The sequence below is a fragment of the Choloepus didactylus genome, chromosome 14 (genome assembly GCF_015220235.1).
Source record: "Choloepus didactylus isolate mChoDid1 chromosome 14, mChoDid1.pri, whole genome shotgun sequence".
In the NCBI taxonomy this organism is placed as follows: Eukaryota; Metazoa; Chordata; class Mammalia; order Pilosa; family Megalonychidae; genus Choloepus; species Choloepus didactylus.
In genome coordinates this window covers 84,128,914-84,201,002 of record NC_051320.1, presented here as the reverse complement: position 1 = coordinate 84,201,002, position 72,089 = coordinate 84,128,914, and the positions used below count along the sequence as shown (strand labels likewise).

General features: G+C 40.1%; 1 pseudogene; it reads left to right on the top strand.

Moving 5' to 3' along the window:
- Positions 1-15,909: 15,909 nt before the first annotated feature.
- On the top strand, positions 15,910-45,757 carry LOC119508902 (annotated as a pseudogene).
- Positions 45,758-72,089: the final 26,332 nt, after the last annotated feature.

The following is a 72,089-nucleotide window of genomic DNA, read 5'->3' as shown; positions in this document are numbered from 1 at the left end:
AGACTATCTATTAAACAAAATGATTTTGGTAGCTTAATCTTTCATTTTATTCTGAGTAATTGTATCCAGCCTTGACTATCAATACATATAATTATTTAGTACACACCTAAAATGATAGCATTTTACACCTAATTTCATTAGTCAATATAAATCTATACATATAGAGCTCTGACTATGGCATACGCACAGATATACTTTATGTATATGAATACACATGTGCATACAGGCCTAAATTATTTAGAGGTGAAGAGACCTGCAGAAACATTCAAAAAGCATAAGTCAAAAAATTGTAATAAGATAAAGAGAGTTAAATTAATAATAGACCTCAAAAGTTAGGATCAAAGTGGTTACTCTCCTCAATTCTACATTCTCCACAGAAGGAGTCTACAAGTTTTTTGTTTTTTTTTGTTGTTGTTGTTTTGCACGCACGCGCGCGTGTGTGTGTGTGTGTGTGTTTCCTACAAATGGCTTGAGAAAAAATACTTTTCAGTTCTGTGGGCCATACAGCCTCTATTATAACTATTCAACTCTGCCATTGCAGAGAAAGCAGCCATTGACAATATGTAAACAAGTGGGCGGAGTTATGTTCCAATAAAACTTTATGAACATTAACTTTTGAATTCATATAATTTTTTTCAACAGTTTAAAATATATAAAAATAAAATTCTTAGTTCATGGGCTGTATAAAATTAGACAGTGGGCTGGTTTTGACTTACAGACCACAGTTTGCTGACTCCTGCTTTATAGCATCCAGTGTATTCTTTTCTTACAATTAATAGTGATGTGATTGTGCTCTGAGGGATATGGTGATTTGCTGTCTTGTCCAGGAATCGAATAGGCTGTCCTGGAAATTATTAAATACTCTGGTATTGAGCTGTTCAAGGCCATAGACTTTTGGAAGGTTTTTTTTTTAAAAAAAAAAAAAAGCTCAATTGGGAAATGGTGACCTTTAGAATAAGTATTCCTGTGCTTGGAGATTTTATGATATTTTATTTCAGGCATTCGGTGTACTGGTTACAAACAGTGCATTAGTATTTGTGAACTATCTCTCACAGACTTATTACATGGCCTTTATCTTCTCCAAACCCAGGTATCAGTTTATATATTCAGAACACTTAAATCTAATTCTGTTCCAAAATTATAAGCTGAATTTCCTTAAAGGTCAGATAAATTCCTTTCATTCAAAATCACTCAACAAATGTCTTTATAGTTTTGTTTTAGTTTCTATTTTTTTATGAGAGAAAATTGTGGATTCACCAATCATGCACAAAATACAGGATTTCCATATATCACCCTATTATTAACACTTTGCATTGGTATGGTACTTTTGTTACAATTAATGAAAGCACAAAATGAAAGCACATTTTTAGAATTGTACTATTAACTACTATCAACTTAGTCCATGATTTAATTTAGGGGTCACGGTTTGTGTTGTGAAATTCCATGGATTTCTTTTTTTATTTTTTTCTTCTAGAACCATATATATACAAACTAACACTTCCTCTGTTAATCACCTTCAGACATCTATCTCAGTGCTGTTAATTATGTTCCCAATGTTGTGCTACCATCACCACCATCCATTACCAAAATATTCCCACATTCCAAATAGAAATTCTGTACATTTTAAGCCTCAACAAATGTCTTTCACATTCCTCTTGGGCACTGGGCAGAGTTCTGAGTGAGGGAGGGTATAGCAGTGAACAAGATAAAGCCCTTGCTCTGAAAAAACTTGCATTCTCGATTCCGTATTTACACAGTTAACAACAAGCAAGCAGATAAATCAGCTCACTGCATATAAGAGCATAAGAGTAAGGGCCATGAAGAAAGTGTCAAGTGACAGAGCATGACTAGGTGAAGGTGGTTTGGAACATTTGAGCTAGAACTTAAATGACATTAAGAAGCCGGTCATGAAAAAACTTGGGGAAAGTTCATTCCAGACAGAGGGGATAGCTAATGCAAAGGCCATGGGCTGAGGAAGAAATAGAAATTTCATAAGAAGGAAATGGTTTGCTGTCATTATGCAAAACACCAGAAATGGATTGACTTTTATAAAGGGTGTTTATTTGGTTACAAAGTTATAGTCCTAAGGCCATAAAATTGTCCAAACAAAGGCGTCAACAATAGGGTACCTTCACTGACCAATGGCCGACGGCATCCGGAAAACCTCTGTCAGCTGGGAAGGCGTGTGGCTGGCATCTGCTCCAGGGTTCTGGTTTCAAAGTGGCTTTCCCCCAGGATGTTTCTCTCTAAGTGTCTAGGGGTGTTCTCTTAGTTTCTCCCAGGCAAACCCTGGGCTAGCAAAACTGCTATCAATGGCCATCTCCAAAATGTCTCTCTTAGCTGTAGTGCTGAGGTCCTTTTGTTTGAGCTCTTATAGAGCTCCAGTAAACTAATCACGACCCAGGCTGAATGGGCAAGACCACACCTCCATGGAAATAATCTAATCAAAGGTGTTTCCAATGGTTGGGTGGGTCACATCTCCATGGAAATAACCTAATCCAAAGATTCCAACTAATCAGCACTAATACATCTGCCTCCATGAGATGGCATTAAAGAACATGGCATTTTGGGGGACACAATGCATCCAAACTGGCACAGGTACATATGTCTACATGGCTGAGGCAAAGTAAGTAACAGAGGGAGAGGCCCAAGATGCAGTAAGTGAGGTGGACGGCTGTCATGTCATGCAGGGCTTGAAGAGCATGGTAAAGAGCTTTGATTTTATTCTACAGCACTGAAAAGCCACTGGAGGAGTCTGAATACAAGTGTGAAAGACCAAATTTACACTTTTTAATAGACTTTATTTTTAGAGGAGCTTTAGGTTTACAGAGAAATTGTGCAGCAAGTGTCAAGAGTTCCCATATACCCCATCTCTCCCTGCCCCACAGTCTCTCCTGTATTAATATCTTGCATCAGGGTGATACATCCGTTACAATTGATGAACCAATATTGATGCATTACTATTAACTAAAGCCCATAGTTTACATTAGTATTTATTGTTTGTGGTTTACAGTTCTATAAGTTTTGACAAATGCATATGTCATGTATCCACCATTTCAGTATCATACAGAATACATTCACTACCCCAAAAATGCCCTGTGCTTCTGTTCATTTTCTACTCTTCTTCTCCTGAACCACTGGCAACAATGATCCTTTTACTGTCCCTATAAATTTACCTTTTCCACAATGTCATATACTTGGAAGCATATAGTATGTAGCGTTTCAGATTGCCTTCCTTCACTTAGTAATATAAGTTTAAGTTTCCTCTGTGTATTTTCCTAGCTTGCTAATCCATTTCTTTTACCACTGAATGTTCCAGTTTGCTAATGCTGCCATTATGTGGAAGGCCTGCCCTCTGCCTCTGTGGAAAACTCACCCTTTCCACATGCATGGGTTGCTCTGCTCTCCTTGCCTGAGATTTCTTGACTCCAGACCCTAGATTCCATGGTTCTGCCTTTGAAGAAATATTTCCTTCAATTTTTTCCTTTTCTGTCCCCTCCCATCCCGACCTACAGTGGTTCCTTCTATACAGATCTTGCAAAAAAATTTGTTGGCTTGGTATGCAGCTTACAGGGGTCAAAACTCTCAGGCAGTAAGTCTTTCCACAAATCCTTTCTGGATAACTCCATCTCCAGTCTTGGCTTGTAGTGAATGGTTGGCTGGTTCCAGGTTTCATTAAATTCTCATGTGGGTTTGTAGCCTTTGGGGTTTCAGTTTCTGGAAGCCCAGAGTTTTCCAGGCCATCAAGTTCTGGTTTCTTTGTACCCAAGAGTTCAGTTCTTATCTTATCCCTCTCCTCTCTCATTTTACTATAAGCTACAAGGAGAAGCCAAGCTGCATTTTCAACTGTTAGCTTGAAAATCTCTTCAGCTAAGTATCCCAGCTTGTCACTTTCAAATTTCACCTTCCATCTGACACCAGGACTGTTTTGCCAAATTGTCCACCACTTTAAAATAAGGATTGCCTTTCTTCCCATTTGCAACAACACATTTCAACATTTCTGATCAAGGCCTCATCAGAGATTTCTTTAGAGTCCATATTTCTACCAACAGTCTCTTCAAAGAAATCTAGGCTTTTTCTATCCAGCTCCTCACCATTCTTCCAGAGTCTTCTCCTTATCCATTTAAAAAACCATTCCAGCATGTTTGGTATTTGCAAACTCAGCAGCACCCCACTTTCTGGTACCAAAATCTGTTCCAATTTGCTAACACTGGCATTATGCAAAATACCAAAAATGGATTGGCTTTTATAAAGGGGGGGATTATTTGGTTACAAACTTATAGTCCTAAGACCATAAAAATGTCCAAACTAAGGCATCAACAAGATGATAACTTCATTGAAGAATGGCCGATGCCATCCGGAAAACCTCTGTCAGCTGGGAAGGCACGTGGCTGGCCTCTGCTGGTCCTGGGTTGTGTTTCACCTCCTCTCTCATTTCCTGTGTGTACTTAACCTAGCATTTCCAAATGTCCTTCTGTCCACAACTCCAAGCATCTCTAAGCATCAGACTGCGGTCGCAGCTAGGGGCGGGCACCCACGGAACCCTCTGCACTCAGCGTTGCTTGAGGGGTACCGGCGGCAGCTCTTCCCGGAGGCGAAGGTGAGGCGGGGGACTTGGCCGAGTCCCCGGCGGAGGCGTGCAAGGTGTGGAGGGCGGCGAGAGAGGGACGCGAGACACTCTCTTTTCAAGGTAGTAGAAAAAAAGCCTTTATTCAGGGGTGAGCACAAGTTATATAGGGTGGCATAGAGGGCGGGGTCGGTGTTAGGGGTGTGGGGTCCTTACATGGCAATGCTGAGGGGATAAAGGCTAGGATTGGTTCTGAGAGGGCGCGGAGGTCGTTTGAAAAGGGCGGGAGTTGCTCTGGCAACGGTGTATGCGCACTGGCGGTGGCGGGAGTTGCTCTGGCAACGGGGAGTGTGCGGGCAAGATAAAGGGGGTGGTTTTCTCTGGCAAGCTTCCTCTAACGGTTGTATTTTGGGTGAGGGAGATGGGGCCTGTAGCCGGCTCCACTTTCTCAGGCCCGGGGGGCTGTGGAGGGTATTACTGCCCATGCCCACTACCCTCTCCAGGGGCTGGCCAGGTTCCCTGGGGGGGGGCTGTGGAGGGCGCTACTGCCCATGCCCATCGCCTCCCCCAGGGGCTGACCAGGTTCCCTGGCCCCGGCCCGCCAAGTTGGAACTCAGCACCAGCAACCCGCAATTCCCCCTTCTTTTCTAATTAGAAGAAGAAGCTCACAGGAGAGATCCGCCAAGGGATGAGGGAACGGGGAGGCCGGGGAGGGGAAAAGGATTGACGGCTGCTCAGAGAGGCTGGAGCTCGGCGTTGGTGTGGCGCCCGGGCGCTCGAGAGGGGCCTCACTGCTTGCGGGATGGACGAGGGTGGTGACGCTGCGGAGGGCTAGCTTCTTCAGTAGAGGCAAGTCGTTGATACTGGACTTGCACAAATGATGAGAGGACAGCATTGGCCTGGCTTTTAGCAAGTTGGACAAGTCTGCGGATAACACAGGGCCCTAGGGTGAGAGCTAGAATAATCATTAGTAGGGGGCCGATGAGAGGGAGGAGGTATGGGAGGAGGGGGGCAAAGATGTGGGACCAATAGTTGGTGGCTTCACGGTTCCTTCTGCGTTGTTCTAGTCCCTCTCGGACCTTCTTTAGGCTGTTTTCGGCGAGACCTGTGGAATTGGCATATACACAGCATTCTTCTCCTAGGGCGGCGCAAAGGCCTCCTTCTTTGAGGAGAAGAAGGTCGAGACTTCGGTGATTTTGGAGCACGACCTCAGAGAGGGAGTTAACAGAATTTTTAAGATGGGAAATAGCGTTTTGTAGGTGACGAATGTCCTCGTCAACAGCCGCCCGGAGGTGAGTTAGGGCGGAGCCTTGACTGGCTAGCGCAGCGATTCTGGTGCCAGCGCCTGCAAGACCTAGGAGGGTGGCGACTGTGAGGGCGGTGATGGGCTCTCGCTTTTGCAGAGGGGCAGGAGCTGCATTTCTTTCTAGGCAGAGGAAGAAGTCTTCCTCGCTGTGGTATAGGACCCTAGGGATAAGGACAATTAAGAGGCAAGTTTCATGAGTTGTACTGAGGGTTCGCACGTTAAGGCAGGGGGTAAGTCCTGTAGAGGAGCAGAGCCATTGGGAGGAGTTGTGGGGAATAAGAAATTTGCCAGAGCTGTCGGGGGATGAGTAGTTGGCACAAGCTGTGAGGTTGGGAGAGTTGTATGAGAGAGGGCGGATGCACTTTCCTGTGGAGGAAACTGAATGAAAGGTTAGGGGGACGGCAGAGGTATTCCAATTGCATTCCGAGGAGCTATTCTCTGTATTTTCCGAAAAGGAGAGGTTGGAGGTGACGGGCTCATACAGGGAGGAGGAGGTGGAGAGGCAAAGCCAACAGGAGGAGGTAAGATTGGGGTGGGAGGAATTCACTGAGGTGAAGGCCGCTTGGATAAGGCTGAGGAGGAGAGAGGAGTAATGAGAGGGGGGCAGAAAAGGTTGGGGTGGTGGGGTAACGTTAAGGGGAAAGCAGCGAAAAGCGCGAGGGAAAGGAGGACGCGCTTGCAGAGGGCCTGGCACGGGAGTGGGGGCAGGGGCAGCGTTGCCCCAAGGGTTGCCTTGAGGTGTAGAAGGCAGCCAGGGGTTGTTTGCCGGCGGGGCGGGAGGGGCGGCGGCAGCCGCCGGCAGCGGCTCTAAGGGGGAGAGGAAGGCGGGTCATGAGTGGGGGGTGGGTATGGGTTGCGGCGGCGCAATCCAAGAGTCTGCCGAAGGGGGAAGCGGAAGCGGGAGGCCCCAAGTGTCGCAAGATGGCGGCGCAGTGGGCGTAGCTAAGGCGTAAGATGGCGGGCCAGCTCCGCCCTGTGGAAAGGCGGGGTAAAGCGCATGCGGTTTCCGGCCCGGCTCAGGGCTGACGTCATCGCTGGAGCACTTCCTCCCTTCGGTGGAAGAAGAAGGAGGAAGTTCGCCATTTTGGTGAGACTCGGTATTGTTCCGTTTTTGGGGGGTGACTTCGAGCGCGTTGTTAATCTGCTCGACTAAGGATTCTGTGTCCGAATCGTGGTCCGCATTGGTCTCACTGTCCGAATCTGTTGATTGAGTCGACAGGGCCTCCTTGGATTTAATGGGGCCTTGATCAGGGGGGAGGGAGCCTTGAAGGCAGGAGCGGACGGTTATTAAGGTGGGGAGCAAGCCGGGAGGGAAGCGCTTGTTCTCATGTTCCATGGCATTGGTGACCCGATCAATAAGGCGATTATAAGTGACAGGGTCCCAAAGATGGCAAGTGGTGAGCCATGGGTTAAAGGGCAGCAGGAGGTCCCAGTATACTTGCAGCTGCCGGACAGACACCTTACAGCGATGTGTGTCCAGAAGACCCGCCAGAGCGCGAACTTGAGGTGCTTGGCGTGCGGATAGACGATTACCCATAGCGGAGGGGAAAGGAGGGGGGGGTTGTCTACCGAGCAAGGAGAATGAGGTAAACCGTGGCCGCGAGGCCGAAGAAGACGACGAGAACAGAAAGTAGGACTCTCTGGTAATGGGAACAGTCTGGGGGGGCGGTCACGGCGAGGCACACTGCGCTAACAGAGAAACGAAGACACAGAGGACTACACCAAAGTAATGAAGGGGTAGAGGGAGAGTGTTAGGAGGAATGGGGGTCATAGAAAGAGAAGATGAGAGGTAGTCGGGGGCAACAGTATTTGTAGCCGGGATAATTCGGCAAGGGAGAGGCGGCTTCCGGCGCGGAGCGGCGAGGGAGAGGCGGCCCTTACCTTGCAGGCGAGGGGAAGGGGAGATGGAGAGGCGTCCGGGCGAGCGGGCGATTTGCTGGACCATTGTGTGGAGAGGGGATGAGTAGATGTGCCTCACACGGGGCACCAGTTGCGGTCGCAGCTATGGGCATGCAGTCACGGAACCCTCTGCGCTCAGCGTTGCTTGAGGGGTACCGGCGGCAGCTCTTCCCGGAGGCGAAGGTGAGGCGGGGGACTTGGCCGAGTCCCCGGCGGAGGCGTGCAAGGTGTGGAGGGTGGTGAGAGAGGGACGCAAGACACTCTCTTTTCAAGGTAGTAGAAAAAAAAGCCTTTATTCAGGGGTGAGCACAAGTTATATAGGGTGGCATAGAGGGCGGGGTCGGTGTCAGGGGTGTGGGGTCCTTACAAGGCAATGCTGAGGGGATAAAGGCTAGGATTGGTTCTGAGAGGGCGCGGAGGTCGTTTGAAAAGGGCGGGAGTTGCTCTGGCAACGGTGTATGCGCACTGGCGGTGGCGGGAGTTGCTCTGGCAACAGGGAGTGTGCGGGCAAGATAAAGGGGGTGGTTTTCTCTGGCAAGCTTCCTCTAACGGTTGTATTTTGGGTGAGGGAGATGGGGCCTGCATCCAGCTCCACTTTCTCAGGCCCGGGGGGCTGTGGAGGGTATTACTGCCCATGCCCACTACCCTCTCCAGGGGCTGGCCAGGTTCCCTGGGGGGGGGGCTGTGGAGGGCGCTACTGCCCATGCCCATCGCCTCCCCCAGGGGCTGACCAGGTTCCCTGGCCCCGGCCCGCCAAGTTGGAACTCAGCACCAGCAACCCGCATCAGACAGCATCAGCCAACATCTGGGCCTTTGTCAGCTATTTTTAAAGGACTCCAGTAAACTAACCAAGACCCACCATGAATGGGCAGGGTAAAATCTCCATGGAAACATTCAATCAAGAGGTCACACCCTAATCAAAAACATTAATCAATCTGCCACCACAAGATTGCATCAAAGAACATGGCTTTTTCTGAGGGATGCAGTATATACAAACCAGCACACTGAATAATAATTTATTGTATGGATGCACCAGAGTTTGTTTATCCTTTCACATACTGAAGTACATCTTGTTTGCTTCCACTTTGGGGCACTTATGTATAAAGCTGCTATAAACATTTGTGTGCAAGTATTTGTGTGGACATAAGTTTTCAACTCATTTTCATATATACCTAGGAGCAAGGTTGCTGGATTGGATGGGATGTCAATGGTTAGTTTTGTACGAAACAGCCAGATTGTCTTCCAGTGTGGCTGTACCCTTTTGCATTCCACCAACAATGAATGAGAGTTCCTGTTGCTCTACATTCTCTCCAGCATTTCATGATGTCAGTCCTTGGGAGTTTAGCTATCCTAAAAGGTGTGTAGTGGTATTTCATTGTTGTTTCAGATTTACATATTTTAAAATATCCCTTTGGCTCCTGCATAGAAACATAAGTTGTAGAGGATAAGAGATGAGACAAGTCCTCTTGTTAAGAAGTTGCTGCAGAAATCCAAGTAAGGGTGATTTTGACAACAGGCATAGCCATGAAGGTCAAGAACAGTGTATGGATTCAGATGTATTTGGGAGGTGGATTTGCTAAAGCATCAGCTTTTTTTTGTTTTGTTTTATTTTTGTTTTTACCATTTTTTAATTGAAATATATTCACATACCATACAGTCATCCAAAGTGTAAAATAGTTGTTCACAGTATCATCATACAGTTGTGCATTCATCACCTCAATCAATTTTTGAACATTTTTATTACTCCAAAATAAAAATAAGAATAAAAGTAAGGCACCAGTTTTGAAGTATGAGGGAAATACGAAAGTCCAGGAGGATTCCTAGAGTTCTAGATTGAGGAACTGGGTAGATGGCATCATTTACCAAGAAGGAGATATATAGTAATTATCAAGTAATGTTAGACTGATCAGATGATTTCACGTTCATTGTTTTTTCCTATCATCTTAATGACTCTATGCCTCAGGTTCCTCAGCTATAAAATAAAGACATAATATCTATCTCATATTATTACAAAGAATAAATGAAATGATGTTTATGACATACCTGACAGTGTCTAACACATTGTTAGCTTAATATAAGTTGCTGTATTTATCATTTCCCTTGAAGCTAAATGGTCTTAATAGTAAGTACACTCTATCAAATTCCTATTTTGCATTAAGCAGATGCTTTAAAATTAACTATGTCTCATATTTGCCACAACCATATAAGGCAGATATTTCCACTCCTACTTTACAGATGACAAAACTGGGTCCCTGAGTGCTTGAGTACTTTAAATAAAGTCCTTCAATTCATTAGAGCAGGTCAAGGTATGACCTCAAATTTGTCGGGCTCCAATGCCCATGTGCTTTCCCTCACAAAAGCTTTCTGTCCAAGGGAAGAAATGTAGTACAAAGAAAAATAATTACTCCTTTAGTAAATAATTAATTATAACCACATTTGCCCTCCAAAAGGTAAAAAAAAAAAAAAAAAAAAATGCACATTATTGGAAGGATAAATCTTCATACTGCTCCTTTCCTTGCAAAGTCAGGTGAAGCCATGCCCAGATATTGAATCAGATAAAAGGAAGGATTATAATTTCAAAGCTTCTGCTGATTCTTTAGCTGTCGAAAGTTGAAAACCCAAATAAATGGCCTTTTGTTTAGGAGAAAACCATAATTACCTTTGTATAAATTTTAAGGTTGACAGAGCTGAGAGTTTGGGTGAAAAATAAATTGCTGTGTATTTGAAGTTGGAACAACTCCAAGAAGTTTTCTCAGGTGAGGCCTAAAATAGAGGTAGGGAGGGGCCTAGAAATGGAGGAGAAAGAGAGGAATACATGAAGAGTGAGGGGTTGGGCAACATGGCAACCTAGAAATCCATGAGGAGAGCTTCAGCCAATGAGAATTTCCCTTTCAAGTGAGTCTATAGAACTCTGGGAAATTGAGACCTCATTGGTTTCCTGTGGTTTTCTGCATAGTAACACCAAGAAACCTCCCTCTTTTGTCTCTGAAGCTTAAGTCAAAATAAGAAAGAGGATGAGGTTCCTCATTTGGTTGACCCAACGTAGGAAGAATAAATGGTAAGATACTAGTGAGATCAAGAATCCAGAAGAGAAACTGGTAACAAGGAAAGACCAGGGGAAATGTGTGTTTCTCCACCAATAAGAATCCAGCAGAGTTATAGGAGGAAGTTTTCATTGAGTTTTTCAGTGTAGCTCGAGCCTGTTCATCCCAAATTGAAAGAAAATGGTGACTCATCAACATGAACTGGAAGATTTGGGGGACGCTCAGATGTCTGTTACTGGGATCATAAAGAAAATGCTGAAATCAAACTCCCAAGCATGGATGAAAAAATTCTCCAAAGTATGGTTTCAACCTTCTTTTCTAGCTTTTCCGTCTTTCACTCCAACATGCACCCTAGATTTTCTCCACACCAACTTTTTGCTTTATATACTGCATATATTGTTCAGACTACCATGTTTTTCTCCATGTGAAATGCCCTCTTCTGTCTGCTAATTCTACTGATATGTCCATGTCATCTCCTTATGAAGACTCTTTTTACTCTCCAGTTTATTTCGTCCTCAATAGCATTTTATGCCTCTATATTCTATAGTCCCTGCAACTCTGGATTATAACTACTTGTGACATGATTGTCTCCCCATTTGGACTATAAACTCTTTGAGCAAAGGAACAAGACATCATTCAATGCTGTGTTCCATAACCTAGAATGGTGCTGAAACATAGTAGATGATCAATAAAACTTGGTTAGTTGCTTCCTGAATACCTGAAAGTTAAGAGGGCAAATATGTTCAAAATTTTGGGAAAGAGAGCTTAAATAAAATGTTTAGATTTTTCTTTCTGGGTCCCTACCCCCTTCTCAGTCACCACAATGAAAAAGGAGCAATAATTATATATGCCCTGTGAAGACAATCACAACAACAAAATCACAATCTCTACCAATAGAATTCATGCAAACACATTCACCTCTCTTGAAGTATATTGGTTTCTAATTTGATTTTTCTCAAGTTTTGGTTTTGAAATCATTTCAAACATATTAATTTTGCAACAAAATAAAAAATAAGCCTATATACCCTTCTCCTAGTTGTTAAAATTTTACATTTGTTTAATATTCTCCCTCTCTCTCATAGATATATGTGTGTATATGTGTGTGTGTGTATATATATGTGTATATATATATATATTCTGAAACATGTAACAGTAAGGTGCACACATCTTGCCCCTAAATACTTCAAAGTGCATTTCTTAAGAGCAAGGGCATTTACATACACAACCACATTACGATTACAAAAATCAGGATATTTAACATTGGTAGAACATTATTAATTCATCTACACATCTTAATCAAATTTCACCAATTTTCCCAATAATTTCCTTTATAGTAATTTCTTTTGTAGTCCAGGATCTAATTCAGGATCTCCTATTGCATTTAGATGCCATGTTCCTTATTCGTTTTAAATTGGGAATGGTTCCTCAGCCTTACTTTGTCTTGTATGACACTGACACTTGTTTCGTAGGCAGTTCCTCAATTTGGCTTTGTCTGACTGACATTTCCTTATGATCAGATTCATTTTGTGCATTTTGGGTAGTAATGTCACAAGTGATTTCAGTCCTAATGATCTCATTAGGGTCACATGGACTCAGTTGATCCCATTGGGCCTTCTCCACAAATTGTTTAGTAATTGCACATGTAAACGTGTATTAGTTAGGATTCTCTAAGGAAACAGAACCAACAGAGATATATGTAAATATAAGATTTTATATAAGTGTCTCAGACAACTGTGAGAATGCATGAGTCCAAATTCTGTAGGGCAGGCAGCAGGAGATGCTGACCAGCCAAAGAAGAAATGAGGGTTCTCTTTCTCCCTCAAAAGTCTTCAACTGACTGGATTAAATGCAGCTGATTGAACACTCTCATTGCGGAAGACAAGCCCTTGGTTGATGTAGTCAGTCACAGATGCAGTCTATTGACTGATGATTTAATAAACCAGCATTCTGGTTTATTAATCAGCCGCAAATGTCCCTGCAGTAAGAGGCCAGTGCTTGTTTGACCAGAACCTGGGCACCATCACCTGGCCAAGCTGACACATGAACCTAACCATCACACATAAACTACACTAGAGAAACTTAGAGAACACCACCTTAACCAATGATCAAAGTCAACGCTACCAATAAACTGATTAAAAAAAAAAAACTTCAATCACAGTTCAGCTATTTTAGAATCTTATTTGCCACCCATGCACACTATACATTCTGAACATAATGCATGATAATGTATCTTTGATGTTTGCAGCAATACATATTTATTCAGCACCCAGCATGTAATATCTAGAATAATTTTGGTAATATTCAACTAACTTTATAGTCTTTACTAACCTGCAACTTACTGATAAATACTTCCACCTAGCTTATTTAATATTCCCCAATCCTATGTACAAATGAGGAAACAAAAGGAACTTGGCCAAGGACACAAAACTCAAGTGTAAAGCTGGAATGTGAGTGCCCTTTCATCTTCCTACAAGTCGAGGGTTCTTTACTCGGCACCTGTTAACTCAAAACCAATGAAAATACGGGTACTCAAAATTAGAAAATTACTCAAGTAGGAACTGTGGGGAAGGCCAGATATGAATTCTATCATCATACTAATAGCATTCTGTAACTCCCTCATTAAAATAGTAATTCAGAGAAAGGATGTGGAAGAAGAGTGTGGTGTGGGAGGGCAGGGGAGGGTTAAATGGGAAGGATGCTGGATGGGAACGGACTTCATTCCCCCCACGTGAGTCTCTCCATGCCTGTGGCCTTCTAACAGGCAACTCATACTGATCTGGACGCAGGTATTTTGGGTGACAGCGCCCTTATTTGTGAGTTCAAGCACCTTTTTCAGAGAAAGCAAGAAGCTGTGTTTCACTGTAAATAGGAACTTAAAAACTGCAGCTATATATAGCACTCTAGCTATGAAAAACCAAAAAGCCTCCAAAGAGCCCCCAAACTCTCTGTTTCAATTGTCTTCAGTTTCAAGATGCATCTCATTTATTGGCGGGAATCTCATTAAACACATTTTTGGAGGTGAGGTCATAAAATGGAGGTCATGATAATGTTTCCCATGCAATTTCCAGAGAGCAGATGTGGAACAGGACCAGACACAGAGAAGGAGGTTGCCAAGCTGCCTACCTTTTTGCTTGAGCAGGGTAAAAAGGGAGTTTCCCTCTTCCACCCTAGGGCTACTGTGTAAACTCACATGCACCTGTGAAGCCAGCTAGAAGGGAAAGATGCTTTTCGGTTTCTGACATTTGCAGCTACTGAAAGTGACTAGCTAATGAATTTTTGGAAACAGTCATCTGTTTCCAGAGGATGGACGGGGCTGGAAGATACCTCCAGAGGGGATGTGGACTGCAAACTGGGGTATATTGGAGTCCTTAAAATACAGGTGGCAATCCCCAGCAGGAATCTTTCCAGAAGTCTATCTTTTCTTCTCCCTTTTTGCCTTCCTAGGAGGATAGTCAGGACGTGCATGGGGAGCAGCAGGCAGCAGAATCCTTCTTGCCTGGCTCACTTAGCCACAGCTCCAGGGATGCATTTCATTTTTCCCTTGCTGACCCCAGAGATTTGGCCTGCTTTCTTCTCCTCTTCACAGCTGCCACACCAACCTTCTCCACTAAGTAAGTCACTTGTTTGTTAGAGCCCAGTCCCTTCCACCTCCCTGGGAAGACCAACACACCAGAGTGTAAGACCATGAAGCCACACGTAGGGCAGGCAGAGCAGTTAAGAGCTCAGACTCTCAGTTCAGACTCACCTTGGTTTGAATACTGTGTGATCATATCCTAGCCTGTGTCTCGGTTTCATGTGTAAAATTGGTACGAGAGTAGAACTAGTGACACACATAATGCAAGGAAAATTATGGGCTTAATAAATCTTAGTTATTAGTATTAGTGTACTTATCATTGCCATCACTGTTGTCATCATCGTCATCCTCCTCCTCCTTTATCCTTAATAGGAAGTAGATGAGAAATAACAAAAATGGCAGGCTTGGAAATTTCCACAAGTTCTCAACTTGAAGAAGTTGTCAGTATCATTTTTTTTTCTTTAGGAATGTTTCCTGATTCCCTTACTTAGATGGCATTTCCATTGCCTTAGTAACCTTTTATTTCAGAAGAAAGGATGTAAATTTACAAGGAGGAAGAAAGCAAAAGTCTGCCCCAGGTCCCCTGACACCTGGGGCGCAGGAAGGAAGGAAGGCCCAAAGGAAGCAGAGCAGGGGAAGGGCCGCACAGAATCTTCCAGCACTCTCTCAGTTCCCCTCTGCCCTGGGTCAAAGGCCAAGTGTTCAGCACTTTGACCTCCCTCTGCCTTAGCATTTCTCTCCGTAGGGTCACAGCATGCCCCAGGGCTGTGGTCTGTTTTCTTAAAGCCCCCCCTGACTAGCTGACAGTTCTCCCTGGAGCAGGGAGGGTGTCTTCCTCAGGTTCAGGGGTTCTCTCTATGCCCCCTGCACTGACTGACTGAACCAACAAACGATTACTCTTGCCCATCCTTTCTCAGTCTCATTTTTCTGTTCCTCTTCTGCCCGTGCAGAATCACGGTGGGACAGAATCACAGATGTAAACACCTCTGCCGCCCCTCACCTCACACACACTGACACTCCAACAGACAAATGAGGAAATGGGTGCAAAGAGGGAATATCCACGGCCGTGATCTCACAGCAAACCAGAGCGAGGTGGAAGTAAGCCCAGAACAGTCGAGAACCCAGATGTCCGGGCCCCTGGTCCACACACCCACACCCTCCATCCTCAAGCGCTCCCAGGCTGCAGCGGCTGTTTGTGATGCTGGGGAACCCCGGACAGGTGATTCACCACAGAGAACTACCCCCGTTTTCCACAGGAAGGTTCACCTGCGCTCCCTCCCTCACGCCCTCCTTGGTGCCTCCTGCCCCTGATACCTGGTGACCACATCTTCCTCCTTGTCATTAGCACCTCACATGTCTTCCTTTTCTCCTCCCCCACCTCCAACTTCCGCAAACCCGGCCTGTCCTGGACATCGGCCAACTTCTTTTATTCTAATGTGAGGGCAGGTGCTAAAATGGCCAAATGTGGATGCATTTTTGAGAGGCCTTGGAGGGGATGGCATCTCTAACCAAAGGAGTGATGGCGAGTCGTGAGGCCAGAAGGCCAGACGTGAACTTGGGGCATTTCAAGATCGTGGTGGGCACTAGGGAGGACAGCGTGCTGCTAGCCACCTGGCAAACACTCAGCAGTCCATGGCGTTGAAGGCTGCTGCACCAGGTAACTGGTTAGCGAAACACGTATTGTCTGATCCAGAGACGCCGGAATGCTCTACGTTAGTGCTCAAAGTCTTGATCACGTTACCTGCCCTTCCACAGAAATAGAAATAACAGTAGTGGAAGCAATTGTTATTAATGCAACGATTTGTTTATTGACTGCTTGCAATATGCAGATGAGAGTTTTGATAGACAGCACATATGTATATTATATGTAAACCTCAGTCACTCTTCAAGATAGGAGTCCTTATGAAAAAAAACCGAACTCAAAGAATCTAAGTAAGGTTATACAGCTAAAAAATGGCCTTGAACCCAGGGCTGCCTCATTCCAAAGCCCACTCCTTGTATTTCCCCGTGTGGCAGCCATGATCACATGGACATGTTTGGCAGAGATGCAAGAGGGTATGATTTAGGCAATGGAAACATAGGGAGGGAAAAGGCTTAAAAATGCACAGTGTTCCCTTTGACCCTCTGAAGTGCTCACAAATATGGGCCAATCATATGTCCCAAATTACATATCTGCTATGCTCAGGAACCCATTTGCACCCTGTCCTGTCATCTTAAACACTGTTCTTTTGTTCCCCAACTCAAGGTTTTCCTGACAATTTGTCTTGTTCTCTTGAAGATTGATTGTAGAGTGGTAGAAGTCCCCAGGGAATGGACACTGTTCTGTGCTTGGTGTGGGAAGAAGTTCCAGATGATTGTTGTTCTATGTATAATATTTTCCAAGAAAAAGCAATTGAGACCAAACTAATGAGAGCATATGTGCAAAAGTCTGTTTACCCAGAAATTGGAGCGGTTGTGGACTATCGACTTGCAATGCCTCCCCAAAGCCAGTGAGTACTCTGTAGTGGCCTAAAGACAAATACCCTTTCTTTGGCCCCTTGTCAGAAGGACGGAGCTAGCCTAAGAGAAAAAATACCATACACCAAAATAGAGAACTCACTCTTATTTCTAAAAGGGGGCATGAAAACCCCATTGCCACTTTACCACATTTCCATCTGGTAGTCCCAACCTAGGCAGCCACTCCCTACAGAATTTTCAAAAACAAATTCCATTTGAAAACCATCTAGGAGACAGTTTTTCCCATCCCATTCATCCTATTATTTGTCAAACTGCAGTTCTTCTTGTACAACATATCTGCAATCTCTGTTTTACCTGGAGGATTTTTGAACCTTGGAAAATTTGTTGGAATCCCAGGTCTACCATGTACTCATCTTGTGTGAGTAACTAAAAGTGTACAATGGGAAGGACTTAATGACTACCTTAGTTGAGATAATGCTTTTAAAGCAAGACATAATAAATCCAACTGATACTAGTTTTCTGTTTCCCTCTTCGCTCAGTTTCCTGTCAGTTTTGTTGTTTTTTGTTTTTCGTTTTTTGTGTTTTGTGTTTTTTTTTTTTTTTTCTCAGATTACAGTGATCTCTTGTCAGGCTATCTTTCTCTCTCCCGAAAAGTCAGTTTCAAATTCTGTCACTGAAGATCACCGAGGACATTTGCTAAGTCCTGCAGGCTGGTAAGATGGGCATCGACAATCTGGGTCAAATTAAGAAGAAAGTGATCAGAATTTAGAAGAGGCTCAGAACATACCACACCAAGAAAGCTTTAAATAACCAGGGTTGTTTTTCCTGAAGACAAGGATATTTGTGTCGGGCATTGTCAAATATTCAAAGAATTGGTATGTAAAAAGGAAATATAATCTTTAATGAAGTTGTAAGTGGTTGAATTCAGACCCATTAGTGGAAACTACAGAGCAGAAGATTTTGGTAGAACTGAAGAAAGAACTTTGCAATAGCTCACAGAAAAAAATTGGTCAACTTGAGCATAGTAAGGTTTAGAAGTTTTCACCTGTAGACAATTGGCCACAGGGTGGGGATGTTGTAGAAGGCATTCAGGTGTCACCAGAGGGGGTTGGGCTCCATGCCCTTGATGGTCCCTTTGAACTCTGAGATTTTGTAAACCTACAAATTCATACTTACTTGTAGCTAGTCTATGCTGGCTGCTGGGCTGGTGCAGGGCTGGCTGAAGCTTTCAGAAAACTTAAGAATTGATCCTTGCTTTCAAACAACAGAATTAACAAATGTTAAGGCTGAAATAAAAACTTAGAGGGCACCTCACCTAACCCTCATTGTCAATACAGGTACGCTGATGCCAAGAGAGTTTAAATGACCTTCCCGACATCGCATAGCAAATTATCACCGTCAGAGCTCAAAAATTCAGTTGAGAGATAAGATAGCTATGTTTCTAAGGAACTTTTCAAGGAAATCCTCATTTTTAAAAAGAAAGCTGCAATGAATAATCTCTTCTCCCACACTTTATTTACTTAGTAAATATGGAGCACACTTGCCTTTTTTATTAACCAAATGACCCATGTTTAGAGCAGGGAGTGAGAAGCCCAGAGTGTTTAACTATACAGTCCTGCTCCTAAATTTCAGACATAAATGGGCCTGAAACATTGAATTAGCAAGATCTTGGGGAGACTGCAGGAAGATAATTCTTAACTTGAACTGCTGCCCTGGGAGACATTTGATAGCAGATGGGAGCTTCTAAGGTAATTGAGGAAGCCTGTTTCAGGTAAAAGTCATCCTCTCTCCTCAAAAAGCAAAGGAAATTTACAAAATACTTCCCACCGCAGTAATGCAGAGGAGGAGGTGTGTCTTAGCAGGCATTTTCCAGAGTGTGTTTGGAGTCAAGGAAAACCCCTACCTTCAGCATTTTTATGGATTGGCAAAATAGCAAAAGAGGAATCAAAGCAACTCTGATAAGATAATTGATGGAGACAATTTTGAAGAATAAATTGAGCAAATTGCTCATAGAGAGGCTATAAAATCTCTGTGAATAAGCTCTCTGATAGGAGGCAATGACCAAATGGCCCGGGCTCCCTGGACCTTGTCTCTAGACGTCTGTGGTCTCTAAATGTTGAGCTCCTGGAGGAGGGTCTGTGGTATGGCCATCTTGGTACCTCCAGTGCCTTACACAGCTCACCACCCGGTAGAGGCACTCAGCTAATTAACAACATGCATGAATGGAGCACTGCAACACAGAAATGGTCAAGGCTGATGTCCCTGGGTTCGTGATGATCATGGCCAGACATAGACAAAACCCAGGCACCTCCCCTGCCACTTTCCACAGAATAAAATTATGTCTCCACGTCTGTCCTTCTGACTCTATTGTGAGATCGTCAAAGTCAAGATCTTTCGTGATCCCTCTCTCCACCCTCTAACTACCGCAGAATAGATGCACAATAAATTTTAGTTCGGTTGAAACGAAACTGCACTTCACTGATATTCCCTAGTGATAAAGAATTGCTAGTTAATCCCGAGCCTTTTCCTACAAATATACCTGGGGTGTAGGGGTCTGTGTGTGTGTGTGTGTGTGTGTGTGTGTGTGTGTGTGTGTGTGTGAATGTGTAGTGTACAGATACAGGCACAATTTTGGAAATTTGGCTTTAGAATCATACAAATGACTTAACTTCTCCGAGGTTCAATTTCCTAAATTATATAATAATTTCTAGAAGTGTGAGCAGTATAAAAAGAAATTACATATACAAACTGCCTAGAACCATGTTGGCTCAAAAAAGTGTTGATTAGATGATGTGGGTTGTTCAAATCAACAAATTATTTATTTTCATTTCTTTATTAAGACCTAAGTTTAAAAATCACTTTTGGAAACTTAAGATATGAGATCTGAGCCAGTTGAACTTTCTGGAGATTCAGATAGATTCTGATACTCAGAGAGGACATATCTGTTAAACACAATCTTCTCTCCAGAGCAGTGGCTTAACATCTTTTCCTGTTTGAACTTGCTCCCCTGTAAAACATCATGGAGTATAATTATGCTGTTTAATTGAATATAACACCTGTTAACTTGGTGGGTAATTTTCACAATGTTTGTAATATTTTCTGAAGCTTCTTATTTTTTCATTCCAGCTTAATTTAGCCCACAGCTTAATAGTACTCTAACTTCAGAGTGGGTTTTCCCCCAGCTTCTCAGTTCTGCTGAATTGCTCTTCAGGTCTGTTCAAAAAGAAAATGAGAATGCAGTGATCAAGATCCTTTCCATCTCTGTAGCCTGTAACATAGATTTTTTTAAAAAAAATTTAATCTACACGGTAAAGGTTATATGACTAGCAAAATACTCTGTATAAGAGGAAGCAGCTAGTTAGGAGAAAAAAAACGTTAACACCCTAGACTAAGAAAGTTGTAGACCTTGAATAGCCAAGTGCCCTCTTTGAATCTCTAGGACCTTATCTGCAGAAGGAGGAGTTTGGGTGAAGAGATAAAGCCTTGTAAGGGGGTCTTCAGGACATGATGTAGCTTTCATCTCTGTCGTTTCCTCTACTGTCCTCACATACTTTGGGCTTTGAAAGTTTAAGGTATTAATGGAGAAGGAAAAGAAAGCTCTAAAAATAAAAAAAATAAAAAAATACATATATCTGTATATCTGCTATAAAGTGCAATTTGAATTTGTAATGCATTTTATTTCTATTCTTTTGCTGTAGATATGCCTTCATTGCACCAAATTTAAAGACAGACTAAAATTAGTTTATACTTCCTGCATACTGAAAAGCCAGTGATGGGAAATTACCCAAGACATTAATGAAACAGAATTCTTAAACTACTGTGGGAGATTCTATCTTTTTCCTAACTGTGTTGAAAATCTCAAATTTAAATTTAGATAAAATATATGTAATACAATTAAATACTATTAAAAGTAGTACAGTTTCTTTAAAATACTGATTTTAAAAGCAAATAACTTTATCAACAAAGAATATAGTCTGGAGTACTCTATACATGGTTTCTACTAAAATCTGTTGCAATTCAGAAAATGACAAAGTAGGAATTCAATATGAATGACATATCTATGTCATTTTATGGTTTGCAAAGAGCTAGAAAATAATGTTCAGAGAAGGGATAACAGGGGAAGTGGGAAGTGAGAAAGCATTAGCATTAAGATGTTCATTTTGTATGTCACAGGTACTTTGGAAAGAAGCTAGACTAAAACTCTTGTATCAGAGTTATTGAACTTGGGTATTACAATCAAGTAAAGATTGTTGCAAAGCTTGTAAGTGGGCAAGCTAGACCTAAAGGAGTTGATCCAAATCTGTCTATGTATATTTTGTGCTACTGATTGACAGCTGTGGTCAGCAATGTTTGGGGGAGAAGATGGCACCATGATAGCCTTGGAAGGAAGGTGCAAGAAAAGATAAACACCTTGCTGAACAGTTGAGTTTGGGAATATGACATAGCAGTATTTAAGGAAGTGAAAGATTTTTTTGACAAGAATCAGATTTGGGGCAAGAACCATGAATACAAAACCTTGTGTGAGAGTGTTATTTGATGAATTGCCTTAAGCATTGATGGTTGCCTGAGGAAGGTTCTCGGTGAACTCCATGGATTAGGCTCAAGATAAATGATTAAAACAACAGCCTTTCTGCAATTACTGGATCCCAGCCTTGAAGAATCCACATTTAGGCATTATTTCTCCAAGATATGAACTAGCAGTCAGCCAGATCTGAGAAATCTTTGATCACTTGAATTTCTCCTTGCCTTTACAGAAAGCTCAAGGTAACACTTTGAAATAAATGTAATCTATAAATATAAAAGTCAACACTAGCATTGCTGTTATCACTAGCATTTTCTGCTTGTCTTATAAATAGAATACCTCATATTTATGGATAAGTTCCCTTCAGATATCTCAAGATGGTACACATTTAGACTTTTTACAGAAAAAGAAAAGAGAGAGAGAATTAAGGAAAACTCTCAAAAGAATTTCAGAAATAGCTCTTTCTGTAATTTATTGCAGAGCTCCAATTTCTATGGAAATTATTTTACAAATTTATAATTAAACTCTGAGAGAAGAGAAGGTTGTCAGTCCATTTGTGTTTCTTGTTATACACAAAACTTTCTCCAAATTTTCATGCCTTCACAAGCGGTTATGATAGTTTGTCAGAAAAAAACAAAAAGGGAAGAGAAAGAAACTAACATACATTATTTACAAGGCACTATGCTGAATATTTTACATCCCTTATTTCATTAAAACCACCCATGATGAACAAACAGGTCTCCCAAGACCTCCTAAGTGATTCATACACAAATCACACAGCTTGTAAGAGACAGAGATGGGGTTTGAACGTGGGGCTTGAAATGTTTCAGGATTTCCCCTGGCTCTAACCCCTGCTGTACTAAATAATGACCCTGAATACTAAGTATCAGAAGGATAGGGTTTCCAACAGCTCCGGCAAAATAACTGAGTGAAGGTCTGAAGCAGGGGAGAAGCTTGCAGCATAGCAGGAACTAAAAGGTCAGCACTGCCAGAGGGACTGATGGAGCTGAGAATTCAGCTGGGTTCATACCCCACTGGACCATGTGGACTGTGAGAAGAGCTTTGGTCTTTATACTAAGAGAAATAGGCAGCAACTGAATGGCTTTCTCTAAGATTATGAAGTGGACATATCTGTGATCTAAGATGATACTACCTACCAAGTGGAGAATGGGTAGGAAGGGGGAAAGCCATTCAGTTAGATGGTTATGACAGAAATCTAACTGAAAGTGATGGTGTCTTGAACTTCAGTACTGCCTGGTGACACCAAGAAGCAGGTGGATTCAAGACATGGCTTGATGATTGATTAGATGGGATGAAAGGAAGAGAAGATCTTTAGCTATGACACCAAGTTTCTGTCATAAAAATCTGGGAAGGTGGGGGAATTTATCATGCTCTTTTGATTAAATTTTTTTTTTTTAGTTCCTAGTTCAATTAAAGGAGTGTATCACATTAAAGGATTTTCTAATTCAGAATTTTTCAGCTAGTCAATCAAGAACAAAGAATTTCTCAAAATATCAGTGATCTTTGTAAATCTCCATAGACAGTATGTTCATTCCTTTTAACCCAGTGTCTACCCTGGTAATCTTAAGAATATAAAAAAACAGAAAGTAAATTGTTCTCTTTTAGAAAGTCAGAGAGACTTCTATTAGGATAACTACATAAATGCATGTCATTATCTATGCTCTTTTATGGAATAAATCTATGAACTCCAAAGACAAAGAAAACGGAAAAGAAGGCAACTGCAAAAAAGAACTGTCAATGAATTTGGGGAAGATTGGAAGTGAATGGAGGAAATAACAAAGCAGAGAAATAAAATACCAAGTGCCTATAGAGAGAAAAGCCATTGAGAAGCAAGACAATTTATGTCACAGAATTCAGAGAACCTCAAAAATTAGTGCCATGTGCTATTGAATGCAAGAATAAAGAATGGGGCCCAAAACAAAGGGATTTGTTGAAAGAATGTGTATGAGGAAGTTAGACAACCAGTATAACTATATGAGGCAGTTAGACAACCAGTATAACCATGTCCTTACTTCCATGACCAGGCAATACATCTACCCCATCCTAGTTGGAGTTTCATTCTGTGAAAAAGTTGATCCAGAAAGACCTCAAACTCAAGAATATGAGAAACAGCAGAGAAAAAGGATTAAGGGCAGTGAAGAGATTTCCAGCTCCGTCCCTTTGCTAAGTTCTAAGAACACTGGCAGACAGTCCTTCACAACCATCACCACCTCTTGCTCCTATGCCCTTAACCATGTCTTGATCAAACAGGAGATTGGTAGACTGTTCTCTGGTGAAATGACACAGACTGAAAACAGACTTTTAACTTTTGCTATCTGGGGATACTTCATTGAAATAACCTAGTCCCCACCGTGTTTCTTCATTCAAAAGTTCATCAGTTGACAAATCCAGCCCACACACACACACAGTTTCCCACAAGCTTTGTACTACCTCATTCTCAAATATGAACAAACAGCTAAGGATTACCAGCAAATTAAGAAAAGCTTTCCATTTTGAAGAAAAAGATCAAAACAAATAGAGAAAAAAAAAAAAAAAAAAAAAAAAAAAAAACAGCTTGGAGGAAAAAGAGACCAATGCAGATAACAGAAAAAAAAAAATTTTCTTAATCTATTATATTCTCTAAATAGATAAAGAAGATAGTTCATCCATGGAAAAAGGGCAGGATACTATTAAAAAGAACAATCAGACAATAAGAATTCTTTTAAATTAAAAATAAGATGATTGAAAAACAATCAATATTAGATGTGGAAATTAAAGTTGATGCTATCTCCTGGAAAGAAAAACAAAAACATAAAAGGATGGAAAATATGAAAGAATAAAAGGATGGAAAATATGAAAGAAAAGATAAATCTGTTTAATTGATCCCACTGTTTAACATCCAAATAACTAACATTTCAGAAGAGGAACAGAGACACAACAAAAGAGAAAAAACTATAAAAAAAATTAAGATAATTTTTCAGAACTCAGTAATGTATATCTCTGAAGTGCTGAGAATAGTAATGTAAAAAAGATGTACAGTAAAGCACATCATCATGAAAGTTAAAAGACATGGAAAAGAGAAAATAATATGTTTTTAGGACTATGTAGAATGGTCCATATTGAGGATAAGAATCAGAATGGCATTAGACTTCTCAAAAGGAACACTGGACACTAGCATGCAATAGATGAATGCCTTAAAATTCAGTGGAAAAATAATCTTAAAAATATAATTATTTATTCAGTAAAACTATAACTCAGACATGATTACTGAGAGAAACGCAAGGTCACAAAACTATGCATAGTCATATGAAACTTTATAAAATTATCCAAAAGTAGGAGATGTAGCCCAGGGTAGAGAAAAGAGAAAGTTCCAGATGGCAGCCATTCAGTAGACCTAGAAAACAACCTTTCCATAGTGTGGCAGTGTAAAGTGGGTCTTCTGGAGGAATGTCTGTCTAAATAAAAAAGAAATGATAGAATACATGTTATGTGTGACCATGCAGAAAGGCTTTTACATTACTTTGAAGGTTTGGAAAAGAAATATTTATAGAAACTTAAACCCAAACAAATTAAAAAATTAAGAACAGGGGAAAATTTTACCCCCAAGTAAACATTGTGCATTATTTGGATTACTAGTGGATAATACATATTCAGAAAAATTTGAATACTAAATATAAATTTAATCACAAATTATTACATGATGATATTGGGATGATGGAAGTAGATAGGGAGTTGAATAAGAGTTATAAATCCTCATCCTGATATTAAAAATAAAAGAAAATATCTAACTAATAAATAAAGAAATGGTTTTGTAAGCAGAATATTTAGTATTAAAATATTAAGTGTTAAAATATCATAAGGAGTATATGTATACATGAAACTAGTTTTCTTTGAAAGGAGAGTTGAGATACATAGCTATGTTTTAAAATGACAGTGTTATACCATGGTTTGATTTCATTAAAAATGCAACTTGTTTTAGATAAATACAAATAGAAAGGAATTTATGAAAAAGTTAGGAAAAAGAGTTGGGAACTCCTTTTGTAATTAAAATGAATTTAGCTTTCAGCAACAATGCCTAGATTTTAAATAATGAAACCTTTCCTCTATGTATTTGCAATTTTGAAATGGCCTTTGTATTTTCTCTTGCACTTACCTCATCAAATCCAGAATGAGCTAGTATCACAGATAAACAATCATACGGGGCTGATTTTCTGCAAAAATCCCTACTTGAGCTGGTTTTCACATGAAATGATATAGGTCAAAGTGATTTCTTTCTCAAATCAGCTATTATCAACATTTATCTTGACTTTTCTTGAGAGATCTTTCTATCATAAGCAAATGAAGAGCAAAGCAGCCATGATAAGAAAATGCTACATATGACACTGGATCAGATGATAGACATAGCATCATGAAGGTTAAGAATACTTACATAGGAAGTATTATTATATTAATCAAACAAATATCAAGCAGATATTTGTTGAGTAACTTGTTTGTGATATAATGAGAGCTCAAGTTGGATATGATGGTCAGAATGATTATAATCATGGTCAGTGAATTCTTTCAATTATTTAAGACTATTTCCTCCAACACACAGACAAACCTACCTAATTGTAATAAAATAACAACAACAACAATAGATGTATACTAGCTCTATTGTAATAAGTCTAAGTGCCAAATTGAATGAAGTGGCCTCTGAAGGTTAAAGAACACTGAAAGTTAATAGTTCCATATTTAACGAACATTTGTTGAGCACCCACTCAACAAATATTTGGCACTTTAAAAATATTATCTCAATAAATCCTCAATTTACTATTGATAAGTCTTAGGCCAGAGAAATTAAATAAGTTGTCTGCAATTGCATAACTAAAAAAATATCATAACACCAGGATTAAAAGCCAGCCCAATATAACTCCAAAACCCATTCTCTTTTCAATATGTCAAAAAGGTTATTTTGGTGAAGACTTCTGCAGGATTACTTTGGAGCAGTAACATGAGATTTGTGACTACATTTAAAACTAGGGAATGCAGGCCAACAGAGATTTGTATGAACAAAATTATTTTGGTTGTGGATCTCCAAGGAGCAACTTTCAGTTTTGTACGTATTGAAATAAAGAAGAAGCAGAGAAACAAGCTAGAAGGCCACCATGATGTCTGCTTAGATATTTTATTACCTTGTAATAAAATGAATATTAAAACAAAATTAAAGATGGACACAGAGAACAAATATAAAATGTAAAATGCAAAATAAAGAGCAGTTAGAATAGGGAAAATAGAGAAGAAGGAGAAGGAAAGAAGGGGATAAAGGAGGGAAAGAATAAGGCAAGGCAAGAGGAGGGGAGAACAGAAGAAGAGGAAAGAAAAGAAAGGGAAGAGAAAAAGGGAGCCCTCCAGAAAAAAGAAACATTGTTATCTACCCCCTTTTGTAATAAAAATAAGTGATATGATACCACTTCTGGGAAGATGGAGTAGATGTAGTTTTCTCTATTCTTCCTGAAATGTACAACTAATAACCTTGGATATTAAATAAAAAATAAACACAAGAAAACTGAAAGTTGGAGAGAGGGTGGACCAGCTAGAAACCTTGGACCCAGGAAATAACATGGTGAGTTTCCTAGGTTTTCATTTGCCTCAAATATCCCAGAATTGGAACTAAAGAAGCCAGAAACCTGGAAATGCCAGTGGGTGCAGACAAAAATATCCCAATGGTAAAATTCTACTCTCTCTCTAGCCAAAAGACCAGAAAAGAGGCACCCTAGCAAGATGGGAAATTTTTACCCAATAACTCTTCTACTCCAGTCAAACACCACACACACACCCCGCACAAAAATAAACTGGCGGCTTTACCCCAGCCCATGCAAATGGGTTGAAGTCCTTACAAACAAAGGAAACTGGACATGGAAGGAGAAGCTATGGGAGCAGGCCAAAGCTGGAAGTCAACAGAATGCAGAAGAGAAAGGAGAAGGTGCCGCCATGTGTGTTGCCTTGTGATAAAAAAGACAGAGAACCCCAAAGATTGCCAGTCAGCCAGAAGATACTGACCCCAGGAGGAAGTAAGCTTTTTAGCTTCTGAAACTGTGAGCCAATAAATTCCTGTTGTTCAGCCTACCCACTGAATGGAATTGGTTTTAACAGCCAGGAAATGAAGACAGTTTGGGGTACTAGAATGTGGGGTGTTGTCTGTTATAAAAATCTAAAATGTGGGAAGAATTGAAAATAATTGTCCTCTGATCCTGAGGGAACCAAACTAGAAATCCATAATAAAATAATAAATATTCCAAGCACTTGTAAACTAAACAACACTCTCTAAAGTAATCCATGGGTCAAGGAGAAAGTTTCAAGGGAAATAGGAAAATTCATTGACCTGCATGAAAATGAAAGTGCAACTTAGTTGAGGTTCCCCAAGACCTCCTACAGGTTCAGTGATTCACCAAAAGGACTCACAGAACTCAGAAAAGTTGTTATACTCTTGGCTATGGTTTACCACAGTGAAAGGAGACAGATCAAAATAAGCAAAGGAAAAAGGTGCATGGTAAAGTCCAGAAGAAACCAGGAACAGGCTTCCAGATGTCCCTTCCAATGTGGAGTCATGTGGAGACAAACAGTTCTTCCAGCAATTATATGTAATAACACACACACAGTATTTCTAACCAGGGAAGTTCACCTAAGCCTTGCTGTCCTGGGTGTTTTTTTTTGAGGGTGAGTCATGCAGACATGCAGTGCCCACATGACTGACTTTAGCTACTCAGTCTCCAGCTCCAAAGGTCACAGTGATAGAGTATAGCCTAGGGCATCAGACATACAAAAAATGGTGTTCACCATAAGTCACATTGTTAGTATAAACTATCTGGCCAGACTGATTCAGCATGGCCCAATGCCTTGAGCATACAAAAGCGCTCTTATCAGGCAGAATATTCCAAAGGCTCAGAGTCTATGTCCCAGGAGCCAGTCAAAAACAAGCCAGCCTGCTGAGTTAACCCTTTACTGAACAAAATATCAAAATTTGTAGGACACAGCTAAAGTGTTGCCAAAAGGGAAATTTATAGTACTAAAAGCATTCGTTAGAGAACAGGAAAATTTTCAAATCAATAATCTAAACTATCACTCAAGAACCAGAGAAAGTAGAACAACATAAAGCCCAAATGAGCAGAATTAGGAAATAATAAAGCTAACAGAATTCAATGAAATTTAAAATAGAAAAGCAATAGGAAAAAATTAATGAAATGAAGAGCTGATTCTTTGAAAAGGTCAATGAAATTGAAAAACTATAGCAAGACTGACACAGAAAAACAGAGAGAAGACACAAATTACCAATCTCAGGAATGAAACGAGATAACATTACATACTCAAAGACATCAAAAGTGTAAAATGGAAACACTATGAACAATTTTACCCATGTAAATTTAACAAGTTAGATGAAATAGCCCAATTGCTTGAAAACACAAAATACAACCCACCCAATATGAAATAGATAATTTCAATGGCCCTGTAACTGTTAAGGAAATTGAATTCTTAATTGAATTTGCAATTTTAAAACCCCCCAAAAGAAATTGCCAGGCACAGGTGGTATCATTGGAGATTTCTACCAAATGTTTAAAGAAAAATTAACATCAAGTCTACAGAACCTCTTCCAGAAAATAAAAGAGGAGAGAACATCTTCCAATCATTTTATGAAGCTATTTTTACCCTGTGTGATGGTTCGAAGCTGTATGCACCCCCAAAAAGCTTGTTCTTAAAGCTAGTCCAGTCCTGTATATATGGACCCATTGTAAGTCAGATCTTTTGGTGAGTAGGATCTTAATTTGAGATGTGATCCACCTCATTCAGAGTAGGTCTTAATCCTCTTACAAAAGTCCTTTATAAGAGGATAAAGGGCAGATAGCAGACAGAAAAAAAGCCAGAGAAGCTGAGAAAGAAGCAGCTAGAAGCTGGAAGCAATGAAACCCAGGAGAGAAGAACCAGCAGACACCAGCCATGTGCCTTGCCATGTGACAGAGAAGTCCAAGATCACCAGCAGCTGATCCCTTGGGAGACAGCATTGCCTGTCGATGCCTTGATTTGGACTCATGTCCTCAGAACTGTAAGTTGTAAGTTAATAAATCCCCATTGTAAAAGCCAACCTGTTTCTGGTATATTGCATTTCAGCAACTTTAGCAAACTAAAATACGCTGGCTCTAATACCAGAAAAAAGAGTATAGACAGAAAACTACATACCAGTATCCCTCATGAATATAGACACAAAAATCCTTAACAAAATATGTTCAAATAGAATTCAGAATTATATACAAAGAATTAGACACCATGACCAAGTGTAATTTATTCCAGGGTTACATAGCTGCTTCAACATTTGAAAATCAAACAATGAGAGACACCATATTAACAGGCTAATAAAGGAAAACCACATTATGATAGCAATCAATGCAGAAAAAAAGTTCAACACCCATTCATGATAAAAACTATCATAAAAAGTGGAATAGAGGGGCACTTCCTCAACTTGAAAAGAGCATCTACTAAAACCTACAGCTATCAATATAATTACTAGTGAAAGACAGATTGCTTTTCCTCCTATATTAAGAAAGAGGCAAGGATGTCTCCTTTCACCATTCTTATCCAACATTGTGTTAGAAGTTTTAGCCAGTGCAATAAAGCAAGAAAATAAAATAAAACACACATATCAGAAAGGAAGAGATAAAACTGTCCATTTTTGCAGATGACGTGATTGTCTGCATAGCAGACACCAAAGAATCTACAAAAAAAACTAAAAACCTCAATGCTAAAAAGAGAGATCAGCAAAGTCGCAGGATACAAGATAAAGCAAACAAAAATTGACTGTATTCCTATGTACTAGCCATGAAAATACAATATCATTTATAATTGCTTAAAAATGAAACACATAGATGTAAATAAAATAAAATACACAGAGGACTTGTAGAGTGAAAACTACAAAATGCTGAGGAAAGAAATCAAAGATCTATGTAAATGGAAAGACATACTGTGTTATTGGAGTGGCACTCTCAACATAGTAAAGATGCCAATTATCCCCAAATTGACATACAGGTCTAATACATTTCATATTAAAAACCTAGCAGGATTTCTTATAGATATAGACTAGATTACTCAAAACTATTTAGAAAGATAAAAGAAACAGAATAGCTAACCAATTTTAAAAAGGAAAAATAGTGGAATCAGTCTACCCAATTTCATGACTTCTTATGTAGCTACAGTATTGAAGACTGTGTGCTATTGGCAGAGGAAAAGACACATAGGTCAATGAAATAAAAGAGAGGACCCAAAATAGACCCACATGAATATGCACAAGTGATTTTTGACAAAGGTGCAAAAGCAATTCAATGGAGACAAGATAATCTTTTGAAGAAATGGTGCTAAAGCAAAATAATGAAGCTCTACCCAAGACACATACCTTAAACAAAACTTAACTCAAGATGGATCATAGACTTAAATATGAAACATAAAACCTTAAAACTTTTAGCAAAAATAGAAGAAAATCTTTAGGATATATGCTTAGGCCAAGATTTCTTAGACTTGTTCCCAAAAGTATGATCTATCAAAGATAAAATTGGTAAATTTTTAAAGTTTTCCTTGTGAAAAACTCTGTGAAGAGTATGAAAAGATGAGATACAGAGTGAGTGTAAATATTTGCAAACCACATATCTTAAAAAGGGCTAGTATCTAGAATATATAAAGAATTCTCAAAACTTAAGAGAAATAATCCAATTTTTAAAATGAGAGAAGATTTGAAGAGATACTTTATCAAAAAAAAAATATATATATATAGATGGCAATTAAGCATATAAAATATTTTCAATATCATTAGCCACTAGGGAAAATGCAAATTAGAACCACAATAAGAGGTCGCTACACATCTATTAGAATGGCTAAATAAAAAATTGTGAGAACACTAAATGCTGGCAAGGATGCAGAGAAACAGGTTTACAAATGCTGGCAAGGATGCAGAGAAACAGGTTTACTTGTACATTGCTTCTGGGAATGGAAAATGGAAAGCAGTTTGTCAGTTTCCTAAAAAAACTAAAAATTTGTATTTCAAACCAATAATATTTGGACTTGAAATTTGAAGTATTAAAAAAAAAAGCTCAATTTGTAGCTACTGTATGACCCAGCAATTTATCTTAGAGATAAATTTACAGCTACCATATGACCCAGTTGTTTATCTGCGAGATCCTCAGGTTCACCCAAGATATTCATACAGAAACCTGTGTATGAATGTTTGTAACAGCTCCATTTGCAATAGCCCCAAACTGGAAACAACCTGGATGTTCTTCAATGAGCAAATGGTTAAGTAGCCTGTACTATCTTCATACCATGGAATAATAGCAATAAAAAGGAATGAACTATTGTACTCACAACAACCTGGGTCAGTCTCCAGAAATTTATGCTGAGTGACAGAAGCCAATCCCAAAAGGTTACACACTATATGATTCCATTTATGTATCACTTTTGAAAAGACAAAACTATAAAGATGGAAAATAGATTAGTGATTCCTAGAAATTAAGGAGGGAGTGGGAGAAAAGTGACATGGCTAGAAAAGGACACCTTGAAGAATCCTTTCCAAGACCCAAGACTCCACTCTATATTCACAACCAAAAGTTCTTTATGGGTGTGGTAAATTCTGTTGTCTTTTCTTGTCCAATACTAGACGATGCTATGTTTATTCTGCTTGCAAAATCAGTTCTTTCTCACCCAAAATTTCTTCAGAAGGACTGCATTACAAATTCCCACACACTTAAAACAGCAGAAACTTACTCTCATCTTTCTGGAGCCCAGAAGCCTGAAGTCCAGGGGTCTGTAGAGCCATGCTCCCTCTGGGGTCTCAAGGGAAGTGTCCTTCCTTACCTCTTACACCTTCTGGTGGCCTCACGTTTTCTTGGGCATATGGCATCGTGACTCCAATTTCTGCCTCCATCTTTATGTGGCCATCTTTTCCCTGTGTGTCTCCTTCTTCACAAGGCCTTCTCCTCCTTGTGTCTTTTCTTTTCTTATAAGGACACCAGTTGTATTGGATTAAAGGTCCGCCCTAGTTAAATCTGTACCAAACTTATTTCCAAATAAGGTCACATGGTGAGCTATTGGGGTAGGACTTCAACATATCATTTTAGGCGACACAATTCAACGTGTAACAAGGACCCCTCTTCTGCAGCTCCTCTCTTCTATCATCACCCTGAAGTCCATTGGCCAGAGTTAGTCTCTTGATCCCAACCTAACTGCTGAATACTTTTCTAAAGTGCCCAGGAAAGAAAAGAAAATGGGTACAGTGAGCCCTGGTTATTTCTAGCTCAGCAAATTTTATAAATCAGAGCTTTTGATGAATGGTAAGAGAGATAGAGCTAGGCCAGCCTCAGGCTCTTGAGAATGCTTCACTTAAATTCATCCCAGTCATCTTTAGACAGATTGCTCCTCTCCTCTGGTTTCAGCACAGCTGGAACACTGCATCCTTAGGCAGGTTGGCATTCATTTGTCTAGAGGAATGGGGACATAGAAAGAACCCAGGAGTTGAGTCGGAACTAGACACAAGCTCTGACTCCGTCAATCACACAGGTTGATTAGGCTGAGCAATTTCCTTGAATAGTATGAGCCTTAATTTCAAAATCTGCTTACCAGGGTAGTTTAGGGGACACACACACAAAAAAACACTACATATTTTTAAATGTTATATAAACAGCAAAATTCCCAGAGTTCAAGGATAGTGTCCATTTCACTTACTGCTCTATCCCTGGTTAAGTGTCTGACACACAATAGGAAGTCAAAGTTGTTTAAATGAATGAATGGCCTATTATAATTTGAATCTCATGGGACAGGGAGAATAGTTCTAGATCCAGGAAGGTGGAATTATAATTAAGCAGAGTATAGTTTATTGCTGGAAACAAACAACTGAATTAAAAATGCCAGAGAGAGAATAGGGGTAAAAAAGTTCTACAAGCCATAAGATCACTCATGGGTTTAAGAAAAGAACTGACTTTGTACAGACAAAACAAAGAAGGAGAAACACATGATCAATTACAACACTTTCCGACCACACAACAGTGAGTAGTGTGTGTATATTTATAGTTCAAAGATGATGTTATTTACCTTTTGGCCACCATTTCAATAGATTTGTTTAAAGATGTTTCTATAGTATTCCATGTGTATAATATTTAGAAGCATATTAGCGCATATAATCAAACATTCTTATAGCTAATCCTCAGAGCTTGTATTTCTTTTGTTTCATTTGGTATAGCCCTTTTTGGATTACCCCTGCTTTTATTTATCAGTGAATGAGCTAGAGTATATGGATGCTGTGTAAAGCCTAAGCTGCCACACAGTTGCAAAATATTTGAGGGGTGCATTATAAACACTAACAGCTGTTGAGCACCACCTTTTTGCCAGGTATTTGGGGAGTCATGGGTAAAGAAGGACAGAGTTCTGCTTCTAGGACCTCAGCATGTGCAGTCTTAATAGCCTGGCAGCTGTTTCAGAAAGGGAAGGACAAGAATCTATGAAAGCAGACAGCAACTGCCTACAACAGCCTTTGGGGGGCACATAAAGCTGCCTGAAATTGATGACATTCAAGTTTGATCTTCAAGGAAAAGAAGGAGTTAACCAAATCAAAAGTAGAGATGAAGGAACATTTCAGGCTCCATAACAGAAGGGACGAAGGCACAGGTGCATGAGGTGCAGTTGAACATACTAATTAAGAGAAAATACTTTACCAGAGGCCTTGGTTCTAAATCAGGTTTATCTTTGAACTACTGAAAGTTTTTAAAGTTACTTTACCCCTTTAAGCCTCAGTCTCCCCATCTCTGAAATGGGAATTATATCTTCCTTAAGTGGTTGTTGACAGCTATATAGAAACCAAATGACATAAAATATGTATTCTACTTAGAACAGTATGTAAGCAAAGTGCATACATAGTAGAGTAACTCTCAGTACAATATATTTTGAGATGTTAATACTCAGGAAACAGCTCTTTTAACAATTCCCATTACTCCCAGTTCCTTATTTACAACAACCTTGGCATTGCATAAGACAAAAGCATACTGCAAAAGAATTTGGCAAGACAGCCAATTAGTCCATCTGACGAAAACTTTTTGGTGACTTGAAAGACACTGTGCATTACAATTATTATTTAAAGTATTTTTGGCTTTAAGAAGGAAAATATTGATGCTTTGCATCCTATGCATGTGAAGACCTAGTGAAGTTCTTTCTGGTGGGAACCAATATGGCGGGTTGTCAAAGGATGCTGGGAGAAGAGGTCATTTTCAAAGGTTTTGGTCTGCACACTCTCAAAGCAGAGCTGGTTTTCTGCACACAGCCTAGATTTCTATTGTAAATATTTCCTCAAAAGGATAAGGAGGTTAAACACAGAAGGTGGGTTATTAATGACTGTCAGAGGACATGGCCACCCCTATGGGGGTCACTCAGTGATTGATCCCTACACTGGCAGAATGCTTTTAATTAAGAAGAAACACTCAGCCTGCACCCTGGTCAGGACGTTTTGGTCTCACTGCATTGCTGCCTCGCTCTTTCATCAATGGCTCTTTCCTCTTTGGCTCAGTTCCAGTACCCGAAGAACCATTGATCAACTGGGAGAGGAGGCCTTTGATAGTTGGCCAAGGTCAAGCAGAGTTTTACCATGGATGGTTTGGTTTTGAAGTACTATTTATGAATGAAGGGAAAAAAAATGCTTCCACCTGATCTGCCTTTTGGTCTGGAGTGGGAAGTGCATCAAGAAGGAAAAGAGCAAGTTAAAAAGCTAATGAAAAATGCATGTTTAGAAACTATGTGACTTCTCCCTCCCTTTCTAGCCTTATTCATGCCATGCTCAATCTGGGAATTTTATATCCAATAGTATAAAAGTGCTCAAAGTTTCCTGGATGTGCTATGCTATTTCATAAAGCCTCCATGCTTTTTCATAAGCTCTTTTTTTCTGAATGGATTACCATTCCTGCCCCTCCACTCAGGTCAGATGTCATCTCTGAAACTTTCCTTTCTTTTCCTTCTCCAAACAAGACTAATAACTTCTACCTCAGCCCACTCTATAATCCCTCTTCACTTTAGTCACTCTTACTTCTTAAACTGGGTCTATGTGGAGTTGTAGGTATATGAAGCTCCCAGAATTTCCTATAGGAAGCCTGGCACATTTTTTGTTCAATTATACTTGCAGATTTTGAGAAAATAAAATCTTAAACGTAATTCATTCCTGTGTATATGAATCCATTGTAAGAAGGATCTTTTCATGAGGCACTTCAATTAGGGTGTGATCTACCTCATTCAGAATGGGTCTTGATCCTATCACTGGAGTCCTTTACAAAAGGAATGAATACAGAGAAAGAGAGAGAAGGGGGAGAGAATAGCATCAGGAAGCAAGAAGCTGAAACGGAACCCAGAATAGAAGGAAGGGACCAAGAGATGCCACCATGGGGCACAGGAGGCAAACGCCACCAGCTAGTCTTTGGAAACAAAGCACCATCTTGATGATGCCTTGATTTGGACATTTTCATGGCCTCAAAATGTGTAAGCTAATAAATTCCCATGTTTAAGCCAATCTGTTTCTGGTATTTGCTTGGAGCAACCCAGGAAACTAAAACATATGGTTAACAATTTTTTTTTTCATTTTATAAAAAATAATCAAATAAGAGTCCTTAAAAAATACTTACTCTGTGGCTGTCTGTTGTAGATCATGGTTTCAGATTCCTTGAGGTAGGCAATCTTTCCACTCAGTTTTTGGGGAAACTTCTGTGATAGCATCCCCTATATTTTATTCATTTTTGTACATATTTGTGTTTGTGAGAATGTCAGGAAACACATTTAGTAAAGGCACTTAGTGTTATTCATCAGCGTGTCCTTTGCATGTTGCATACTGAACAGAACCTAGTAAGCATCTCTCAAATTAAACCAAAGTGAAGCAGACAGGATTTTGTCATGCATAGTAGAAATTAATGACATTGGATAATTTAGTTAATAAGCCTGTCTGTGAAGTGCTGAATGTGGATGCAACATGAGAATAAGAACAGACAAAGCTGGTTTATGCAACAGTCTGTCACACAGAAATCTCCATTAATTGATACTTTATTGGCACTATCTTCAGATTGTTTCTGAAGCATTAATTAGAGGTCACATTTGAATAAATCTTGTTCTAAATTCTCAATGTTGGGTGTGGACTTGGAAATAATCTGCTTCAGACATGGAAAGAGTGCATATGCCTGCTGCCACTCCCACTTTCTAAGACCTTGGCAGACATCATTAATCCATCAGATGACTCTTCACTGAGCCTGGTTACAGACGCAGGACACTTCTTAAACAGTACTCCAGGCAGACATGTCCAATCAATATGATCTGGCAAAGAAGATGAAACTTGTCTTTGATCAAGTCCAATCCTAAATCCAAGAATGAATCTCCTCAATAATATTCTGGACAAGTAGACATCAAGTTTCTGATGGAACATCCTTAAGATGAAGCATTCCCTAATAGCCCAATTATGTTCTGATTATTTAATCACTAGTGAATATGTGTCCTTAGTGTCACATGTATTAAGCAAGTCCTAGACATCAAATACTTTAATCCTTGTAACACTGCCAAGTAAGAATTATTAACCCCATATTATAAATAGGAAAAATTAGACTCTAAGACAGAGCCATGGATCAGAAACCCATAGTTTTTCTTGTGTAAGTGTTTTAAAAAGAAAATTGGCCTAATGCAGTAGGTTGAATTATATACCCCAACAAACAAATGTTCTTAATCTTAATCCACCTCCCTGTGGGTGTGAACCCATTGCAAATAGGACCTTTTGAAGATGTCATTTTTTGTTAAGGTTTGGTGAACTGAACCAAGTGTAGGCCTAAATCTGGATTGCTAGAGGCCCTATAAAGAAAATCTGAAAGTCACAAAAGCGAGAAAGGAGAGGACATCGGTTGTTCTTGTTCCCAAAGGTTATAACTCTATTATGGCCTCAAGATTATGTCCCTAAATTCCTTCCTAGGATGAATTATCAACCTGTGATGGGAGACAAGCCAAGAAACCTCAAGGGCTGCCAACAGTCAGCACCAGTGTGCTACATTCTACAGAAAGTGTGCTTGACTGATATCTTGATTTTGGACTTTTAACCTAAAACATGAGTCAATAAATCCTTGTTGTTTAAGCCAACCCATTGTGTGGTATTTGTCATAGCAGTCTGGCAAACCAAGATGTCCACCATTTAAAAATCAGGAGATTTTGCATTAAATATGTGTTTTTTCCACTTTTCTTTAAGAATCAAGAAAACCTCTGCTTTTTCCCATAACAACAGTTGGCCATGCTGCATAGCACCTGGGCCCTTATGATGGTCTTGCACTTCCCAGTTTTTCACACTCCCCACCACGTACACAATTCACCAGTTTGCATTTCTACTTCTGCTTGCTTCTGTCATGCTACCTGTGGGTCCATTGTAAGCATTTAAGTTGAGTATTAACTTCTCCGAGTTTCCCAAGTACTATGCTTTTAATTGATTTTCTGTTCCCTCTGACTTGAATGCTGTTCCCTTCCATTGCCGCATTGCTGAGATGATAACTCAGGGGCCTATGACTCTGGAGAGAGAACCTTAGAGGGTTGACCTCATTTCTGCAACCACCTGAACTCTGAGGCATTTGTGGATTATTTGCCTGGGCAGGAGGCTGTGTGGGCTGCTGCTAGGGGCCAGAAAAATCAGGGGAGCTTTTTAACTTAAGCAGGTGTTTTCAATTTTAATCTTGTCCTCTATTTCATAGCATATGACCTACCTGGCTCACAACTCACACTCCCATATGGAGTCACACTAGATCTCAACAAAGTCACAATATCTTTATAGTGATGTTTTCATAAGTCTATTTTGTTGTCATTTTTGTCTTTTTAATCTAGTGCCAAGTCTTTTACCTGACGCATAGTCAGAGCTCAATAAATGCTTGCTAAATTATTCAATGACACCATTGTTATGCACTGTAATGTCTCCCTTCATGGTCTCTTGCAAATATTATGTCATAATCTGCTCCAAGCCACCAACTGGTGGGTGGAAAATGTTGTTATCCCCATTTCAGTAATGGAAAATGTAAGACTCAGCAGAGACCAAGCGACTCATTTGATGTCTTACATTAAGTTGGAGGCAAAGAAAAGTTTATTTCTTTTCAAATTAGTGTTTAAGTAACATGCCTCAAAGAGGTAGTGAAGTGGAATAAAATAGGCATGGAGTTTAAAATCTGGTCCAGATCCCATCTTTACTAACTGTTATCACCATGTCAGGCATGTCCCTTGTTTTTTGGGGGGAACAAGTTTTGGTGCCTTTCAGGTGCATTGTGTTCTTTGGTAATTTTATTATGTTCAACATAATAACCGTTATGTTCTGTGCATATGTTAAATGAATTATTTCACTGTTATGGACAACCCTCTTTCTCTCTCTGATACAGACTTGAGTGTGGGTGGGACAGGAGTACTGGGCATGGGTAGGGTGAATCCTGGTGGATCATTGTACTGTTATTCTTGTTCTCAAAGATTATAACTCTATGATGGCCTCAAAGATTATTTCCCTAACTTCCTTCCTAGGATGAGTTATCTCCTATGAGGAACCCCAGACCTTCCTATAAAATGTCTTGGAATGGTTCTGATCTATCAGTGAGCCAGCCATGATAAGATATGAAATACCATGTGTAGTAATAGAAAAGGTTGAAGCTGGGATCCCTAACTATAGAGATCTGTACAGATATGGTTGGGGCAAAGAAATAAAAGAGACACCATCAATTCTATTGGGAGGGGGAGAGGGGAGATAGGAAAGATGGTACTTCTGTTGGATATTGAAAGATAAACAAAATCTCAACAAGACAACAATAAACTTGTCACTCCAGACAAGAAGACATCAAGGAGGCACAGAAGTGAAAACACCATCATGTTAGGAAGAATTCAGTGTTTTCATGGCAAAAGGTATGAGGGATGATGTGGCTGTGGCTGGAGGTGTGGCAGGAGAAGTTCCTTTAATACTCATGAAAGAAATAGCAGAAATAAGGAAGGAAGGAAAAGAGAGGAGGGAGGGAGAGAAGGAGAGAGAGAAAGAAAGAAGAAGAAAAAGAAAGAAAATCCTCAGAGGCACTACTCTTAAGCACATCTAGGAGTGAAGCACTCAGATCTTTCTCTAGATTCAGATTTAGATAGAAAATTGTTTTGCCCAAGATTGACCAGCTGGAAAGTGATGGAGCTGAGATTACTGCTAGGTCTTTTGATCTCAAATTTCATGTTTATTCTCTGATGCCATCTAGCACCACTGGAATAAGTGGGCATCACATCTTTCCAAGATCTTTCCAAGAGTACTACTTTAGAGAGTACACGACTCTCATGGAGATCGGTAAGTTCTGATATGTTTACTTACAAATTAGCCCTGTTTCTTTGTGGTTGCAACTTCAGCAGTGTTAACAGTTTAAGTGAGAGTTACCACCTCATTTTTAGCTGTGTCTCCTGCTCCCAAAGCACTCGTGTACAACCTGTGCAAAAAGAGGCAGCCCAACAGATAATTTCTTGAAGCCTACCTCTGACTCTAAGTAGATGTGTTATCTTGGCAAGACATGCAAACTTTGTTCTTCAAGGTTCCTCATTTATTAAAAAAATATCTAAGGAGAGATACCATTGAATATTTAAATAAAGAGAGTATGTGCTAGGGTATTAGAAAGATCTGGGTTTGAATTCCCACTCCACTGCTTTCTACCTGGATAACCTTTACTATATTAGTTAACTGTTCTGTCTCTCAAGTTCCTTATTTATAAAATGATGACAATCATACGTTCATACAGCACTGTTATAAAGATTAAATAACATCACCTGTGTAATGATCTTTCCTCAGTATCCACTGTATGATCTCAGTAAGTAGAAGGTGTCTTTCTTTTCCACTGTACTGTGCTCAATATGAAAGAAAAATTGTCCCCACCCTCAATGACTTCAGTCGCAGAGCAGATATGAAGCCACTGGCAGCTTTGGAGAATTTCCCAGGATTGTTGGGGGAGAATTGGGGAACCCCCTATACTGCATGTCTGAATACAAAATTTCAATTTAGAGAAGTGTCACAGGGTTATGACCAAACTACAGCTATGTGATGCCTGGGAGCTGGGGTAAGACTTTGAAGTTTGGGGACATGCGATCATCAAATCCTATGATGGTTTTGCAACTCCCTGAAAGATGTTACTATGCCAATGTGATTTACCCCACTGTAGTGGTGGTAACTCCAGAGAGGGGACTGATTGTCTACCAATTAGAGAACCAACCTTCTGAATTCAGGAAGATAGAATCTCCACTAAAACATCAGCACTGATGTGTGGCTATTTCTTTTAATTCAATTTTCTTGAGATATATTCACATACCATACAATCATACATGATGTACAATCAATTGTTCACAGTTCCATTATATAGATCTACATTCATCACCAAAATCAATTTTTAAACATTGTCATTACCACATATGAAAAAGAATAAGAATAAAAGTTAAAATAAAAAAGAACACCCAAAACATCTCATCCCTCCCTATTATTTGTTTACTTTTTGTCCTCATTTTTCTATTCATCTGTCCATACACTGGATCAAGGGAGTGGGAGCCACAAAGTTTTCACAATCTCATGGTCACACAGTATAAGCTATATAAGGCTACTGAGTTGCATTTCAACAGTTTCAGGTATTTGCTTTTAGCTGTTCCAATACATTGAAAACTAAAAAGAGATATCTATATAATGCATAAGAATAACCCCCAGAATGACCTCTCAACTCTATTTGAGATCTCTTGGCCACTAAAACTTTATTTTGTTTCATTTCTCTTCCCCCTTTTGGTCCAAGAAGGCTTTCTCAATCCCATGATTCCCCATGAGTCATGTCCCACATTGCTAAGGAGATTTACACCTCTGAGAGACAGGTCTCATGTAGCGGGGAGGGCAGTGTGTTTACCTGCAGAATTGGCTTTGAGAGAGAGGCCATGCTGAACAACAAAAGAGGTTCTCTGGGGGTGACTCAGGCACAATTTTAAGTAGGATTAGCCTCTCCCTTGCAGTAACAAACTTCATAAGGGCAAGCTCCAAGATCAAGGGCTAGGCCTTCTAAATTGGTAGCTTCCAATGCTTGTGAGAATATTTCTACAGTTTCCCCCTGTCCCTCAATGGAGCTTTGCAACTACATTTTTATTCTCTGCCCAAATTTCTCTGGGATTTATTGGGGCTTCACACTAAACTGTACAAACCAACTAGATTTCACTCCCTATTCATCGTTCCATGTAATTACGTTGTTTGAAGAAACTGACCATACAAGTTATAATTATATAGTGCTACAAAAAACATAGATTTTTGCATCTAATAAACATCTCTCCCTTTGGTCTCACATAGAAGTTGAAGTTTTAAGAACACCGTCAATATTGTCCTTTACCCTTTAATCTGATTCGCCTTAATCCTAACCAAGTCCATTTTGTTCATGTCTCTAATTGAAGTCTGATCTCTCTTTTCAGACTCCTTAACATTTGCCGTATGGAGTAATGCTGACATTCATAGCTGCCAGACTCTGGCTCTGAGTCTCAGGTGTCACACAGATACCCAAAGTTCCAGGGACTGACCAGGTTATACATAAACTCAGCATCTCAGAATTTAGAAATAACCATTACAACTCAGGAATAGATGTAACTGCTGTGAGAGCTTACAATCGAGGAACCTTTACAATACGCCTTCCCCTGATAGCCTGTGCTCTCAGACTCAATTCTCAGAGTTTGTACATTATAGTTAGTCCATATTAGTGAGGCATCATATTTTTCTTTTCATTTCTGGTTTATTTCACTCAACATACTGTCCTCAATGTCCATTCACCCCACAACTTCACTCCTTCTTGCAGCAGCTCAATATTCTATTGTATGTATACACTACAGTTCTCCATTCCATTCATCAGTCAATGTATCCTTAGGCCACCACCATCCACTACAAATTGTTAATATTGACCCCATAACCTCCACTGTGCAAATGTCCATTTGTTTCTTTCTTTTCAGTCCTTCCAAGTATATACCCAATAACTGAGTTGCAGGACCATATGGTGACCCCATGCTTGCCTTCCTGTGGAACCATCACACTGCCCTCCAGATGGGCTGTACCATTCTACTTTCCCATGAATGGTGATTAGGGACATCCCTTCCTCCACATTTTCTCCAGCATTTGTATCCCTCTGTTTATTTTTTAGATGGTTTTATTCACACACCATGCATTCCATCCTAAGTAAACAATCAATGGTTCCTGTATAATCACACAGTTATGCATTCACCACCACTCTATATAAGGATATTTCCATTTCTTCCACAAAGATAGAGGAAGAGGCAAAAAAAAAAGAAAAAAGAAAAAGAAAGAAAAAATGACAACTAAAAAAGAATAAAAGAAAAAATATAATTAAAATAAAATATAATTTTAAAAATTCAGACACCACCACCAACACCAAGAATCCCATACCCCTCCCTTATATCCCCCTCTTTTAGACATTTAGCTTTGTTATATTGCCTTTGTTACAATTAATGGAAACATATTTACAATGTTACTGTTAACTATAGACTCTTGTTTGTTTGCATTGAGTTTTTTTCCCCAATACATCCCATTTTTAACACCTTGCAAAGCTGACATTCATTTGTTCTTCCTTATGTAAAAACATTCTTATATTTGTATCTTTAATCACAATCATTGACCACTCTGAGTTTCAATAAGTTATGCAGTACCAGTCTTTATCTTCTAGCTTTCCTTCTGGTGTCCTACATGCTGCTAACCTTCCTCTTTCAACCACACCCACAGTCATCTTTGTTCAGTGTACTCACAATATTGTGCTACCATCACCCAATATTGTGCTCCAAACCTCTCTCTCCTATTTTTCCTATCTGTCTGTAGTGTCCCCTTTAGTTTTTCCTGTAGAGATGGTATCTTGTTCACAAACTCTCTCAGTGTCTGTTAGTCAGAGAATATTTTAAAAGCTCCCTCATTTTTGAAGGACAGTTTTGCCTGAGATAGAATTCTTGGTTGGCAGTTTTTCTATTTCAGTATCTGAAATATATCATACTACTGCCTTCTCGCTTCCATGGTTTTTACTGAGAAATTGCACATAGTCTTATCAAGCTTCCCTTGTATGTGATGGATCGCTTTTCTCTTGCTGCTTTCAAAATTCTCTCCTTGTCTTTGACATTTGATAATCCAATTATTAAGTGCCTTGGTATATGTCTATTCAGGTCTATTCTGTTTGGGATATGCTGTACTTCTTGGATCTGTAATTTTATGTCTTTCATAAGAGATGGGAAATTTTCATTGATTATTTCCTCCATTATTGTTTCTGCCCCTTTTCCCTTCTCTTCTCCTTCTGGGAAACCCATGACACATATATTCATGTGCTTTGTGTTGTCATTCAATTTTCTGAGACCCTGCTTATATTTTTCCATTCTTTTCCCTATCTATTCTTTTGTGTGTAGGATTTCAGCTGGCCTGTCCTCCAGTTCATGAATCCTTTCTTCTGCATCTTCAAATCTGCTGTTTTATGTCTCCACTGTGTTTTTCATCTCTTATATTGTGCCTTTCATTCCCCAAAGTTCTGCCAATTGTTTTTTACAACTTTCAGATTCTTCCTTATTTTCACCCAATATCTTCTTTATATCTTTCATCTATTTTGCCATATCTTCCCTCAACTCATTCATTCAATTTTTGAATTGGTTTACCAAATTTGTTTGAAGATATTTAATTAGTTGTTTCAACTCCTGTATCTCATTTGAAGTGTAAGTTTTTTCCTTTGACTGGGCCATATCTTCATTTTTCCTAATGTGATATAATTTTTTGTTTTCTAGGCATCTGGTTTTCTTGATTAGCCCAATCAGATTTTCCCAGACCAGACAGGCCCTGGTCTCAGGAGGGTGTAATCAGTTCCATGTTTTCCTGAGGATGAGACCCAGCAGGTTGTCAGACTTTCCTGTGAAGCCTCTAGACTCTGTGCTTTTCCTATCCTGTCTGGCAGGTGGCACTTGTCAGTCTGCAGTTCCCTACTGGTGTAAAGAGGTGTAGTCCTTTTAATTCTCAGGGGAACCTGTCCAACCAGGGACCAAAGGTATCAGAAGCCAAGCTTAAGTTGTTTGTGGGTTTTCTTTCTTCCTCCCAGACCCTAGGGTCTGAATTCTTTGAGGGAGGGCAGCCACTTGAGCTGGTCACCACCCCCTTTTCTTAGGGAAGATACACCCTTTAGGGAGTTGTCTCCTACATTTGAATTCCTCCTTTGTCTCTTTTACTCTCTTAACTCCACCCTTGCCTGGGTCAGCACTGACAATCAAAAATGCCTGAGGCTTCTCTAATGAGCTAGTTGGAATGGGAGGAAAAAAAGGAAAAGGAGTTTCATCGGTCGACTGGTGTTGATTCCCGGTTCTCCATGCTGCTTTTTTGGGGACACAGCTGTCTTCCAGTATTTTGAGCTCAGTTGTCTCCCAAAACCTTTGTTTTTATTTATTTATTTATTTTCTGTCAGCCCCGCCTCCTCTCTCGGGAGTGTCCTCAGGGTTCCTTTCCTGCTTGTTCTGGGTTTATCTGTGCTTGCAGCTTGTATTCAGTAGTTCAAATTTGTTAATTAAAACTGCAGTTAGAATTTATTTGTGTTACTTTCCCTCACTCCAGGCAGCCTGCTTCTTTTTTTCCAGAGGGAAAGTTTCAGCTTAGCCTGCTGTGCTCACAGGGGAGGGGTGCCAGCTCTGCAGTTTGGGGAGCTTTACTTGCAGGTCTGTGCTATGGTCTCAGCCCTTCTACCTATCCCTGGCTGGTGTACAATGTGTGTCCAGTCACAGATGTCCTCCAACAGTTGTTCCAGACTATTTACTATTTGTTCCTGGCTATTTACTATTTGCTCTAGAGGACTACCTAAATTCCACACCTCTCTATGCTGCCATATTTTTTGCCTTGATTTGTGGCTACTTTTACAGACAAACAGAACAAGCCAACTGTTTTTGCCCTGGAAAATATTGAGGAGAGAGTCGCAGTCCACTACATTAAGCCCCCAAATCCTGCCCAAGATAATTTTACATTTAAGTGTCATCAGTCTAACGGAACCAACACTTCAGCTCCTTGGGACATCTACACAGTAAATGGAAGTGCATTTCATCCTGTTTGTGGCACTCTGGAAATGTGGGACCTGACAGTAGATTCAATTTTGGGGACAAAGGTGTGAGAACAAAATGAACAACTTCAGAACAGTTAGATCAACCAATATGAGCTTGTTGCTTCAATCACAATGGAAACATATTGGTGTATGCTTCTAGCTATGACTGGTCAAAGGGACATGAATTTTATAATCTCCAAAATAAAAATTACATTTTCCTTCATAGGGCAGCTGAAGAGTTTAAACCCAGAAATAAGGAGTAATGACTTGAGACCTCTGGGCTGATCTGAATTGTTTTCTCTCCACTCTACCTCATAACTGGACAAATTTGGGTCCCAGCTTTTGGTGGGTGATCAGCCATGGCTGCTGGACCAGTCTGTGGAGAAAACTACATGCATTTTCAACATGGTGTATATCCATTATTTCCTCTGCACCCATCTTAAATTGTTCTGCCCAGCCTACTCACCCTGTCAGAGCCTTCTCCCATCCACACTTGGTTCTTTGGAGGGAAAGAAGGCAAAATCTTTCATCAAAAGACAACTGTTCTCTGTTCCAACTCCACAACCAGGCTAAGCTAGACTAATTTTAAAAGGCTGTTCCTAGGCTGAAGACTAGCCAGGATTGGGGTGGAAGTCAACTGGGGTAACATGGGCTCTGATTAATCAGAATTTAATGCTAAATATGCCATGCTGCTTTGAACAGATTACACAGAGGTACAGACTTAGTAAGTTTGTTCCCTTTGGTTTAATACCACATTCAGAAAGTGTTTGACTCTTTGAGACCTGAAACAACCCTTGGGACCCTCACCTACTGTGAGCAGAAGTTTCAAAGCCCCTAAAAATAGTATGCTTTCTAACACCCACTTCAGATTTCCCCAAAGAGACTACTGGACAAAGAGAAGACCCCTGAAGTGGAGCCACAGGCCACGGATTACAAAGGGCAAGTAATTTCCTCCCTGACAAACCAAAATCAAGGTCCAATTAAGAAATGTCCAACATCAACCCAGGCTAGGGAGACTTTACAATATCTATTCGGTGGCATTTCAAAACTGTAACGACCAGTGTCATACGTCAGGTTCCCCAGAAAACAGACACAGAGGCACTGAGATATGTGTGCACAAGGCTAAGGGTTGTGTGATTGGAGACACCACCTCTAAGGGGTTGGGGAAGTAGAATTGGCCAGAGGGACAAAGTTGAACTGGTAAAGTAGCTGCAATAGAGGCTTCAGCCCATCTCACAGGTGCTCAGGGGCTGGAGGAGCCCTTGGAGTTGTCTCAATTCTGTGCCTTTGTACATGACATTGAGTCATGCATGCCTTGGATTCAAGCTGCCCCAGGAGGGAGTTGTAACCTTGGTCAAGGCAGCCTCCTTCAAAGACAGGTCTTTAGAAGGACTCAGCTGTGAGCCATTAGCAGCCCAACTTTTCTGGCAACTGGATAAATGAGGACTTCGGTCATGAAAGGGGAGTCTGGGCAGTTGCAGTGCAGCATCCACTATCAGCAGTGATTCATGTGAGTCTCCTGGTCCTCCCCTTTCTAAATGAGAATACATATTGTGATCATCCCTTCCCTATTCTACCATTTTGATGGTAACTAGGGAGGGGGCTTGGGGACAGAGGACTTATCTTTTATGTTAATAGATCACTGAACCATGCAAAGCCACATCTGGATCTAGTGGAGAGGACTGCACATCAACTGGAGATCCAGGGTCTATTGGACAGGACATTGAATTTCAACTCTTGAGATGGAGGCAAACATATTTTATGTTTAGGACAAAAAATGAAATAGATTCTAGGTGGCCAGATGGGATCAGTCAGAGACTGATTGGATGCTTACCAATTCCATTTCCTCTTTATTGGAATGCAAGAGGACTTTATTTTCCAGCTTCTCTTGTACTTAGGTTGTATATAGTTTTGGCCAGTAAAATGTGGGAAACAGGGAAGGAAGCCACTTCCAGGTATGGTCCCAAAAAGATCCCAAAAGAACCTCTGCATTCACTCTCACTCCATCTATGAGGCTGGAAGTGACGGACCTTAAGTTCATGGAGTCATATTATAGAAAGAGCTGGGATCTCTAAGTCACTTTTTGGAAGACAGCCATCCAACCCACACTGGACTGTGATATGAGGGAGAAATAAATGTTTTGTTATATTAAGCCACTGAGATTTGGGGATTGTGTATTAGCTGTAAGGAGGACACAATAGCCTGAATTATGAAGAAAACATGACTTTTTATATGTGGTCCTTAAGTTATGAGAGTTGATAGAATTATCGAGAAGAGACACAAAAAGCAAACCTTTTCCAATTTCATGTAAAATATTTGATTGAAAGTGAGGAGATCATTACAGTGTATGATGATAGTTCTTACAGAAAACTGGGTGATAAAGTAAGAAAGACAAGTTTTAGTATCTTCCTGGGCCTTAAATGCCAAAATGAGTTAAGATTTGTAACCTGTAGGTCCTTTTCCTAGTCAGGATTTCATGGAAAACCAGTGTTCCGTAGACTTCTTAGGGCCTTTATATTCTATAATGTACATTCTATCCCCAGCTGACCATCCCATCACCCTCCACCTGCCAAGATCCACAGGATCCCCAGGTCCCAGGAAAATCATACAAGGCTTTTCCAGATTTTTTTTTTTTTTTTTTTTTTTTTTTAGCTGTAGTGCCTTTTTTTTTTTTTTTTTTGTCAGCAGTTAACTTTATTTTTTTTTTTAAATCATCATTTTATTGAGATATATTCACATACCACACAGTCATACAAAACAAATTGTACTTTCGATTGTTTACAGTACCATTACATAGTTGTACATTCATCACCTAAATCAATCCCTGACACCTTCATTAGCACACACACAAAAATAACAAGAATAATAATTAGAGTGAAAAAGAGCAATTGAAGTAAAAAAGAACACTGGGTACCTTTGTCTGTTTGTTTGCTTCCCCTACTTTTCTACACATCCATCCATAAACTAGACAAAGTGGAGTTTGGTCTTTATGGCTTTCCCAATCCCATTGTCACCCCTCATAAGCTACATATTTATACAACTGTCTTCGAGATTCATGGGTTCTGGGTTGTAGTTTGATAGTTTCAGGTATCCACCACCAGCTACCCCAATTCTTTAGAACCTAAAAAGGGTTGTCCAAAGTGTGCGTAAGAGTGCCCACCGGAGTGACCTCTCGGCTCCTTTTGGAATCTCTCTGCCACTGAAGCTTATTTCATTTCCTTTCACATCCCCCTTTTGGTCAAGAAGATGTTCTCCGTCCCACGATGCCGGGTCTACATTCCTCCCCGGGAGTCATATTCCACGTTGCCAGGGAGATTCACTCCCCTGGGTGTCTGATCCCACGTAGGGGGGAGGGCAGTGATTTCACCTTTCAAGTTGGCTTAGCCAGAGAGAGAGGGCCACATCTGAGCAACAAAGAGGCATTCAGGAGGAGACTCTTAGGCACAAATATAGGGAGGCCTAGCCTCTCCTTTGCAGCAACCGTCTTCCCAAGGGTAAAACTTATGGTAGAGGGCTCAACCCATCAAACCACCAGTCCCCTATGTCTGTGGTCATGTTAGCAACCATGGAGGTGGGGTAGGCAAATACCCCTGCATTCTCCACAGGCTCCTCAAGGGGGCACTACATCTGTTTTTTTTTTCCTTGTTTTTCTTTTTTTTTTTTTTTAACTTTCCCTTCTTTTTTAAATCAACTGTATGAAAAAAAAAGTTAAAAAGAAAATAAACATACAATAAAAGAACATTTCAAAGAGACCATAACAAGGGAGTAAGGAAAAGACAACTAACCTAAGATAACTGCTTAACTTCCAACATGTTCCTACTTTACCCCAAGAAAGTTACATAATATAGCAACATTTCAGTGAACTTGTTCCTACTACATCCATCAGAAATTAACAGACCATAGTCATTTCTGGGCATCCCCAGAACGTTAAATAGCTTATCTGTTCTTGGATTATTGTTCCCCCTTCCTTAATTGCTCTCTACTGCTAGTTCCCCTACATTCTACATTATAAACCATTTGTTTTACATTTTTCAAAGTTCACATTAGTGGTAGCATATAATATTTCTCTTTTTGTGCCTGGCTTATTTCGCTCAGCATTATGTCTTCAAGGTTCATCCATGTTGTCATATGTTTCACCAGATCGTTCCTTCTTACTGCCGCGTAGTATTCCATCGTGTGTATATACCACATTTTATTTATCCACTCATCTGTTGAAGGACATTTGGGTTGTTTCCATCTCTTGGCAATTGTGAATAATGCTGCTATGAACATTGGCGTGCAGATATCTGTTCGTGTCACTGCTTTCCGATCTTCCGGGTATATACCGAGAAGTGCAATCGCTGGATCGAATGGTAGCTCTATATCTAGTTTTCTAAGGAACTGCCAGACTGACTTCCAGAGTGGCTGAACCATTATACAGTCCCACCAACAATGAATAAGAGTTCCAATTTCTCCACATCCCCTCCAGCATTTGTAGTTTCCTGTTTGTTTAATGGCAGCCATTCTAACCGGTGTTAGATGGTATCTCATTGTGGTCTTAATTTGCATCTCTCTAATAGCTAGTGAAGCTGAACATTTTTTCATGTGTTTCTTGGCCATTTGTATTTCCTCTTCAGAGAACTGTCTTTTCATATCTTTTGCCCATTTGATAATTGGGCTGTCTGTACTATTGTCATTGAGTTGTAGGATTTCTTTGTATATGCAAGATATCAGTCTTTTGTCAGATACATGGTTTCCAAAAATTTTTTCCCATTGAGTTGGCTGCCTCTTTACCTTTTTGAGAAATTCCTTTGAGGTGCAGAAACTTCTAAGCTTGAGGAGTTCCCATTTATCTATTTTCTCTTTTGTTGCTTGTGCTTTGGGTGTAAAGTCTAGGAAGTGGCCTCCTAATACAAGGTCTTGAAGATGTTTTCCTACATTATCTTCTAGGAGTTTTATGGTACTTTCTTTTATATTGAGATCTTTGGTCCATTTTGAGTTAATTTTTGTGTAGGGGGTGAGGTAGGGGTCCTCTTTCATTCTTTTGGATATGGATATCCAACTCTCCCAGCCCCATTTGTTGAAAAGACCATTATGGCTCAGTTCGGTGACTTTGGGGGCCTTATCAAAGATCAGTCGGCCATAGATCTGAGGGTCTATCTCTGAATTCTCAATTCGATTCCACTGATCTATGTGTCTATCTTTGTGCCAGTACCATGCTGTTTTGGCAACTGTGGCTTTATAATAAGCTTCAAAGTCAGGGAGTGTAAGTCCTCCCACTTCGTTTTTCTTTTTTAGAGTGTCTTTAGCAATTCGAGGCATCTTCCCTTTCCAAATAAATTTGATAACTAGCTTTTCCAAGTCTGCAAAGTAGGTTGTTGGAATTTTGATTGGGATTGCATTGAATCTGTAGATGAGTTTGGGTAGAATTGACATCTTAATGACATTTAGCCTTCCTATCCATGAACATGGAATATTTTTCCATCTTTTAAGGTCCCCTTCTATTTCTTTTAGTAGAGTTATGTAGTTTTCTTTGTATAGGTCTTTTACATCTTTGGTTAAGTTTATTCCTAGGTACTTGATTTTTTTAGTTGCTATTGAAAATGGTATCTTTTTCTTGAGTGTCTCTTCAGTTTGTTCATTTCTAGCATATAGAAACATTACTGACTTATGTGCATTAATCTTGTATCCCGCTACTTTGCTAAATTTGTTTATTAGCTCTAGTAGGTGTATCGTTGATTTCTCAGGGTTTTCTAGATATAAGATCATATCATCTGCAAACAATGACAGTTTTACTTCTTCTTTTCCAATTTGGATGCCTTTTATTTCTTTGTCTTGCCGGATTGCCCTGGCTAGCACTTCCAGCACAATGTTGAATAACAGTGGTGACAGCGGGCATCCTTGTCTTGTTCCTGATCTTAGAGGGAAGGCTTTCAGTCTCTCACCATTGAGTACTATGCTGGCTGTGGGTTTTTCATATATGCTCTTTATCATGTTGAGGAAGTTTCCTTCAATTCCTACCTTTTGAAGTGTTTTTATCAAAAAGGGATGTTGGATTTTGTCAAATGCTTTTTCAGCATCTATTGAGATGATCAATTGATTTTTCCCTTTCGAGTTTTTAATGTGTTGTAATACATTGATTGTTTTTCTTATGTTGAACCATCCTTGCATGCCTGGAATGAACCCCACTTGGTCATGGTGTATGATGTTTTTAATGTGTCTTTGGATTCGATTTGCAAGTATTTTGTTGAGGATTTTTGCATCTATATTCATTAGGGAGATTGGCCGGTAGTTTTCCTTTTTTGTAGCATCTTTGCCTGGTTTTGGTATTAGATTGATGTTAGCTTCAGAAAATGAGTTAGGTAGTGTTCCATTTTTTTCAATGTTTTGAAAGAGTTTGAGTAAGATTGGTGTCAGTTCTTTCTGGAAAGTTTGGTAGAATTCCCCTGTGAAGCCATCTGGCCCTGGGCATTTATTTGTGGGAAGATTTTTGATGACTGATTGCATCTCTTTGCTTGTGATGGGTTGGTTGAGGTCTTCTATTTCTTCTCTGGTCAGTCTAGGTTGTTCATATGTTTCCAGGAAATTGTCCATTTCTTCTACATTATCCAGTTTGTTGCCATACAGTTGTTCATAATATCCTCTTATAATTTTTTTAATTTCTTCAGGATCTGCAGTTATGTCACCTTTTTCATTCATTATTTTGTTTATATGGGTCTTCTCTCTTTTTGATTTTGTCAGTCTAGCTAGGGGCTTGTCAATCTTGTTGATCTTCTCAAAGAACCAACTTTTGGTGATATTTATCCTTTCTATTGTTTTTTTGTTCTCTATGTCATTTATTTCTGCTTTAATCCTTGTTATTTCTTTTCTTGTACTTGGTTTAGGATTGGTTTTCTGTTCATTTTCTAGCTTCTTCAGTTGATCCATTAGTTCTTTGATTTTGGCTCTTTCTTCCTTTTTAATATATGTGTTTAGTGCTATAAATTTCCCCCTTAGCACTGCTTTTGCTGCATCCCATAGGTTTTGGTATGTTGTGTTCTCATTTTCATTCGTCTCTATATATTTAGCAATTTCTCTTGCTATTTCTTCTTTAACCCACTGATTGTTTAGGAGTGTGTTGTTTAACCTCCAGGTATTTGTGAATTTTCTATGTCTCTGATGGTTATTGACTTCTAATTGTATTCCATTGTGGTCAGAGAATGTGCTTTGAATAATTTCAATCTTTTTAAATTTATTGAGGCTTGTTTTATGTCCCAGCATATGATCTATTCTGGAGAAAGTTCCGTGAGCACTAGAAAAGTATGTGTATCCTGGTGATTTGGGATGTAATGTCCTGTATATGTCTGTTAAATCTAATTCATTTATCAGATTGTTTAGGTTTTCAATTTCCTTATTGGTCTTCTGTCTGGTTGATCTATCTATAGGAGAGAGTCATGTGTTGAAGTCTCCCACAATTATTGTGGAAACATCAATTGCTTCCTTTAGTTTTGCCAATGTTTCTCTCATGTATTTTGTGGCACCTTGATTGGGTGCATAGACATTTACGATTGTTATTTCTTCTTGCTGAATTGCCCCTTTTATTAGTATGTAGTGGCCTTCTTTGTCTCTCAAAACATCCCTGCATTTGAAGTCTATTTTATCTGAGATTAATATTGCTACACCTGCTTTCTTTTGGCTGTAGCTTGCATGAAATATTTTTTTCCATCCTTTCACTTTCAGTTTCTTTGTGTCCCTGTGTCTAAGATGAGTCTCTTGTATGCAACATATTGATGGTTCATTTTTTTTGATCCATTCTGCGAATCTATATCTTTTAATTGGGGAGTTTAATCCATTTACATTCAACGTTAAAACCGTGAAGGCATTTCTTGAATCGGCCATCTTATCCTTTGGATTATGTTTGCCATATTTTTCCCTCTCTCTATTAATATCCTTTATTGTACCCATACCGAATCTCTTTAGTACTGAACCTTTCTCCAAGTCTCTCTGTCCTGTCTTTGTTTCTCTGTCTGTAGGGCTCCCTTTAGTATCTCCAGTAGGGCAGGTCTCTTGTTAGCAAATTCTCTCAGCATTTGTTTGTCTGTGCAAAATTTAAGCTCTCCCTCAAATTTGAAGGAGAGCTTTTCTGGATAAAGTATTCTTGGCTGGAAATTCCTCTCACTCAGAATTTTAAATATATCGTGCCACTGCCTTCTCGCCTCCATGGTGGCTGCTGAGTAGTCACTACTTAGTCTTATGCTGTTTCCTTTGTATGTGGTGAATTGCTTTTCTCTTGCTGCTTTCAGAACTTGCTCCTTCTCTTCTATGTTTGACAGTGTGATCAGTATATGTCTCGGAGTGGGTTTTTTTGGATTTATTCTATTTGGAGTTCGCTGAGCATTTATGATTTGTGTATTTATGTTGTTTAGAAGATTTGGGAAGTTTTCCCCAACAATTTCTTTGAATACTCTTCCTAGATCTTTACCCTTTTCTTCCCCTTCTGGGACACCAATGAGTCTTATATTCGGACGTTTCATATTATCTATCATATCCCTGAGGTCCATTTCGAGTTTTTCAATTTTTTTCCCCATTCTTTCTTTTATGCTTTCATTTTCCATTCTGTCATCTTCCAGGTCACTGATTCGTTGTTCAACTTCCTCTAGTCTTGTGCTATGAGTGTCCAGAATCTTTTTAATTTGGTCAACAGTTTCTTTAATTTCCATAAGATCATCCATTTTTTATTTAGTCTTGCAATGTCTTCTTTATGCTCTTCTAGGGTCTTCTTGATTTCCTTCATATCCCGTACTATGGTCTCATTGTTCATCTTTAGTTCTTTGAGTAGCTGCTCTAGGTGTGTCTCTTCTGGTCTTTTGATTTGGGTGCTTGGGCTTGGGTTATCCATATCGTCTGGTTTTTTCATATGCTTTATAATTTTCTGTTGTTTTTGGCCTCGTGGCATTTGCTGACCTTGATAGGGTTCTTTTATGGTTTGTAGACCAGTTGAAGTCCTTATCTCTAATTTATCAGATCTACAGCTTCGTGGAGTACACTTTCTCTAACTAACCAGCAAGTGGCGTCCACGAGCCACCTGTTCTCCACAAGCCAGATCTCCCCTGCTTAGCCTTTTTGGTGAGTGGGGGAGTGAGTCTTGTGGGGCCCAATTGGTGTCCCAAGCTTGCGTGTGTAGTTGGTGTTGCCTGCCCTGTATGTGGGGCGTGTTTCTGGGCAGTCGGGGAGGGGGGGTGGCCCTAACAATCAAATCTCCCTGATGATCCTAGAGTTTTAAAGCTACTGCAATAGTCTAATCCTTCAGTTCAGTCCTGCCACAGTTTGTCTCTGCCACTGACCCACAAGTCTTTGGTATTGGCGTATGGCTCCTGAGACTTGCAAGTGGGCCCCTCTTCCAGGCTGTGCACCCCGGGTCCTCTGTTGAGGGATGACTGTGCTATGTCACAGGTGAGTGCCGTCCCCCCAGGGCAGTTCTGGGCTGCTGGGCTGTGTTGGGAGGCTCCCAGTCTGCTCAAATGATGGCTGAATGGGGCTCTGTTAATTCACACTGCTCCCCCTTCCCAGCTCTGGGACATTCAGCTGAGGTTGCGGGGAAGGCTAATGTCCTCGCCCAGTTTTGTGGTGTGTGCCTGTTATTTGAAGCACTTCCGTCACACTGGGTTGTCTGGGGCAGCTCTGGGCTATGGGGCTGGCGATGGGCAGGAGTGTTTCCTGTCCACCAAGATGGTGGCTGTGAGCGGACACCCCCCTTTTCTTGGGAAGTTGTGTTTTTTAGTGAATTTTCTCAGCCACTGGATTATTGCCTTTTGTCTCAGAGCTCTCTTAGTTCTGCTCTTGACTTGACGTGTCCAAATTTCAATTCTTTGAAGCTTTCTGTATTGAGCTTCTTAGAGTAATTGTTTTAGAAAAAGCAAAAAGGATTTAAAAAAAAAAAAAAAAAAAAAAAAAAAAAAAAAAAAAAAAAAAAACGGCCCTCCTCAGAGATCTAATGGGTTATTGAAATGCTAATAGACAAAGCAACCAGGGCCATTAAGGAAAGGTGCACAGGGCAGAGAGATCAGCCTTGCTTCGGGATTTGCATATGCGCCTCAAGGCCTGATCTCCGCCCTTCCCCTTTCTGTGTTCACCAGAACTCCAAAAATCCTCTGCTTTTATTTTGGAGTTTTTCGTGTTGTTTTTTTTCTATGCCTGTCTCCTCTCTGCTGGGCTGGCTGCTCTCAGAGTCTCTGGTGTCTGATCTCAGTCTATCTATGGTTGGAGTTTGAATCAGTAGAATGAGTTTCCGATAAGAGCAGCCACTGCAATTCTCCCTTCTCCTTCCTGGAGCTGACAGCCCCTCCTCCCCCGGGACTGAGCCTGGCAGGGAGGGGCGCGGGTCCCCTGGCCGCAAAAACTTACAGATTTCGCTGATCTCAGCAGTTCCACGTTTTCATGAGTGTTGTATGAAGTATGCCCAAAGACAGATTGCTCTGTGGTGTCCAGTCCACGCAGTTCCTGGCTTTTTACCTACTTTCCTGGAGGAGTAACTAAAACATACAGCTCACCAGTCTGCCATCTTGCCCCGCCTCCTCTCCAGATTTTTTTTTAACTAAGAAAATACTTTTCCAAGGAATGCCTACTCAAATCTCATACATGCTAGTATTCTTTGAAAAACAGCATAGAAAACACTTTCATAGGCCTTGAAGTTGCTTTGATTGCCTCCATCACCAGAGAAGGAAGATAAAGCCAAATGGGTGTGAGGAGTATTAAGAAGATAAAAAGCCTGGTATTCTTTTTGCCTTCTCTTTCTCATAGTCCTGAATGTTATTAACACCCGAGAGCTGGGAGGCATGCTCTAAGGAGAAAGCTCTGCCTTCTCTCCGAATTGCAGCAATTCCAATTATGGATGCTGATCCAAATCAACAAAGAAAAGTCTTCCCAGCCTCCATCTAAGTGGAAGTATCCCCAAGACACAAGTGTAGTAAGTACTGCAAAGATAGGAGTAATGTGTCATCATATATATTCTTTCATTTTATGCTTTTTAAGACCCAAACAGGTGTTTCACTTTTCTCAAAGTCCTAAAAACTAGAGACAAGACACTCTTTCCCTGTTTTCAAGAATCAGTTGCTGGGGGGTGGGGGTGGGGACAGCAGATTAAGTTTTATACAATTGATCATTAGTGCCACGGAGGGCATGGTACACATTTATTTTCCAACCACTGGAAAAAGAAAGATGTGTCTTGAAAGAGGGTATTTTTAGCACAATAAGTAGTTCTGCAGTTATATATAGATTTTGTTTTACTTCCTTCCAACTGTGAATGTGATTGTGTTCATATTCTTGAGCAATTTGCATATAATGTGTGTTATTTGTATCTCAGCCAAATCGCTTGAGTTTAAACTGCTCAGGAAAATGGGAGTGAAGCCCATTGAGATAAATATACTTATCTTGCATATCTTAAGGCCCAAATCCAAGGAATGTCTTCCACTCTCCCTGAACTTGCCCATCTGGCAACTTCGCCAATAATTAACAAGTTCTCACTGCTGCGGAAACCGGCAATTAGATGAAGCATCAAGAATTGTGATCTGCAGTTTGGGAGCAAAGAGAACACCGAACCAGGAAAAGTTTTTGATGTTCTACTAAAAAAATTGAGATATAATTCATGTGCCATAAAATTCCCCCTTTTAAGTGTACAATCCAGTGCTTTTTAGTATGTTCACAAAGTTGTACAACTATCACCACTATCTAATTACAGAACATTTTCCCAAATGAAAGAAAGAAACCCCTCAAAAGAACCTTGCATCCATTAGCAGTCACTCCACATTCCTGCCTCTCTCAGCCACTGGCAACCACTAATCTACTTTCTGTCCATATAGATTTGCCTACTCTGGACATTTCATTAAATGGAGTCATTCAGTATGTGGACTTTTTGTGTGTCTGTTTTTTTTTTGTTGTTGTTGTTTTGTTTTGTTTTTTCCAGTAGCCTCATTTTATAAAACAAATTACCCAAATCACATGTATTTTTCTGGATATTTCAATAACTAGAACTAGCTCTAACTAGAGCTGGTTTAGCAGAACACGAACTGAGCACGTTGTAGGAACTCCATAGTCAAGGTGGGCTTTCAGCCTCATTGGAAATGTCTCTGAATGAAGAAATAATGAACACATCTATGCTCTGAGAATTGCGTACATGGCTGGAAAGAAGATTTTGGTCAGCTCCATGAGCTGTTAGAGGAAGGGTGAGCTCACTGCCCAGGTTGTTCAAATGACATGTCTCAACTGCCCTATAACAAGCATAGGTTTGGTGAAGCACAAGGCATTTGTATTGCTGAGTGGGTTTAAAGATTAAATTTTGAACCACCTATGTAACAAATTAAATTTTAAATGACACTGTAACAAAAATTTCTTTGAAGGAATACCAGAATATTAGTATGTCCAGGCCCTCTGCCTGTTCACCCTCTTTCCAAATCAACCCTCTGGCTCAAACACCAAGGGTCCCCAGTTAATATGTGTACAGTTTTGATCTGGGTTTTGGTGAATACTCATTTCCCTGGAATATTTTCCCATGCACTCTAAGTCTGTAGCAATCTTAGCCCCTTGTCACATTAAGCCTCCCTCCATCCTTATACATTTGTAAACTTCCTTACTTCCCTCAGTTCTTTTCCTCCATCTTGGGGAATCCACCACACCCATTCTATTGTAGCCCACACTGGGTTTCAAGTCAGCTCACTCCAGTAGCCCATTTTCCTACAGTCCCAGGATCCCAAGCACTTCCTGTGACCCCTATCTCTGTATCTACTAGGACCTAGTTCACACCCTTGGACCTCTGCAGGGGTGCTCTGGGATGGATCCCATTTTCCAACCATGATGAATCTACATAGTCCCCTCAGAAACTCCAGGACACCTGTCTGCCTCCTGTCATCCAAACTCTAGAGATCTTGAGAACTTAATCCAGTAATAACCAAGGCACCTCCTAAAAGCACATCATGAATCAGGAATTATTCCCCAAATTTCCTAATTCCAAGCTGAATTGCTAGAAGAACATGAAAATGGCAGTTGAATGTAGTGCTTAAGCATACACGATCTGGAGGCCAATGGCCAGAATTTGACTAGTTGGTAGCTGTATGAGCTTAGCCAAGAATCTTGACTTTCATGGATCGCAATTTCTTCATCTGTAAAATTGGGGCAATTGTGCCTACCTAATATAGTTGTTCTGAAGACTAAATGAAGTTGTATATGTGAAATACCTAGACAAGTGTCTAGAATATAAAAATTGTATAAAAATGGGTTTTTTTCTCTACATACCAATACCTCATATGCAATATTTATTTAGAAATGCAGAGTTCTTTTTCTATTTGTTTGTTTGTTTTTACAAATGTCTTGAAATATCAATTAGAAGAAAAAGTACCACACCAGGAAATAGAAGATCTAGGTTCTAATTCTGGTTCTATCACTAAGTTACGATTGAACAGTGTGAATTTTTTTACAGAGGTTGAACGTTTGTCCTATATCCTTACCTACAGAGTATACTTTTGTGAGTGCTAGCTTTGCAAGAGTAAAGATATAAAAGTCTAAGCAATAATAGATGCAAAATCAGTGTCTCTGTAATGAATGAGATGTCCATAAATAATTTTGCTCCCACAGGTTAATTAATTCTTTAGCTCAGCAACACACGTTCATCTTCCCGAGTTGTCTTTGTGCTTATAAAAAGAAATTCCATACGGTACATCACTAAATGGTGATGGGAAATGATGGCTTACAAAATTCAGTGTATTAAAACCCAGCAAGATGGGGTCTATATCAAAACATTCTCTGATTGTGCTACTTAAGCCCTTCTGAGTGTTTCTGCCTGTAGTATTCTCCATTAAAAACTGTTTCCTCTAAAGAATATCCCTTCACTCCAATCTGCCTTCCAAGCAGTGTGATCCAGTGGTCTAGGAAAGGCATAAACAATCTTGCAGTCTACATACAAGGTACATCTCACACCCCAGCCTCCCTTCCCTTATTTTCTCAGAGCTGCTGTGGTTGTCTCCATTTTAATTATTAACTTCATCTGCCTTCTCAGTCCTGTGCCCAGACTGGGTGTCCTGAGAGAAGGGTCTTGCTGTTATGTTCTTTAAATAGTTAGCATTCAGCATTTAACCAGTGCATAAATAATTGTTTGCCTTCTGTGAGTAGGTATGTTCAGTCAAGTTAAAAGCCTCTCTATACAAGGTTGCCTTGTTCTTTTTTTACTTATTGCCTCTCTGCCTGGAATGACTCCAGTTTCCTGTGCATTTAATGAGTCATCCTTTACAATCCAATTCAGACATCACTTCCTCTCGTTTGCCATCCTTGAACCTCTCATACCCTCCCTTCTCTGTTACAACAGTTTGTTTTCTTACAGAGGTCAAAGAGTTTTCCTATGGCCTTGCCTATATTATTTGAAATGATGACAGTGGGCATGAAGGCCCCAGAATAAGATAGAATCTGTTTTACAAAAATAAATGTACAGATTTATTTTCTATTTTTTTGTGTAATATGCAAATGTTGGCTCCACTGCAAATTTTGGGGATTAATGCAACAATTTTTGACAATGAAGGATTGCCAGCCCTGCTATATAACCTTTGTTTGCAATCCCTAGTTATACCACTAGAAAGGCTCTGAGCAGGGCCCAGAATACATCAGCAGACCAGATGATTAAAGGTCATGTAACTGGGCTGTTGATATATGGATGGAATCTGCTGGACGAAACACTACAGTAACATAGTGGAACCTATAGGGAATTGGCATTAATGTTTGGGAGAGGAATTGACCCAAGATGTTACATAAACAATTATGACCGCCATGCCCATCAAACTGCTGTTGGAAGCCAGTCCTCTCAAACAGAAGTGGTCAATAAATGTTGGACTCTTGACTGTTTATGAACTCTCTTTTTATCTTTTGTTTCCCTGAGATCTTAAGGAAATCAAGGCAATATAAGGATTTTCCCAAGAACTTGGAAAATGGGAGTGTTCTTGTAATTGAGTCTTCTAGTTAACATGGCATATGTCACCTTAAGGCTTATTGGTTGTCTAAGAATTAGAATACTAAACGCTAATTCCTTAAAAACTGTTAATCCTATGGACCTAAAGATGGGAAAGTTTGGCTACATTTGGTTGCCCTTGGTTTGCTCTCAGATCTTATCCCTTATTGCCACTGTAATAGACCAGCCTCCAGAAAGTAATGTGCTTTTTGATGTCATCTGATAGTTACAGGTAGTGACAGCTCCCAGCTCCTTATTGTCAATGACAATCTCAGAGTATGCAGGATTTTCTTGCTTTCAGATTGGTAAATATCTCAAGTCTTCTGCAGATGAGGCATCAGTTTGCCATTCATTTTTAATCTCTTGGGTGATGCCATTTGAGAATAGAGGTTTCATCTACCCAGCCTGACTCCCAAGAATGGTGCCCTTTTTCCCAGGCAAAGATGTGACTTTGAACCAGAAATCTGGGAAAGCATGCAAGCCTTAGAATGAATCATGAACCAAGTTACGGTTTTGTCTCTGCCATTTGCTTTAAACATAACCCTTCCCATCATTTTCCTCACCTGAAAATTAAGAAGTCAGCCAACATAATCTCTAAAGCTTCCTGCGTGCTTTGAAAAAAAACAATGTAGCACATGCCTTACTTGTAGTTGTGGCTATAGTTTTAGGGAAAAAAAACAGCTGGACTACAGTGGTATTAGATGAAGAACAGGAACAAAAATGAGTAAGATGCAATATCTGCCACCGAGTATCCCAGATACTAGCAGAGAAGGTAGATGTATAAACCATTAATGACAAGACCCTATGATCAATGCTAAGGAAGGGATATATTTGATAGCACCTATTCACACCATCTCATTATCAAACCCAGGTGACTGCAAAATAAGTGTCCAAGTCAGGGACCATTTAGGGACACAAATAGCTGGTTCTCTTCCAGATGAGGCGCATGCTCTATGCTTCAGGGCATTATCCCAAGGTTCTAGAATTCTCTAAGAAGCATGAGAACAGAAGGAAAAAAGAGAGAAGCTGATTTACAAGGAAGGAAAGAAGAACTCGTATCTACATTTCCGTGTTGGACACAAGAAAAGTCAGTGTCCTTCTAGAGTCTGTCACCTAAAAGATTATGCTGAATTTTATGATAGGTCAAAGTAGAAGAAAAGAGAATACACAATTCACAAAGAGGCTCTAAAGGAAGAGGCTGAAGACATTTTTATGGTGACAGAGGTCTGGATAATTTATGCAGTTGATCATTCCCTCTTCGTTATTCCACAGGGATTGAAGGATGAGTAGGATTCACCAGGTGGCAGAGTAGAAAAGTGCTTTTCTGGCAGGAGAACATCCTGTATCAGTACGTGGAGACAGGCAGCCTGGCCCCTGCAGGCATCTCCAAGTCATTTAGCACAACTAGAGGATGGGGGAAAAGAAGAAGAATGTTGAGAGATGGGTTTGGAATGTTGGGTAGGATCGGACCAAGAGGTGTTAACATGTGCTGAAAAAGAGTTTACCAGTAGTGCTTCTGAAGTTCCAGCCCTGCAGATCTTTCTGTTGTTCAAACATGCCAACCTTCTTCCTGCCTCAGGGCCTTCGCAGTATCTGGTGCTTCCGGTACCCTCGGCCCCAGACCTTCACCTGGCTGGCTCCTTCTCGCCAGACAGCAATCAAGCATCAGCTTGAATATCACCTCCTCAGAAGAGACTCCTCTTGTCACTTAATCTGAAACTGACTCACCCATTTATTTCCTATTATTCTGTTTTGTTTGCTCCTTTTCTACTATGTGGAATAATATTTGTTATGTACACGTTTATTTATGGATCTTCTGCCTTCCTCCACTGGGATAAAAAGTTCAATGGGAGAAGGAATCTTTTCTATTTTATTTACTGCTGTATTTCCATCAACTATAACAGAATAACAGAATAGTAGGTGCCCCTTAAGTATTTGCAGAGTCAATGAATGAGTAAGCATTGATTAGGGAAACACGTTGTCCAACTTGCTCTTCAGAATATCATTCTGGGTGCAGTATGGTAAGATGGTGTCTTACTGAAAGATAAAATTCTAAAGTCAGTGTGTGAGATGAAAAAAGTTTAAAATCAAAATTACCTTTAAAATGGATTAGAAAGGGGCAAGGCCACTTGGAGACTGACATTCATGCTTTCAAGACAAGAAGACTGACATTCCTAGTTTGTATTCCAGAAAAGGACATATTTCTCTTTCTGCACTTGACACCCTACTCATCATCTAGAAGATTATTCCAGCACATTACTGAACTGTTGATTTGTTTTTCTTAATGAAGTTAACCGTCGTTGGCTTTGTGTGAGCTGAAGGCTCATATGATGAGACGCCACTTGTGCTGGTTTCTAGGGCTTCTGTAACAAAGAACAAACTAGGTGGCTCAAAACAAGAGAAATGTCTTACAGTTCTGAAGGCTGGAAGTCAAAAGTCATGGTGCTCCCTCTGAAACCTGTAGAGAGAACCCTTCTTTGCCATTTCTAGCTTCTGTTGTTTGCAGCCATACTTGGTGCTCCTTGGTGTGTAGATGTGTCACTTCCAGCTCTGCCTCTGTCTTCACATGTCCCTCTCCCCTTATTTGTCTGTGTCTCTTCTCCCCTTCTTAGAAGGAAATAAGTCATGTTGGATTAAGGGCCCACCCTACTCCAGTATCACCTCATTTCAACTAATTCCATCAGGAACAACTTTATTTTCAAATAAAATCACATTCTGAGGAACTAGGGGATAGGACTTCAACATATTTTTTGAGGGGGAGGGGGCACAGAATTCAACCCATAGCACCACTGTATGTAGGTGAATGTGGAAAGTCTAGGTTTGAAGGCTGGGAGACCATTTTTAAATGGCCTCTAGTTTTCTCTTGAAATGCAAATAATAATAATAATAATAATAGAAAATAAAAAAAGAAAAGAAAAAAGAGCTCTTCTAATCTTTCAATCCTATGATACTCAATTATATGTATCAGAGATAAAAGTTTCTGCAGTGAACTGAAAGTTACGCTCACTGAGTTTGAATCCACTTCCTTTACCCCAGGAAGAGCTTGAATATCAATGAAGAAGATGCCTTGGAATTAGAGGATCCACATGGATTCCAGTGGATCCACTATTTCTTATGACCTGGGTATTGTGTAGAGCTCCCACTTCATCACTCCTCTTGCCTCACTGCTCCCCGCCCACCCAGTGGCCCACCTTCAAAGAGTCACAATCCTCAGAGGAAACATGAGCACTGCCTTTTCTTCCAGCAATTGCCTTTTCTTCCTTCTCCTGTTCCAAAAAGGCTAAATATGAAAGTTGAGACAATTAAGTAATCCATTTAGGTACAATTTTCAAATATTGGCATCTTCTTCTTTCACCATAAACATACAGTCAAATTTGATCCTTCCCTTTAAGCAACTAGGAAAGGGAGAAATATTCTATTTCCATCTCAACTAATTTGCCAGATATTTCTATGTAATCTGTGGTGTGAGATACTGTTCCATGCTTAATACAGGCTAGTGTCTAAAAGACTTTGAAGATGGATGAAAACAAAGGTCTATCAGGACCTAGGACCGAAATGTTTTATACTTTCTTTTTCCTTTTACAATTTCCTCTCTTATTCTTCAACTCCCAAGACTCCATCCCTCATTAGTGTGAAATTATACTCAAGAATAAATTGCAGGAGGAGAACTTAAGATGGCGGCTAGGTGAGACAGGGCAAAATAACACCTCTGTGAAAAATACTAGATAAAAACCAGAAGGTGACCCAGAATACCGGTTTCAGCAATGCACCAGCTGGACAAGGTCTGCTAGAACCACAGGGGCTGTACACTTGGTGAAGACAGGAGTCTGCATTCTGAAATGAGTGAGTAAGCCAGCTGAAAGACCAGCAGCCACGCTGCAGTGTGGGGAAGCCAGAGATTGGCATTTGGAGACAGACTGGTTCTTTTAAAAAAAAAAAAAAAAAGGGAAAAACCCAGGAGCGGCTGCATTTGCGACGGTGAAAACCGCACAGTGAAAGCACGGCAGAAGCAGTCTGAGCCGGCCCCTCGGTGTCTGGCATGGAGGATAGCCCGTTGCAGATTCCCTCAAGGCCAGGGGAGCAGAGGGGAGAGCCGGAAGGAGAAAGAAACCCCGCTGCTTGCAGCCGCTCCCCAGCGGGCTGGAGACACTCCTGCCCAGGGCCGTGCCCACAGCCCAGAGCCACGCCAGGTGTCCCTGAGCTGGGAAGGAGGAACTGTGCGAGGAGAGGGGAGGGGTGGAGATGCCCCATTCAGCCATCTTTGCATCAGGCTGAGAGCGCCCCTGCATCGCCCGGTGGCCCGGGGCTTCCCTTGAGGGACGGTGCACACTTATAACGTAGCATAGTCTGCCCTCAGCAAAGGTCCTGGAAGATCACAGCTGAGAAGGAGGGCCCACTCAGAAAACCCAGGGACGCTACGTCAATGCCAATGGTTTGTGGGTCAGCGCCAGAGAGGATCGGGGGCAGAACTGAAATGAAGGTTTAGACTTTTGCAACAGCCTTGAATCTCCAGGCACACCTGGGAGGATTGAATATTAAAGCTGCCCTGCCTCCCTAGCCACCGGGACACACGCCCCACATTCAGGGCAGATGGCTCCAGCAACACACCCAAATTGAGTTCACCAACTGAACCCCACAAGAATCATTTCCCCACACACCACAAGAACAAAGTTGAGAACTGACTTGAGGAGTATAAGTGACTCACAGACGCCATCTGCTGGTTAGTTAGAGAAAGTGTATGCCACCAACTTGTATTTCTAAAAAATTAGATTGGTATTTTTTTTTTTTTTACAACTTGAAAGAACCCTATCAAGCAAAGCAAATGCCAAGAGGCCAAAAACAACAGAAAATCTTAATGTATATGATAAAACCAGATGATATGGAGAACGCAATCCCAAATACCCAAATCAAAATATCAGAAGAGACACAGTACTTGGCACAATTAATCAAAGAACTACAATTGAGGAATAAAAACATGGCAAAGGATATAAAGGACATGAAGAAGGCCATGGAACAGGATATAAGGGACATAAAGAAGACCCTAGAAGAGCATAAAGAAGACATTACATGAGTAAATAAAAAAAATAGAAGATCTTATGGAAATAAAAGAAACTGTTGGCCAAATTAAAAAGACTCTGGATACTCATAATACAAGATTAAAGGAAGGTGAACAACGACTCAGTGTCCTAGAGGTCCACAGAACAGAAAATGAAAGAACAAAAGAAAGAATGGAGAAAAAAATTGAAAAAATCAAAATGGATCTCAGGGATATGATAGATAAAATAAAACGTCCAAACTTAAGACTCATTGGTGTCCCAGAAGGGGAAGAGAAGGGTAAAGGTCTAGAAAGAGTATTCAAAGAAATTCTTGGGGAAAACTTCCCAAACCTTCTACACAATATAAATACACAAAGCATAAATGCCCAGCCAACTCCAAATAGAATAAATCCAAATAAACCTACTCTGAGACATATTCTGATCAGACTGTCAAATACTGAAGAGAAGGAGCAAGTTCTGAAAGCAGCAAGAGAAAAGCAATTCACCGCATACAAAGAAAACAACATAAGATTAAGTAGTGACTACTCAGCGGCCACCATGGAGGCGAGAAGGCAGTGGCATGACACATTTAAAATTCTGAGAGAGAAAAATTTCCAATCAAGAATACTTTATCCAGCAAAACTTTCCTTCAAATTTGAGGGAGAGCTTACATGTTTCACAGACAAACAAATGCTGAGAGATTTTGCTCATAAAAGACCTGCCCTACTTCAGATACTAAAGGGAACCCTACCAACAGAGAAACAAAGAAAGGAGAAAGAGATATAGAGAATTTTAACAGACATATATAGAAACTTACATCCCAAATTACCAAGGCACTCATTTTTCTCTAGTGATCATGGATCTTTCTCCAGAATGGACTAATATGCTGGGACATAAAATAAGCCTCAATAAATTAAAAAAAAATTGGATATACTCAAAGCACATTCTCTGACCACAATGGAATACAAATAGAAGACAATAATTTGTGAATTGTAACTCCACTATTTACTTCCTACATGATATAAAATACACAAACTCTAATGACAAATCAGTGGTTTTTGAACTCAATGTAAAATATGTAAGTTTTGACAAGAACTGTATAAAGGTGGGGGAATGGAGGAGTATAGGAGCATAGTTTATGTGTCCTATTGAAGTTAAGTTGGTATCAAAGAAAAACAAGACTGTTATGGATTTAAGAGTTTAATTTTAAGCCCCACAGTAAACACAAAGAAATTATCAGAGAATATGACCATAGAGATGAAAAGTAGAGTATGGGTTAAGAGAAATGGGGGAAGGAGCAATGGGGAGTTAAGAAATGAGTGTAGGGTTTCTGTTTGAGGTGAAGGTAAATTTCTAGTAATGGATGGTGGGAAAGAGATAGCATTACAACATTCTAAACGCGATTAATCCCATTAATGGAAGGCTAGGGAGGGAGTAGAATGGGAAGATTTAGGCTGTATATATGTTTCCACAATGGAGGAAAAAAAAAAAAAAAGGACAGTCTAAATAGATGACAATTGAATGCCAAGGATGACCCTGGATGGGATCTGAAGATGGAGGACAAGAAGCTCAAAGGGACACAGTTGAGACATGGGGGGGGGGAGGAAATATAGAATGTATGCTTTGTATCAATGTTGAATCGCTAGTACTTCTTAGCTGCATTTAATGGGATTGCATAAAAGAATGTTCTTGTTCATGGGAATTGTATATGTGAATTACAGTGTTTGTTCAAGGATGTGTGCAGCTAGCTCTCATACTTTCAGAAGACAGAGCAAAAGATGATGGATGATAGGGAGGGAGGGAGGGAGGGAAAGAAATACTGGTGTGACAGCATGTTAAAGTTGGTGGATTGGGGTATCAGGGGAGGGGGTCAGGGTATGCTGGAGTTCTGCATATGGGGTTTGTATTGTTTTTGCAACTGTTCCTATAGCTTTGAATTTATTTCAAAATAAAATTTTAAAAAAAGAATAAATTGCAGATTATGGTACTTGTGATATGGTTTAACACTATAAGTTAATAGGATGAAAAGAGCCTAAATAACTGCTTGGGGTCTTTTATCTGGTACAAGTATTTGTCTGGTACAGTTATGTACTAATCCTTGCTCTCCTCGTCTTAACTAAAAAAGGATTTATTACTGCCCCTCCCAGGGCTAAACATGCAGGTGAGTCAGGCTGTCTCAATGTTTGTTGCCCTGCACAGAGGCCTGGTGGACACACATGGCTTGGGGAAATGCATCAATCCTAATACCATCATTTAAATAATGCTCCATAAATTGTAAAGCATTTTCACTGCAGGTTCATAACATGGTGGAATATCAGCACTGGACCTACTCCATTATGAACATATTGCATGCAAAGATGAATAGAGCATACAGAGCTAAGGTGACCTGTTCTAGCCTGCACTCAGGCTGATCTGTTCAGCATCCCAGCCCTCCTACTTTTGATCTTTGTAACTGTAGGTAAGTTACTCAACTTTCCAAAGCCTCAATTTTTTCATTTGAAAATTAAGGACAAAAATAGTCCCTACCTCATAGGGTTTATGTGATGATTTAAAGACAAGGTATTTATAGGGTGCTTAACCTAGTAAGAGTTAAGAGCCTATGTATTTGAGCTATTTAATTACAGTAAAAAGGCATCATAATCCAGAAGATATTATTATTATTATTATTATCCTCATTTTTCATGTCCAGAATCAAGTCTGGAAGCTCTGGATCCAGCTTCCAGGCTCCAAATCCTGTCTTGTTTCCAGGCTTGATTAAAGATCGAGGCTGGGTGCTCCCATAGGAAGCAGAACTTTTTAAAATGAGCCTGAGGAGAAAGAGTTTCCAACCATTCTATTTCTACTTTCATCCTGGTGAACAAAGCAAGTGTGCATTACAAACCTGACATACAAGGATTTGACAGGAGGAGCCTCTTGTACTATTTGAGTTACTAATGGGACAGCAAACAGTTCCTGTTAATTTACTTTGTCCTTTGATAATGTCTTGGCTCCAATGGGTCACACAGGCCTTTCCAAACATTAACTTATTTCCCCCTCTAACGCTTCTAAGGGGTCAGAGAAGGTTAACACTCCCTTTGTTTTATAGATGAGAAAACTGAGATCTAAAAAGGTTAAATGTCCTATCAAGGTCACCCCACGAGGTCATGTACTATCTAATCCATGGCTCCCAGCTACAGACATACCCTGAACCCACATGGGGAAATTTGCCCAGGATGTTTTCCATCCTGACCTGGAACTGCCACCAAATTTCATTTATGACACTCTTCTACACCTGTTCTAGTTTGCTAATGCTGCGGAATACAAAACACCAGAGATGGATTGGCTTTTATAAAAAGGGGGTTTATTTGGCTATACAGTTACAGTCTTAAGGCCATAAAGTGTCCAAGGTAACACATCAGTAATCGGGTACCTTCACTGGAGGATGGCAAATAGAGTCCGGAAAACCTCTGTTAGCTGGGAAGGCACGTGGCTGGCATCTGCTCCAAAGTTCTGGTTTCAAAGTGGCTTCTCCCAGGACGTTCCTCTCTAGCAATCTTGCTCCTCTTCAAAATGTCACTCACAGCTACACTGAGTTTCTTCTCTTTGAGTCAGCACGTTTATATGGCTCCACTGATCAAGGCCCACCCTGAATGGGTGGGGCCACGCCTCCATGGAAATAGCCCATCAGTTATCATCTACAGTTGGGTGGGGCACATCTCCATGCAAAAAACCTAATCCAAACGTTTCAACTTAATCCCCACTATTATGTCTGCTCCACAAGATTGCATCAAAGAATATGGCTTTTTCTGGGGGACATAATACATTCAAACCGGCACAACACCTCTCAAGCCATGTCCAGAATGAACAAAACAAGGATATATTGCAAGCTTGGCTTCTTCAGCACTGTGGAGATGAAGGAGTTGAACAGAGAGAAACAAGCCTAAGTGCCAGATGTATTAGCTACAGGCAAATATTACTTATCACATTAAGAGTGAGTCCGGGAGGTTGATTTATTTGTTTTAAAAGTTGGGTGGAACAAGGTAGGAAAAAATGTGCAAATAGGTGAACCAGATTTCAGCACCTTGTCTGAATACGGGAACAGTCAGGTTCATTCAATTAGTAACAAACTTCTACTGAGCGCCAAGCACTGGTTTGGATGTTTTCACTTATGTTATTTCATTAATCATCACAGCAACCCTAGTTTCTGGACAATATCCTGTCTGTTTTTGAGATGGAGGAGAAAGAAAGGCTAAAGAGGTTACTTCTTTCCCATCTTTATTCAAAAGTCACCTTCCCACTGAGTCCTTCCCTGCCAGGCCACCTTATCTAAAATTGTGACCTTTTTTACATCTCTGTCCCCTGCCCTGCTTATTTAAAGCTAATATGTATATGTGTGTATACATGCATATGCACACACACATACACACGAGTCAATCTATCAGTATATTAATATAACAATGTATATTTTCTTATATGTACATACACACACACACACACACTGATACGCTGATATACTTTTGTAGATATTTATTTGTTTATTGCCTGCATCTTCCCAACTAGAACACAAGTGTTTTGAGAGAACAGGGGTTTGCCTGCTTGGTTCACTGCTGTCTCTGCAGTGCCTACCGTGTAGTAGACCTTGAGACTCTTTGCTGAATAAATGAAGAGAAAAAAGAAGGAAGCCAGCAAGGTCAATCCCTTGAACTCACCAAATCATGCATTTTCACATCCGCATTATATTTTAAATGCTATTACCTTTCTCTGAGGTTTCTTAAAAAATTTATTCGCTAGCTATTTATTCAATGCCCCAAATTTATATTCCACTGAGGAGAAACAGACATACAAATAAATAAGATATACAGGATGTCAGATGGTGTTAAGACTACAGAACGCTATTCCTGCTTTTCCAATTCTTCACACTCATTTTTTAGGGCTCAGTTCAGCCGTAAAATGTTTCCTGACCTTGAAGTCAAATTAAACATCCCTTCCTCTTTATTCCCATTGCACCCAGGGGTCACAAACAGGCAGCCCTGATCACCCCTGCCCAGTGCTTTTAAAATTAGAAGATTACAATTTAAACGATGAAGATGTGGCCACCCGGGACCTTGCATTACTGTACGATAAAAATCGACTGGATCTGAGAACCAGCTGACATAGCCACAGCCTAACCTGGAGGACTGTCCCTTTGCAACCTCCCTGCCTCTTATCCAATTGGCCTCAGTAGGCATTTGAGTTTGAGATCCCTAGCCGAGCATTTTGTTCTCACCATGATTAGGATCTATGGCATTGCATTATGATTCATTTTATGAATGTCCGTTCCTTTTGCTAGCCCAGGAGTTGCTAGGGCTTATTCATCTCTAACTCGCCAATTACTAGCACACCATGTTTTTTGAAAAAAGAGAAATTAAGTCTAAACAATCTTGTTTTCAACTCTATTGCAGACAGGAGGAACCAAAGGCTCCATTCTGGACAGATACATTGTTCCAAACAATGTGTGATTGCTGAGAGCCTTATAGACGGATGGGACAGAAAATCCATAAACACACACATGCACACACACACACATACACACACAAGAATTCCTAACACACAGCACCCTGAGGCCAGCCTGTGTAAGGTAAATAAACCCCCTATCCTGACCCTGAAGTCTCAATATGGTGGGACTGCTGGTGAAAATGAGCATGTTCAATCTTCTTGACCAAAAGGAGATATGAAATGAAATGAAATGTTTCAGTGGCAGAGAGATTCCAAAAGGAGCCCAGAGGTCACTCTGGTGGGCACTCTTATGCACAATATAGACAACCCTTTTTAGGAGCTAATGAATTGGAATAACCAGCAGTAAATACCTGAAACTATCAAACTACAACCCAGAACCCTTGAATCTTGAAGATGATTGTATAAAAATGTAGCTTATGAGGAACGACAATGTGATTGGGAAAGCCATGTGATCACACTCCCCTTTGTCCAGTGTATGGAAGGATGAGTAGAAAAATGGGGGCAAAAACAGAAACAAAAACATAAAAACACCCAGTGTTCTTTTTTACTTTTTCTTTTTCACTTTAATTTTTATTCTTACTATTTTTGTGTGTGTGGTAATGAAAATGTTCAAAAATTAATTTTGGTGAGGAATGCACAACTATATAATGGTATTGTGAACAACTGATTGTATGCTTTGTATGACTGCCTGGTATGTGAATATATCTCAATAAAAATGAATTTTAAAAAATGAGCATGTTCACTAATCAGGGCAAGATTCAATGTACTTGATGGATTCTACATCATAACTGCATGAGACTAGGAAGTATGTAAGCTATTTTAGGGGGAAAACAATGCATCAGTTAAAAAAAATAAATCTTTAGCAACTGAAAGACTGCATACTAAGTTATTAGGAAGATTTGGCCCCCTGGAATCACTTATTTCCAGGAAACTGGGGTTTTACTGTAAACTTGGAATATCTGAAAGCTTGCCAACTATTCACATTTCTAATTGCCTACTATAATTCTTTAAAAATTGGAATCTTTTTCTCTTAATTTTGAATAACATTTATGAGAATTCATTACGCATTTGCAATTTTTTTTAGTATCATTTGCGAAAGGGTCTAGTAGATGTCAGGAGAAAATGAAAGCTCTTAACAGA